The sequence below is a fragment of the Cuculus canorus genome, chromosome 4 (genome assembly GCF_017976375.1).
Source record: "Cuculus canorus isolate bCucCan1 chromosome 4, bCucCan1.pri, whole genome shotgun sequence".
Lineage (NCBI taxonomy): Eukaryota > Metazoa > Chordata > Aves > Cuculiformes > Cuculidae > Cuculus > Cuculus canorus.
The window spans coordinates 23,916,233-23,988,321 of NC_071404.1; the positions used below are offsets into that span (position 1 = coordinate 23,916,233).

General features: G+C 36.5%; 1 long non-coding RNA gene across 2 annotated transcripts; it reads right to left on the bottom strand.

Moving 5' to 3' along the window:
• Positions 1 to 617: 617 nt before the first annotated feature.
• On the bottom strand, positions 618 to 57,941 carry LOC128852061 (uncharacterized). Of its 2 annotated transcripts, XR_008449671.1 has the most exons (7): positions 57,842 to 57,918; positions 42,177 to 42,278; positions 32,795 to 32,901; positions 13,249 to 13,312; positions 7,248 to 7,298; positions 4,077 to 6,715; positions 618 to 1,177 (listed from the first exon to the last, which is right to left on the bottom strand). It is a non-coding gene; the product is annotated as an uncharacterized LOC128852061 (long non-coding RNA). The 2 variants fall into 2 exon arrangements; XR_008449672.1 differs by lacking the exon at positions 42,177 to 42,278 and having other exon boundaries at positions 57,842 to 57,941.
• Positions 57,942 to 72,089: the final 14,148 nt, after the last annotated feature.

The window sequence follows — 72,089 nt, forward strand, 5'->3', positions numbered from 1 at the left end:
AGTGTCTACAGTAATTATAAATTACTAAACTCCACACCAGAAAGTAAAGAGTATGATATAATAAAAGATTTAGATGACCATTAAGAGCTAAATGCAAACATTTGGCTGAATTCACATACACTTTACTGAGGTGAATATTGTACCTCTTTTCATGAAAAATGCACTCCTGAATATTCTAATATAGGAAAGGCTACAGAAAATAAATAATGGGCTCGAGACGAGTGAAGACAGAAAACATTCAGTAACACAGCCCTTTGCCTTAGGAAAAATGTATATGGCACAGAGTCCTTTGGACTAGTTCTCCCACTGAGTTTGTCACCAGCTGAAGAAGAGATTGAAACAATTTCTGTTAAAATGAGCTTCTTTCTGTAAGAGAGAAAAAATTTATCAGCTGTTGTGAACGTATGCTAACCTGAGGTATACAGACAAGTAAGATAAACAAAATTAAACTAGAATAATGTTACTGTGATATTCACCAAGTTCAATTCAATCATTGAAATAAATCTTTTGAGTAATTGGTTAAAAACTAAATAATGATTTGGATTCTTGAAGTACAACGCATGCAGATGATAGCGTATTTTTCCTGTGCAGCATGGGCAACAAACAGGAGGGCTGGAAAGCACTGGGCTGCTAGAAAGCAATGACCTAGTTGCTATGACTGAAACTTGGTGGGACAAATCCCATGACGGCAGTGCAGCTATCAATGGCTACAGACTGCTCAGAAGGGGTAGGTGAGGAAGGAGGGGCAGAGGTGTTGCCCACTACATCAAGAAATGGATAGGGTATGAAGAGCTGTCTCTGAAGAATAGCCATGAGCATGTTGAAAGCCTATGGGTAAGAATCAGAGACCAAGGCACCAAAGGGAACCTTGTGGTTCTCAGTGTACTGGTAGATGAAAACATGGACAAGAGCTGACAACGTGCACTCACAGCTCTGGAACCCAATCATATCCTTGCCTTCATCAAAAGGAGTGTTGCCAGTAGATCAAAGGAGGTGATTCTGCTCCTCTACTCCACGTAGGTGAGACTTCACCTGGATTACTGTGTCCAGCTCTGGAGCCCTCAGCACAGGAAGGAAAGGGACCTGTTGGAGCGGGTCCAGAGAAGGGCCACAGACATGATCAGAAGGCTGGAGCACCTCTTCTGTGAAGAAAGGCTGAGAGTTGGGGTTGTTCAGCCTGAAGAGGAGAAGGTTGAAGGCAGACTTTATTGTGGCCATTTGGTACTTAAAGGCGGCCTACAGCAATTATGGGGACAAACATTTTAGTAGGGCCTGTTGTGATAGGACACAGGATAATTTATTTTAATTAAAAGAAAGTGAATTTAGAGTAGATATAAAGAAGATGTTTTTTCACAATGAGGGTGGTGAAACACTGGAACAGGGTGCTCAAAAGGTGGTAGATAAGCCATCCCTAGAAATATTCAAGGTCAGGTTGGATGGGCCTCTGAGCAACCTGGTCTAATTGGAGATATCCCTGCTCATTGCAGGGAGAGTTGAACTAGATGACTACTAAAGGTCAATCCAAACTTGATAATTTCCAAATTTGATAATTTCTATTGAACATTATTACATAAATTCCCCAATATATGTCATATGAGAAATGTGTTATCCAATTAAAAAAAAAAATGTGCATGTGCTTACAAAGAAAAGAACAAAATTAAAATAGACTATTGGAAAATAATAATAATTCAGACCAAATTTGCTCTAAATTTGCAGTAATACCATTAGTCAAAACTATTTTTCTTACTATTATATTTTTGCGTAACCTGTATATATCAGGATTATATAAGAAAATGCATGCAGTACCCTTGTTGCTTGAAAGAAGCCCACTTCCAAGTTCACGATAGTGTTTAGGCTACAGAAATGTAGAGAGCTATATCACTTTGAAGACTATAAATTTATTTTAAATTATTTAATACACTTCAATAATGACCATCATAAATTCAGTTAAGGAGAGAGAAAAAAAATCTCAGCAAGAGACAGAGCCCAGAACTGCCTTAAAATGGTGGAAAAAATGGGACCTGTTTTGCTTAGACAGAGGTAATCTGTGGTTCAACAGAACATTTGTAAAGGTTGTCCTACCCAGCACAAGCAGTTACAAGAAAAATTTGAAAAGATCAGTAAACCAACCTGACCTTGGATACCTCCAAGGATGGGGTATCCACAACTTCTCTCTTCTGTTCCAATACCTCACCATTCTCACAGTAAAAAATTTCTTCCTAATATCTTCTTAATGTCTAACCTAAAACTATTCTCTTTCAGCTTAAAACCATTCTCCCTCATCCTATCACTGCAATCCTTGATAAACAGTCCCTGTCTATCTTTCCTGTAGGTCCCCTTTAAGTACTGGAAGGCATCCTTGTGTTATCAACACTGCTTTGGTTAAAAATCTGAAACACAGCACTACATGGACTGCTATGGAGAAAAATAACATCCCGGCCACACCTAGTACACCAGGATATGTTCTGTTATATGAGTGGAGTAGAATCTGCTGTTGGTTTTGTGTGCTACGATAATCAGTGGTAAGATGAAAAAAAAGATTAATGTTCCATTACAGACTGTTTACCTCAGTAACTGCAGTAAGCAAAATAATGACAATGTTTCAGAAAGAAGGAAAAAAAACACCTAAATCATGGTGCATTGCAGGTGCACTGTTTTATGCCGCTGTTCTTCTATGTTGAAAGCTAACATTTTTTTTCTTTTGACATATTGCATGAAAATTACGTGTTTCTGAAGAGCAGCAATTTTATATAGAAACTATGGAGCCTGGTGTATCTTTACATAATAAAAAAATTACAGTAAGATTTGAGTTTCTTTTAAAAATAAAAAATGCATTTTCAATATTCTAATGAGTTAGAGCTTGTATTTCAGATGTTCAAAACTACAGTACTTTTTATCTGCTCTGCTTTCCTTGTGAAGCCAATGTACTTCTGATGTACTTGCTCTGTGTTTTGGATGCCTGTTAAGCGTCACCTTTTCTTGGTTGAGTTAAAAGCAGATCTAAGTCTCTGTGACAAAAATAGAAGATTCATCAGAGACATATATAAACAATGCTGGCCTGTTTGTTATATTTCATTTTTAAGCACAAAAAAATAAATTCATTCATGTCCCATATTATATCCAAAGGGTTCAGTTTGAACATTTATTTGCCTCATAAAAATCAGACAGTGCCTCTTTAAAGGATAATGAAAATCAGACTGTTTGACTTTCCAAGATACATAATGATGAAAACACATATTCATGTGCAGAAAGAGATAAAATACAGTTGATATCTGTCTGTCTTATCTGTTCAGTATAGTTTAACTCCTGACTAACCTGTCAGGAGAAAAACCTTCTCAATACAAGTAGAGATGAAAAGACATGATTTATCTTTCTAATGATATTTATATAGTGAAGATATTTTATTACTGAAGGTTATATGAAAAAGATGACACTTCCAGAAAATCAATTACTTACATTACATACGATTCTCTAATACTTGCAATAAAACCTCATTGGAGACATTTCTTTCATGTCACAAACTTTCAATTCTCGGTAGTGATTGATACAAAAGTAATTAATTACAGTTGAGAAGACAACATTTTGTGTTATAGATTGAACTCAGAAACAGTGAAATGAATTCACTATTATGTGTGCTAATTTGTAAAAAATATAAATTAAATGCATTCCCCTGTAATACCCGAAATTATATTATAATAATAATAATAATTCTGATTAGAAGTATTGTCGTTCCTGAAAATGTGCATGTTGTTTAAATATACATGTGTGCGTGCAACAAAGCACACACAGAGTTCAGCTAATAGAGAACACAGGATTGAAATACAGCTGGATTTGAATGTCATTCCTAAGAAGAGAGAGAGACTTTCTGAAAATCTGCGTAACATTGTCTCTATTTTTGTCTCTTGATCTTGCTGAGGTTCATAAGAGACACTGTTTCCTTTCTCTGTAAATTCTCATCGAAGTTAGGAAAGTCAAGACAAAAAACCCAAAATTCAGAAAGAAAACAGTAACAAGAGATGATGTACATTGAAGTACAAGACAGATTCATAACTCTGCACAAGACTAGTTGTCGTTACCTTAGTGCCAAACAGTGATGTTTCCAGTGTTTAGTTGTAATCAGTATCTTCATTAATGTCCTGGGTGATAAAATAGACTAATTTGATTTGTGCATAATGAAAAGATAAGCTGACATGCTAGAACATTAAAGGAAAAGAATTCAAATTATTCTTTTCTGTCAGCTTTAAGAAATGTTCTGAAAAAATAATGGAGATAATTTTCAAAACAGTATACAACTATGCATAAGTGGAAATAATCAATTTTGTCATCAGAAGACAAAAAAGCTGAATTTGTCACAGTTTTTGGAAAAGAAAGTGGAGGTAAGTGTGTTCCTATGTTTGTCAATTCACATAGTAAGTAAGTTTTTCTTATGTTCAGGCAGAATTTCCTTTATTTCAACTTGACTGGGCAGAAAATCTGGGTAGACACCTCCACCCCTGCTCAGGCAGAGTCACAGCAGGTTGCCTATGGCCATGCTTAATTCCCAATTGGGTTTTGAGTATCTCCAAGGATGAAGATAATGCAGCCTTTCTGGGCAACCTCTGCCAGTTATCAACCACTGTTGTAATGAAGAAGTTTTTGTTATGCTCAGATGGAATTTCCTGTGTTTCAACTTGTACGTAATCTCTCTTATGCCATTGAGCACCACTGAGAAGAACCTAGCTCCTTGTTCTTTGCAGCCTCCCAGCAGGCATTTGTGTACATTAATAAGATCCTTCCTGAGCATTCTTTTCTCCACTGTGAACAATCTCACCTCTCTCAGCCTCTCCTCTTATGAAAGATCCTCCAGTCCCTTGGTCATCTTTGTAGCATTTCACCGGACTTGCTGTATTACATACATGTCTCTCATACTGGGAAGCCCAGCACCGGACACAGGACTCCAGGTGTGTCCCACCAGAAGGAGGGATGGCTTCCCTAACCTGCTGGCAATGTTTTGCTTAGTGCAGCACAGGAGTCTGTTCTCCTTCTTTGCGGCAAGGGCACATTGCTGACCCATATTCAACTTGCTGTCTGCCAAAACCTCAATTCCTTTTCTTCTGAGCTGCTTTCCAGCCACCAGCGTGTACTGGTGCAAGGGTTTATTCCTGTGCAAGTGTAGAATTTAACACTTACCTTTCTTCAGTTTCATGAGGTACCTGTCAATTCATTTATCCAGCCTGTTGAGGTTCTTCCGAATAGCAGCACAGACACCTGTTGCATCAAACGCTGCTCCTCATTTTGTATCCTCAGCAAACTTACTGAAGGTATACTTTACACTAATATCCAGGTCACTAATGAAGAAGTTAAAATGTACTGGACCAAATGTCGACCCTTGGGGTATACTGCCAGTGACTGGCCTTCAGGTACACTTTGTCCTGTTGATTGCAACCCTCTAAGCCTGGAAGTTTATCCGATTTTTGACCCACCTAACTGTTCACTTATTTATCCCATTTTTAATCAGCTTGTCTATGAGGATGTTTTGGAAGGCAGTATCTAAAACTACAGTCAGAATAAGCAACATATACTGCTCTCCCCTCAATCACTAAGTTGGTCATCTCATCAGGAAAGGGTGTATCCTTGCATTCCAATAATTTTTATTCATTTTATGATGACAATTTGGGGATAAAAACAGTAATAAATCTGACAAATGGTAGCAGACTTAGCTTGAAAATATGGCTACAAATTCATGTATCATCTAGTGTCCATTTCATGTTATCCCTGAATCTCGTATTCTGTGTCATCAGGTTTCAGAGGCAAATCATAACATCCTGAGTTAAAACAAATCAAATAAACCAGAGCTATTTTTGTGTTGTGCTATCTTGGGTAGGAGTATATGGCAAAGAGATGAGCTCACCACTTAAACAGGTGACTTCCTGTGTAATTCTAAGTGCTTAACAGACCCTCAAGCCAACAGCAAGCAGTTGTGGAAGTTATTGCTCTGTCCCATGCTTACATTGCCAAGTTTTCTAATAAGAGATAATACTCTGCTATGCAGAAATCTAGACTGTTAATTATTTTCGAGTCTGTAGTATGAAGATGCTGAGTTTAACATATACTTTGATAATTCCTTCCTTCCTGACACATTTTGAAATAGATACACAAATAATAAATTTAGGTGGGTGGAGTCAAATTGAAAAGTTACCTCATTCGGGTTTTTTTCTTTAAAATATTTCTCTTTTTTTCTTAAAAAAAGATATACATTTTTAAAATTACCAAACTCAGAATAGGACTTCACTGCCATTGATAAAACAGAGATTTCTCTGTGTACCATAGAATTTAATGGTTAGGCACTTGCCGGGCTGCAGGAGCCTCAGATTCAAATTTTAATGTTACCTTGTTCAGAAAGGTGACTGAACTGGAGACTCAGCTTCATAAAGAGTAGTGTAATCAGTAGCTGTTACAGCAATCCTAAGCTAGGATTTTGCGTTTCTCGAATAAAAGCCATACTACCAACCTGCATAAGATTATTCTTACATACTATCTAAGCCAATGAGTACTTATTTGTAAAAATAATGGAACAACTACATCAGGAGATGAGATGTACAACTACATCAGGAGATCTCAGAGACAGAGAGATGTTTCCCTTAAATTTAGAAGCCACAGCAGGACTGCAGAGCTGAATTCAGGCAGATGATGGGAGATATTTCCGTGGAGGCTGAAGGAATGGGGTTGAGAATACCTTAAGGAGAGAAAGCAGACACTTTTTAAGATAAACATCTTTTCTCCTGTTATCTCTTGCATTCGGTTACAGGATGCTAATCTGTTTTATTTTATGCCAGTACTTAGCTGCTACTTAGCTGAAAGTGGCTCGTGTGATTTGAAGCTTCTTCTAAGATAAACTGTTAAGTAGCAAAAAACAGAGGCCTGTGACACCGGTGTAGTTAATAATGGCTTGCCTTGAACCGCAATATAAGCATAACAAAAGAGTGTAAGTAGCTAGAAGGCTGGAAGCACCCTGGAACACTGTGGTGCCAGAGGCGGGCATACTTTTGTCTAAGGATGGGGCAATGGGATCGCCAAAGGGCAGGGAGAGATCCAGGTAAGCAGCATCGGGAAAGAGGGGCTTTGACAGTTCGAAAGTTGTCAGTCTCCTAAACACCCAATTACATCCATCCCCAGTTACCCCATGACCATATATGCGCCTATATATGTATATTTATGTACATACACATTCACATCCAGCAATTTTAAAAAGCTTCAGATTAACTTACCCTGCTGCATTTATTTTTCCTTACTTCTTAAAAGCAGTTTTTGATCCTTTCCTGTGTAGTGAAACAGATGATGATCTAAGTATACACTTTATATTTTGTATGAGATTATATCTTAGACGAGAAAGATCATTTTCTACTAAAAATATTCGCATTTTGGAGTTACACTCTGCAAATATCCACAATAAGTATGAACTTTAATATTGTTTAACACTACCTTTTATTATATTTGATCTCCTTTGAAGAGTGACCTTAAAATCAATACAAATGAGGAATGTGAATTGAGTACCTTGCACACTATTATGAAACTGTTCATGTTGATCTATCTGTTAAAAATAAAATGAGGGCCACCATCAAAAGAGCAAACTTTAATATCTCAAAATATAATTGTCAGCTTGGAGTAACTGCAGTTTTATACTGTGCTGCTATATAATGAATTTGTTCCCTTCAGGCACAGTACACCCAAGAGCATTTTCCAGTGCAATAACTGAAGAACTTCCCTTCTATTTTGGTGTAAAGAAAATTGGGACTATTGAATCACTAGCTAATGAAAAATTACAGATCCATGCCAGCAACATAATGTATCAGTAGTTAGAAAGCTATGTGGCAAATAGTGCCAACAGAAGCTTTATAGAAGAAAATTAAGTTCACAAAATCCATTTGAAGACTTTTAAAGTTGCAAATATTGATTGATATGCTTTAGATTGTCTCCAAGGTCCTGATTTTTCCTCCAGTATACTCCAGGAGAACACAAATTCAGTTACAGTGAATTAAATCTGAGTGCTAGGATGTGATGTTCAAGTGCAGAATATCTGAAGAATTACTGTCAGAATATTCTTTTTTTCCACTATATTTTTTACTTTAATTTCATTTTTTTCCCCTTACCATCTGTATAGGCTTAATTTCAAGTGCAAAATCAGACAAACAAAAAAGTGTTCATGGTTCTATCAGGAAAAAAGCGAATAAAAAATAATTGAATGGTTGTGACACAAAGAATATATGCCATGTAGCATGCACTCTTTGACTGCAATTCTGTGAAGAAGGTATTCAAAGCTCAAATTACATGGTTACAGGGATGTCAGTAAGTGTGGGTGTTAGCTTATGCCACTCTCTATGTAGGCTGCACAAGGACATGTCAGTATGAGGAAAAGTAGTCTATAAAAAAAGATGGTGTTATCCACACAGTGCCTTTTTGCCAGGGATGAACTCAACCGCTAACACCAGACGCTGTGGTGCAATCCATCTTCTTCAGCCTTCTGTGTTTAGTTTATAGAGTTCATCTGGTAATTCAAAGGATAAGTCTGGAATCTTATCTGCTATTCCTCAGATTTCATAGCTTTTCTGAGCTATTTTGAGTTTTAAATATGCAGATAGTAAGTGCTTAGTTTCCAAGTGTATATTTCTCAATAGTAATTGTTGCAATGCGAGTAAACAGCAGTTAGGATGTGGATGTGAAAATTCCACTATTTATATAGGCATACATGCTTGGATGTATATGTTCTGTATGTTTTTTCTATATATTTGGATGCAAATATCAAGAAATATAGCATCACAAGAAATCAGTAAGTTAATGAAAGAATACGGCAAGGATTTTGATGATACTGAATACTTACATACACTATTATGTAAAAGAACTGTTAAAAAAATCATATTCTCTCACTCCACCTGTTCTTGGAGAGATCAATTATTCCAAATAGGTAATAAAGGGCCTGCACTGAATTTGTTCGGTGTTCCATATAAGATTGCTTTGTTGGACCCTCTGATATCTGTTTTTTTTATGGCAACTGAGCGTAGTTTAGGGGTTTATCTTCTTGCTCTGGAATCCAATGTATTGGGTTTTTCTCCACCTCTAAAGAGCACTCTTGCCCCAATATTTTGCTACTCTGAAAGTTGATATTGTCTGTTGGCTTGACCCACACTCCTCTGTGAACTACAAATCATTTGTTGCCTGCAATGGACAAAGCTCACAACTGCGATATTTAGGAAAAGCCTAAATTGTTGAAAAATTATTCAGTATTGTCTTTCTAAAGACTTATGCGTGTCCTAAAAGAGATCTTTCAGAATTGTCTTTCTCTAGAAGTTAACTTGTTGCATAACAAGTGTTAAAATATATGAGCCTAGGTGTTCTATTCATGCTTATGAAATTGCTGTATATTTAAATTTTATGACGTATTCTTTTTCCACCTACTAGTCTGAGTTATTTTTCAGATGAAGGAATACTAGATTACTTGTTTTTTCTCTGTCTGGTCTCATGGCTCATAGAAACTCATTCTGCCATTCAAGCTAACCAGGAAATGGGACGGTCAGGCATTGGACTGAATCACAGAGTAGAAAATAATTCAATATGTTAGCCTTTCTATATTTCTTCCTTCATGCCTTTAGTTAGGTAACTGGCTAGAGGCTTTCTAAATACAGTATACAGGTTCATTGAACCGGTTGATCCCATTAAAATGTGCTAAGCACAGATGGCTCAGTGATCTTTGGTTACCCACAACCCTGTAAAATATTGGTAAACCCCAACTGGCTACATGAGTCATAAAAACGTCTGTTGTTCAAATAGGTAGACCCAGCTGGAAGTCTGTGCTTTTAAAAAGGCAACTCATTTTCTACAAAGCAGCACAATCAAAACACCTCTCTTACCTGATATGAGAGTCAAACTCCCCTGCGTTCATTTAGCTGCACAGACCTCTCTGGATGCACTGACACTCTGGGCAGCTTCACTGTCATACTTTTATGACTTACCAAGCCAGGCATAGCTTTCTAGCAGCCCACACAGTTATAGGTAACTCATGCTCACTGAACCAGTTCATTCCATCTGTGTTTAAAAGAGTTCAAACCATGAAGAACAATCCATGTCACATTCATTTAAACATCTGAGAATCATGATGCCATTTGCAGCAGTACCAGGGGTGACCTCCTGAGCTTTGAAGGGACAGTGAAATTCTATGGCAGTGCAGCATCCAAAAGCTATTTATTGCTAGTATGTCTGATGGAAACATTAATCTTCTGTTATAGAAGAGTCAGCTTGTGATGGCAAGCCAAACAGTATTACAATGCTGTACCTGGAAAATGTAAAGTGGGGTGTAGGGTATAAAAATTAATATCTAAAGAATTTATCAACCACATAGTAAAAGATGAGAAAAGTTATATTTACATTGGAACATTAATTATTTTCTCTGGGAATTTATATGAAAAGAATCTCTCACAAGGACTATGTGATGTCGGAGTTGGATCATGATATATTCTCAGCTACATCCCTTCAGTTGTAATCCATAGTACATGATAGGTGTGTACAGGAGGAAATAATAAGCCTGTCCCTTCAGGGTCTGCAAATCAGTGTCTGTATTCAGAGAGGCAAGGAATAATAAGAATTTGCAAGGGGAAAGAGTTTTTTCTGGTATCTACATTTTACCTCGAGCTAGGCCCAATCTGACCTTCAGCAGAAATATTAACCCAAAACATATAGAAAAACAAAGAAATCTTACAAACGTATACATATATATGCTGACTTTTTTTTTAATCATCTCTAATTGAACTTTAAATATTTTAATCGTAATTTTATATTATTTATTTTAAACACTTCTGTTTGTTTAAAAAAACACATTGTTTGTTATTGGTCTATCGATCTTTATAATGAGTTGGAAAGTCTCTGAATTTCCCCCTACTGCAAATGTCCATTCCTGTAGCTTGCTGTTGCATAGTATACTACCATCTATTTCACATAAATGAAGTGACAGAATGATGTACTGAATCATCATGCAAGTGTGTTATGAAGCAATTATAGTTGATGGTGCAGATGTGTTCAAATTAACTTTCTTCCCTGACTTCAGAAAATCTGCATCAGAGACTTAAGGGAGCATTTCTTGTATTATTAAAAATAAAGTACTAGCAGAACCGGGCAGAGATCGATCCCACTTTAACAGTTTAGAGCAGTGAAAGGGAAAACAAGCCTACTTTGCACAGTTAACAATTTATTACACCCTAAGTTTGGCCCTGGATTACATTTCATAAGCCGAAATCTTTTAAAGTAATATGTGTCATTTCCTTAAAGGCTTACTTATTTTGAGAATTAATTAATACGATTTTTTTTTTCCTCCCAAATGTCTGTAATGATTAGTTGGAAAAGCTTGTGCCAGGTGCAAGAAGGCATCATGTGTTCTTAAAACAGAATGCTGCCTCTCAAGTGCTGGCAAACAATTGTGTTATGACTGTGTTTTTGTCTGAAAAAGACTTGTATTAAAACCTACGCTAAAGAAGAGATGAAATGCTGAAGATAGCTGTCCTCTTAGAAGGTGTTCATATACTCTTTGAAAATCCTTTAATGGGACCGTTAGTCTTAGACTTGCAATTATTTATTTTTCTGTGACATGAATCAGAGTAAATTTAGCTCTTCTGTATGTTTTTATTCAGAGAATATGTGGCATAAAGATCTTTTGCATAGTTTGTTCAAGCAGACTCAAACCAATCGTAGAATCACAGAATCATAGAATCATAGAATGGTTTGAGTTGGAAGGCACTTTAAAGATCATCTAATTCCAACCCCCTGCCATGGGCAGGGATTCCACCCACTAGATCGTGCTGCTCAAGTCCCTATCCAACCTGGCCATGAATGCTTCCAGGGAGGTGGCATCCACATCTCCAATTTATAGCCATTCCCACTTGTCCTATCACTACAAGCCTTTGTAAAAAGTCCCTCCCCAGCTTTCTTGTAGGCCCCCTTCACGTACTGGAAGGTCATTATAAGGCCCTCTCGGAGTCTTCTCTTCTCCAAGCTGAACAAGCCCAATTCTCTCAGCCTAATCTTATAGCAGTGGTGTTCCAGCCCTCTGATCATCTTTGTAGACCTCCTCTGGACTCATTCCAACAGTTCCATATCCTTCTTATGCTGTGGATTCCAGAAATGGACACAATACTCCAGGTGGGGTCTCACAAGAGGGGAATAGAGCAGAATAGAGGGGCAGAATCACTTCCCGCGATCTGCTGGCCATGTTTCTTTTGATGCAGCCCAGGATACGGTTGGCCTTCTGGGCTGCAAGCGCACATTGCCAGCTCATGTCGAGCTTCTCATCAACACCTTCAAGTCCTTCTCTGCAGGGTTGTTCTCAATCACATCATCCCCCATCCTGTATTGAAATTGCGGATTTCTGCAATTTCCAAGGTGTAGGACCTTACACTTGGCCTTGTTGAACCTCATGAGATTCACAGAAGCCCTCTTCTCCAGCCTGTCTGGGTCCCACTGGATGACATCCCATTCTTCCAATGTGGCAGCTGCTGGAAGTAATAAGCTTGGAGTAATCTGCAAGCTTGCTGAGGGTGCACTCAATCTTGCTGTCTATATCATCAATGAAAATATTAAACAGCACTCTGTGCGGACCTCTGAGGGACACCACTTGTCATAGATAGCTATCTGTACATCAAGCCATTGACCATTACTGTCTGAATACGACCATCCAACCAATTCCTTATCCGCTGAACAGTCCACCCATCAAATCCATGTCTTTCCAATACAGAGAAAGGGATGCTGTTGGGGACTGTGCCAAAGGCTTTATAGAAGTCCAGATAGACTACATCCATTGGTTTTCCCAGCGTGTGTAAGGTCATAAGCAGAACCACCTGAATAGGTTTATAGGAATGGTTGGACTCGATGATCCTGGAGGTCTTTCACAACCTAGTGATTCTGTGAATCCAAACGGCATAGTCTTCGAACATATGTAGAAATAATAACTCCCAGACTGAGTTTGGAATATGTTCCCTTGAAGATGTACTGATCACAAAGCACCTAAGCTTACCTGTAATGAATTCAATGAGAAATCTTCTGCACTCACTGCAATCAGAAGTGCCACATTTTCTTTGGGTAATTATTTTTTTTAAATTTGAGTTGGCTGTTAGGTCACTTGATTTTAGTGCCTCAAGCAAAAGCTTTTATAAGTGACTGGAGATTAATTTTGCAAGCAAGATCTTTAGGTAAGTTAGGTAATTCCAATATATTAAATTCACTGCTTACCTGAAAGTAAGTACCCTGCATTAACTTCCTTCAGAATGTATACGTGCATGCCATCAAAGATAAGCTGTCAAAACAAGATCAAGTGCTGTTTAAGTTCACTTAAAAGTCAACTTTCATTCCAAGGTGATGTGTTTCTTCAAGGTGAAGTGTGTGGAATCACATACATCCCTGTTGCAGTTCTGATTTTTGCTTGTTAGTAAATGTCATGAATGTTCCTATCATTTGCTAAGGCTAGTTAGACTTCAGAGGCTGAAAATACATTTTAAAGGAAGACTTTGGGTTTGTATGTTCTTCAAGTGTAAACTAGATATGGTCAAATACAAAGCAGACAAACAAATAAGTGTGTACAGCAACTCATTAAATCTTGTGTGAGAATAATATCATCCCTCTAAGTGAAAATACATCATTATCCCCATAGTAGTCTCATCTTTTACATGATTATAACAAATGTATTTTCTATATTCAAAGAAAATCTTGAATGTCTAGACAATTAAAATGTTACTAGGAAAAAATACAAGGAAAGAATCAGATACATAATTAAACATATATAAAAGACAGATTTTCTTTGTCAATCTCACTTTTATTTAAGCAGCTACTGCCAGTAAAATTAGTGGAACATTTGCATTCAGTGAATGTAAATTCTTGTTTTCCAGAATCTGTTTCATAGATTTGAAGTAAAAAATAGTTCTTAACAAGAAGTTTACTTTTATGTTTAAATTTCAGAACTGAGAAATGAGAAATTTTTTTTTGTATTCCTTCATGTGCTGGCAGACCCTGGTCCTGAGAGCATTTATTATGAATATAGGTTGTCGGCTTGGTAATGAATAATTTTTATTCCCTTGCTCTTCCTTTTCTTATAGATATTTGTTACCTGTGATTAGCCAGTGATTACCTGTAGCTAGTTTTGTCATTAAATTGTCTATCTGCTTCAATGTAGAGATGTTGCTTGCTTTGCAAAGTGTGGTTTTCATATAATCACTGGGAAATATTGGTTCCAAAATAGTCAAGATGAGTTTTGCTCCTGCTTTCAAAGGAGCTGGAATTTACCTTTTCTGCTCTTTTTTTCCTGTGTCAGTTCAGTAATACTGTATTGCATCTATTTCTTATGGGATGCATGAGTCTTTTTTTAAAAAAGAATAAAAAATCTCAGATATTTATTCTCAAACTTCTGCAATTAATTTTCTAGTATTCAGTTCAGATTTTTGTGGACTTACGCAAGTTTTCACAGATATCTGTCACCTGCAAGAACATTTATGAAGAATGAGCTATTCAATTCTTTATCAACAGAAGCAAATGGAGTCATGCATTTGTCAGAGTTTCGGACAGTGGCTGATTTTCAAACTATATCAACTGGACTTATGCCTTCCTCCAGGTGTTTAAGCATGACATCCACTTTGCCAACACAAATTTAAACAAATTCTTAATCCTTGATTGAATAGGAATTAGTTTTCCTATGCTTTCTTTTCTTCCCTCCCCGTACAGATTTCATCATAGTACAGTATTACTACATTCTACAGTTTTTTCTTGTTGAGGACATTTCAAGGATTTTCTAAGCTCTGTGGCCAAGGTGTTGATTTATAGATTTTTTTCTCCCTTTTTGAGATATTGAAACCTATCTCTGTTTACCAGTGCTGCTAGAATTGTATTCCTAATTCTTCTAAAAACCATGAAACAACAATAAAAGTATCAACTTACTGGAGCTTTACTTTGTCTCTAAATAGGCATAGATCAGGCATGTGCTCAATGTCTGCCTTGAAACCCAGTTCTATCCATATTAGACAAAAAACAATTAGGCAATGGTATGATTATCTTCCCTCTTCAGCACCTCATGTATAATCATGCTACTAAGTCTGACACCAGCTAGTACACTCTCTAAGTGATAATTGGGTAATTAGCCATGCAGTTTCAATGACATTTCTGGAAGCAGCGTAGCCAAATTCTAGCCCTTTGTTTTGAAAACCCTTACCCTGCAGTGGGTTTAATGAATTTCATTTGGTTAGTTACCTAGTTCATAACTAGGGAAGAGAAAGACGGAGTTCATTTTTAGAAAACAGCAGTGTAAAAATAGTGTCATCTGTGAAAACAGTAATTTATACCTAATGCAATTTACGCTAGTCAGGCACTTTTACTAAAATAGCATCTCAGTATCATTAACAGCTGCAGCATGATTTAAACTCTAAATAAAAAGGGTACCTGTGCTCAATCCATATGGTCCTGAAAATAATACCTGTTGTTTATTCTGTAGCCTTCCTTTAACTTGCAGCTAAGACTATGAAAAATTGCTCTGCAGTTCTTTTTTTACCACTGCAGGGGACAAAGTATACCAGAAAACCACATTATAGATTATTTTGTTTTGTTTTACTTTTCACTATTGTTTCTCCTGCTGGACTGTATGGTCGACACTAAACTGTGACTTGCCCCTTCTCCACTATTGAAAATGTTTTCTCTGAAGAAGCATCAAACTAATTCACCAAAAGAACCACATTTCACAGCAAAGAAAATCGCCTTGAGGGAGAAGAAACGAATACATATTAATAGAAGAAAGAAAATACAGTTTGGAAGTGCTGTGTGAAAGGGAAGAAGAAAAAGACATAAAAGGAAGTGAGTCTAATGTAAAAAAATGATAGAGGTGATAGAGAGCCAGTCAGAACATTTCAGTTCTCAGATTACTGAGGCAAAGGCAGAGCAATGTAAATCCTGCAGTTAAAGTCAAAGGCAGTCAAGAACAGAGTGTAATGTAGTCACCTCCCATTGCATCTCTCACCATCTGCTGTATCTTGACAAATAATGTATCACAGAATTAAGTGCAAAGTGCAAGGTCAAGAGCCAAGGTATTTCTCTCATCAGGGAACCCAAGATAGAAAGTATTGATCAATCACATCTACGTAACAGCAGCTTTTTGGCTCCGTAATTAGTGCTGAATAATTTTATGTTTTGATATCATTAAGATTGAGTTGCTATCCGGCATATGGCAAAGAAATGCAAATACTATAGTTGTTTAGCATCAGAAGGCAAAGTATAGACAAAGAAAAGGAGTTAGGCGACAGCTCAGCATGATTTAATCTTGAACCTGAGTGATGAGATGGCTAAGCAGGTAAAAAGTAGTATCGGTTATGAGACATAATGAGGAAATGAATGTGTTAAAAAATATTTTTCTTCATAAAAATGGCTTTTAAAATCATGGAGTTATACCAAACACAAATTTCTTCCTTGGGTGTCATAGCTTCAGACAGAATTAATGAGTGACTCAATAACTCCTGTATTAACATAATAGAATAGTTAGACTCATTCAATGGAAAAGTAGAAGTATCATTGTATGTTTTAACATAGCATTGTTATTGGTGAGAGTATTTTATTAAGTGAAATGGAAATGAGTTAAATCACAGGTAAAAAGGATTAATCATGTAATCCACCTCTAAAGAACCAGTATCAATCCAAAGGGATATGAATGAATATTAACTAAATATGGATTTGCCATCACAAATTCATGCAATTTGGCAAATACAAGGACATATTTTGCCCTCAGTGTACATAGCAAAAAGCAAAGAAGCATAGTTTCATAACAGCAGCAGCATTTACTCCACCATCATTAAGCTTCTCTCATAATTTTTGTTAAAGAGTTACTTGGCCATTACACCTTAAAGTATGATTTACCACGCATTTTCTTAGGGACTAATCCAAATTGGGGCTGAGCACCTGCAACTTCTATTGACTTCTTCAGTGAAAGTTGCAGATGCTGTCACCAGCCCAAAAGATAATTTGATTGTCTCTTACTGAGTCTTTAAAATAATTTCCGTTGTGTTTTTTCGGAAAATAATAGATCAAAACTAGGCAAACAAATAAACACAGAAGTAAAATGCTCCCTAAGCTCCAAGTACATTAATATTCATTTACTCATTTCCATTCTTTCAGTTCACTGAAAATAAGGTCTATTTGAAAAGAAATACAGATTTTTCCAAAATGTACATAGTAGTACACACATTAGATATACAATATGTCAGAGAAGATTTCCATGTCAATACCTTGCTCTAGTCATTGGTTCTGAATAGAGCATGCTATTTATTGTTTTTATCACAGATGGTACATTTAGGTCCAGGTGAGGCTAAAATCCTACTGTCACAGATAGTTCTTGCTTCCAAAAATTTACAGTCGAACTAAGATCACTACAAACATTGCAAAGTTGAGTCAAGATTGTTATTTTTGAGCAAATTACATCCCATTTGGGCATGGGATGCAAAAAAGCTTGTTTTCTGGTGTAGGGATTTTGCATTGAAGTTTGTCTATTCATACCTACAATGGAAGCACAGAGAAGATGTGTACCAGAGTCTACCATAAGCTCCTGCTCTTTTCAAATATATCCAAACCTTAATAGCTTGAGGATGATATTGTATTTATATCCAATGTCAGATGGAACGAGGCATTTTTCCTTGTATTTCAATCTCTTCTTCTTTAACTTCAGAATAATAATACAAGTTATTCTTAGCATCATAACGCTAATGTTTTAGGCACAAGTCATTGGATTGCTTCAGTTATACTGGACTTACTGAAATCTAGATTTACTTCAGGGAGTGCAAAAAGAATATTTCCCCTTATTGTGGCAATATGAAAGAGAAAAGAGATATAACCTGATCCATAACAGAGGTCTAAAATCGTAATGGATCTGGTTTAATCTTGAGCTGTACCTCAGGGAATAAAGCTATGACCTATGCAAGGTCCATTTACGGGCTAAGCTGGAGCATATGCCGTAGGACAGCACATGAAATGTGTTAGAAAATTCTTCCCCAAACACAGAAACAAATTCAAAGTTGTGTGTGGTTATGATAACTGGAAGATTCACTTATGATCCTACCATTTTATAGTGAATGAGAATCATAGAATCATAGAATGACTAGGTTGGAAGGGACCCACTGGGTCATTGAGTCCAGCCATTCCTAACACTCTCTAAACCATGCCCCTCAGCACCTCATCCACCCGTCCCTTAAACACCTCCAGGAAGGTGACTCAACCACCTCCCTGGGCAGCCTCTGCCAGTGCCCAATGACCCTTTCCGTGAAATTTTCTTTCCTGATGTCCAGCCTGAACCTCCCCTGGTGGAGCTTGAGGCCATTCCCCCCTTGTCCTGTACTCTGTCACTTGGGAGAAGAGGCCAGATCCCTCCTCTCCACAACCTCCTTTCAAGTAGTTGTAGAGAGTAATAAGGTCTCTCCTCAGCCTCCTCTTCTCCAGGCTAAACAACCCCAGCTCTCTCAGCCGCCCCTCATAAGACTTGTTCTCCAGCCCCCTCACCAGCCTCGTTGCTCTTCTCTGGACACGCTCCAGAGCCTCAACATCCTTCTTGTGGTGAGGGGCCCAGAACTGAACACAGTACTCAAGGTGCGGTCTCACCAATGCCAAGTACAGAGGGAGAAACCTCCCTGGACCTGCTGGTCATGCCGTTTCTGATACAAGCCAAGATGCCATGGCTCATGTTCAGTCGGCTGTCAACCAACACCCCCAGGTCCTTCTCCTCTGTGCAACTTTCTAGCCAGACTTCTCCTAGTCTGTAGCACTGCATAGGGTTGTTATGCTCCAAGTGCAGGACCCGGCATCTGGCCTTGTTAAAGCTCATGCCATTGGTCTCAGCCCAGCAGTCCAGCCTGTTCAGATCCATTTGCAGAGCCTTTCTACCCTCCAGCTTCCACCCAGCTTAGTGTCATCTGCAGACTTGCTAAGAGTGCACTCAATGCCTTCATCCAGGTCATTGATAGAGACATTGAACAGGGCTGGACCCAGTACCGAGCCCTGAGGAACCCCACTTGTAACTGGCCTCCAGCTGGAGTTAACTTCGTTTTCCACCACTCTCTGGGCCCGGCCATCCAACCAGTTTTCAACCCAGGAGAGTGTGCGCCTGTCCAGGCCAGAGGCTGACAGTTTCTGCAGCAGAATGCTGTGAAAAACTGTGTCAAAGGCTTTACTGAAGTCCAAGAAGACTACATCCACAGCCTTTCCCCCATCCAGTAGTGGAGTCACTTTGTCATAGAAGGTGATCAGGTTAGTTGGGCAAGATCTGCCTGTTGTGAGCCTGTGTTGACTGGGCCTGATCACCCGGTTCTCTTGCATGTGCTTCATGACAGCACTCAAGATCACCTGTTCCATGACTTTCGCCAGCACTGAGGTCAGACTGACAGGCCTGTAGTTCCTCGGATCCTCCCTGCAACCCTTCTTGTAGATGGGCACAACATCAGCCAGCCTCCAGTCTAGTGGAACTTCCCCAGTCAGCCAGGACTGCTAGAAGATGACAGCAAGGGGTTTGGAAAGGACATCCGCCAGCTCCTTTAATACTCTTGGGTGGATCCCATCCAGCCCCATAGACTTGTGTGTGTCTAGCTGGGCAAGCAAGTCTCTAACTGCCTCCTCTTGGATCATGGGAGCCTCATTCTGCTCCTCTCAGGTTTGTACGCAGGGGGAACAACTTCCCTTACTATTAAAGACTGAGGCAAAGAAGGCATTAAGTACCTCAGCCTTGCCTTCATTCCTTGTCACTGTTGTTCCTTCTATAAATATGGAATAGCCTCAAAAATCACCTAGCTACAGAAGCTTGGAAACAGGACAGTTGTAATATGCTACTATTTGCTCTTGATTCAGTCTTTCTGTTTATCTGAGGCAGCTGCTGACCCATATTACTTTTTATACTTTTCAAAATGGCTTTTTCATAGGTTCAAGCTGCCTAGAGAATAAAAATAAGTAGCATCAAGCATTATGCTATTCTGTGTCCTTATCACCAGAAAAGACATGAACCAATGGTCAGTGATATTTTCTTCAAGTATAGGTACCGGCTGAAATGACAAGTCCAGTATGGAATGTTCAGTCACACCACCTAGGAAACAGTAACTGTATAGTCAGAGAATATAGAGACAAAGAAACCGTCTGGGCAACAACATACACACAAAAATCAGAAATAAGTAGAATTAATTTTAGTGTGAAACTACAATCACAAGTATGAAAGGTAACATGATTTTTTCTAATGAATTCCTGGTCCTTACTGCATGGTCGTTACTTCCTGATAAGTAGCAGATATCCGCATTGCCTATGTTGCTTTACCTACTAATCCTGTCTTGTAAGCTCTCGATTGAGTCATCACTCACTCATAGGCAAAACTGCAGGAATCCCTGTTGCTCTCTCACATAAAGGGCGGATCCACTTCCTCGCCATCCTGCCTAGTCCTTTTTAAAGAGCTTGTATCCATCCACCACAGCACTCCAGACTTTTGAGTTATTCCACCTCAGGGATATGTTTTAGTAATAGACAGGTATTGATTGGACTCGATGATCTCCAAGGTCTTTTCCAACCAAGCAATTCCAGGATCTCCATGACCCCAATGAGATCATAGTTCTATTTGTTGCCCATACTGCATGCATTTATGTACAGGAACTCTGTATCATATCTGAGGAAATGCCTGGCTGGCTTTAATATCAAGAAAAGAACTGTCTCTGCCTTGACTCCTTCAGGATGCCACTGGGAGGAACATTGCTCAAGTTTTCACAGAAATACACATATTTTGGAGGGAAGATATAGCCAGACATAGTGGCACATTTTGTTCTGTTTAATAAACATTATTAATAATTACATTAAAATGAAAATTTCATTTCCAGGAAAACTATCTTCTTTTACATCTTCTGAACAACAGTTAGTGTTGGTTTAGGTAGTGAGTAGAACACATTGCACTTCATGGGATATGTTATTGAACTCCATTTCTAATCAAATTAATTAAAAATGGAATATACCTTAACAGAAAAATTGAAAGTCTCCTGACTTCATTTTGCATGCAGATGCTGAGCTGCATCAAGATTAGATTAATTTACAATTCTATTTTCTACTTACAACTATGGTCAAGATACATTCCCTCCCACCCCCAAATGGCCACTTTTCATTTAAATTACAGCCAGCGAGGACAGTGTGTTTTGTGTTATCTTTGAGCATGATTTCTCAGAAACTAGTCCAATTAATTTTACTGCAGCTAATATAACCAACTATATGGATAATTCCAGTCTCCTAATTTGCACCCAAACCAAGACTTTAACTAACACAGATAGGTTGCAAATGTAGCTATATAATTTACTTCAGAATCATAACACATGTTTCAAGTTAATAGAATTTCATTGCCAATATTTTTCTTGGCCAGCCTTCTCAGCATCCCATAGTAAGATATCCATTCACAATCAGAATTTCTATAAAAGAAAATGGTTCAGATTAATTTCCCACAGAACATTAATAAAGCTAATGGAAATACACAGGGGGCAACTTGGCCCAACAGCACAAATGTAACTGCATTTCAAATATTACTCCAACTTCTGCTCCAATATGAGCTAATTTGCAAAGACTTCTTTTTCTTTGTAACTCTTATTAAAATCAACAATAGAACTATAAGCACAGCAATTTTTTTCAGTGCAGAATCAGAGATGTTTAAGAACACTTATGTTGCTAGCAGTCTAAATAGAGCTGAAGAGCTTTAAAAGCTGTAATGTGATTCCTTAAAAAAGAAAAAAATGAGATTTATTCATAACAGAGATTCATTTACCGTTTCTATAGCAATGTAACCTATTCTTTGTCTCTTTAGAGGCTCCTACACTAGAAGACTATTATAACACACATTGGTTGTGTGTTTCAAACCATGTGTGTAACATAAAAACAATAGTCCTTATACAGAATCATAGACTGGTTTTGGTTGGAAGGGATCTTTAAAGATCATCTAGTCCAACCACCCTGCCAAGGGCAGGGGCATATTTCAGCAGATCAGGTTGGTCCAAGTCCCATCCAGCCTGACCTTGAGCATAGTTCATGACTTACCTACATGAACAATTTATAACATACCAGTTTACGAATGGCAAATTTTAATATATGTGGTATGAGTCCATCATGAAAAAACAAAGTAATTTGAGTTACCTCAATCTACAGTGAAATTTTAAAAGAAATTTGAATAGTTTGCACTTACCATTGCACACTAGCAAACTGGTGTTATTGTGGCCCAGCTACTGTATAACAACCTTTAATCCATAGTAAATCAGTTGTTTTTCTAATGTTTCAAAAACTTAAAAGCATTGGAAAATGTGTATGTTTATTCAGCTGATGAACTACAAAAAACTCTTTTTCATACTTTTAGACATTTTGTATTATGTATTATGTATTGAGAGAGGTCTCTTCTAGAACTTTACAGTGTTTCAGAAACAACAAAACAATGACTTTATCCTATGGTCAGCAAGAAAGAAGGAGTTAGATTGGCATATTATAAAGATTTTATTGAAAATATGCTAGTAATATTGTATTTTAGTGAGGTAATATTGCATTTTAGTGAGTCAGTGATTCCTTTTAAAATATGAATATAGACTGTTCACAGTAGTGGTATAAGTAATTTTACTGCTTTAAAAAGATTGTCATTAATAGCAAGATGAAATTAAGCTGTAGAGTGAAGTACTCATAACCTGGGCGGGTTTAATTGGAGTTTCTAGTTGCCAATACATAGACTCTCAATTCATCATGAGATCCAAGTCTAAAGTTTTAAATATTTCTCAAACCTAGAGACACAATTCCTCTTCGACTCTAATTTTTTCTTCTATTAAGTTGTGTTATGACCACACATTCTCTATATTACAAATTTATACTACTGTATGAAGGTGCCCTTAGACATCCTGATACACTCATACCTAAGACAGACCAGCTGCAGAGGAACTCTGGAGGAATTTATTAGAAGACAATAAACAAATGAAAAAGCCAGCGTTGGTCGGGGGTCAATATTAATATTTATCTGGTGATTTTTAAGCCACTTAAACAAGGAAGAATGTATTTTAAAGAGGGTTTTTTTTCCAGAATCTCTTGTGTGAGCATGATTATTATAAATTTAGATCCATTTCAGCTAGATAAAAAGAGCTAAAACCATTGTTTTGCTCATTTAGAAATAAATAGCACGAGGCCTATTAGTAGGATAGGGCTCTAAGCTGGAAAACAAAACATGACCCAATCCTTTCCTCCAATTGCAAAATACTTTACATGTAGATAACAAAGGTATATGTAACGTTCAGATAACTGCACTGCAAATTCAGAAACACCATAACACCATAGTCAATGACTAAACTTTTGTTCTTTGCTTTTAATTCCATATTGTCCTTCAACATATGGAACATCTCTCTTTCTTCCTTCATTCCTTCCCCTCCTTAAAGTATATATTCAGTAAAAATAAAATATATAGATATAATAGTACAATTGAAGTATTGCATAAATATAGTAAAATAATAAGTCTCAGTGAAGTCAAATAACAAAATTATTAAACTTACTTACAAGCGTTTGGAGAAAGCTGTTACTTAAAAAGTCCCCAATCAACACAGTGATAATATTTTTATGTCCCTCCCATTAATAATATATCACGGATCAGTTAGTACCAATGGATAAAAATTTTGTATAAAATAGATTACATCTTCCATTTCTTACTCCTTAAGTCACACTGTTTCCTCAGGGAGAAATGCCTTTCATCACATGCACAATGGATTTTGTATATAACATGGGTTAATATCCTTAGTGATTTATTCCATCTTGTGGGGATAATTAAATGCTGAATCAAATGACTCTGGGGTATGGTGATTGCCCTTAAACCTCTCAATATAAAATTGTTGTCTTTTTAAAGGATATGGCTTAACACAATGTGTCAAGTAATGAATCTTGGTGAAATATCATAGTCTGGGATACACAGAAAGGAATTAAGCTAGGTCAGCAAAATTTTCCGAAATGGTGACAGCCATCAATTACAGCTTTAAAATTTCTTGAAGACTAACATGCACAGAATAAATACACACCATTTATTATGGCCTCACAGACTACTCACCAGCACACGGATTGCATTTTCAGAATTGCCAATAAGGTTAACTTTAGCCCTCAGCATCACAAAACCTGTTTATGCCAATGGCAACAGACAGATCAAGGCAAGCACCCTGCCTATTTGCCAAATTAAATTGTATACATCTGTGCAAATAATTTTTAGCTATATTTGCAGTATAAATCAGCATAGCTCATTTAGAATTAGCTACTTAATAGTCAATACTTGGTCTTTGTCATTAATTAATATTACTTAAGTTTTTCCCCTGAATTTGCATAAAACCATAAAGATTAAAGTATATAAAATTATTGAATTTTTCCTCTGAGTATACATTTTTTCTTAAAAAAAATACGTATTTGATTGTCTTTTTATCTTTCCTCATATTTAAATCTCCTGATTGTTCTGTTTATTATTAAGATAGCTTTTCTGATATTAATGAAGATATAATTAGCTTTGGATCCTCTACAGTGATTTTGCTTCACACATAAAAATGAAACTAAACAGGAAAGGAAGTAAGATATGCTATGAAAGGAAAGAAAAGAAAAAGAAAGGTAGTCTGCAATAAAGGTGAAACAATTGCTCCCCTCAAGCTGATATGTGACAATGAGAGAACGAGTCACCATTATTTAAATTATGTTAGTAATTAATAGGCTTATGTGCTACAGGAAACTCTCCCACCATTTTTTCCCCAGCATCACTCTTTGTTTTCTGAAGAAATAATCATAGAAATAGGAGATAATTGTCAAATTGATTTTTAAAGCAGTTTTGTGGTTACAAGAGAAGAAAGCCAAATAGCATTTTCCTCCTTTTTTTTGCTATAGAGAAGGCTGAATTTAAAAACTTATTTTTTATTAAAATCATAATGGAAGTGTTCCCATCTGCCACTTACATGTGTGCAGAATACTAGCTTCACATATTCTCAGTATTCGCCACTGTCATATGAAGATCGACACTTTCTATCGGAATTGCTGGCAGAGGCCTACCATTTACATAAATAAAAGTCACCTAATCTTGCAGTAGTATCAAGGAAATCCCCTGCATATCCCATTACAAAGTATTGTCAGTTCTAAGTTGTTAATGGTGCAAGACAGATTAAGCTGAAGGATCTTGATCCACAGCCAGCATCTAGTTAATGTCAGGAATTATCCCTGCAGTGTAGTTTTCATTTATCCACAAACTGCAACAGTGACACCTCTCCTGAGATGTGAAGTTGGCTAGTTCACCTTTGTCTGGCAGAAACGTACTGAAACCATCATCTGCTGTAATCGATATAAAGATGAAGTTTAACTGAGTAATTTTACTGTTTTTGACTAGAGTACTCGGTCAAAGCTCAGGACACTGTGTATTGATTCAGCTAGGAGGAAGGTGGTGATGGAACCAGATGCCTTCGACGTAATCTATTTACTTACAAAGAATGATCAAGCTTCTGAACTGCTGCAGAAAGCAAACAACAGTTTCCCAGATCATTTCTCCATAAATCTTTCAAGCTGGCACCAAGAACAAATTTTCTTTCTTATATTTTAGACAAACACTTATCGGTTGGAAAAGGATAAACAACTCAAGATCCCTTCTGGCTCTGATTTCTATGATTTTTACAACTCTCAGAGTCATTCTATGTTCCAATACCTCACTGTGTGTCGTGTTTCCTGTCTTAGGTACTTGTTTTTCCCAGGCATACATTTCTACATTCAAAGCTTCATATGAATGAATGAATATGAATTCACTAAACCATTTGAACACATAAGATGAAAGCTGGTATTGTTTCATCTAAATAGTCTGACAAAGAAGCTTGAATAATTTCTCATGACCTCTGTAAATGAACGGTGGTGCTTATACCTCCCAGTTTCTGAAAGACTACATTGAACTCCTAACATCTGTTACTAGTGCTAGCACACAGCACATAATTGTGTTTAAATGCTAAGGAAATACATGCATAAATCAATATCAGATTTCAGTTTTGATGTTGAATCAAAACGTAAAAGCATTGTAATTAGTTTGGGATCAGAGTCGGCACTCATCTCCACTTGTTATTATCTAGCACCCAGTAAGCACACATGCTCTGCTGTAAGTATCGGTGAATGCCAGCAGATGCTCAAAGATTGACCTCTGATTTGTGCATGGCGAGATGGTAGTACTATGGAACCGAGGTCATGTATCTCTGTATTCTTGGCACTGCCTCAACGGGAAGCAGAGTTTCATATGGAATATTAGCCTTCACTAGGCAGTCAAGCTGCAAAATTAAATCAGACAATCCAAGAGCTGACATACTGGCAGTGCATTTGAGTAGCAAAAGAGAAGTAAAAGGAAGGCATGTTGGACAAAAGGCAGATTTTGATTTTAATCTGTATTGTTACGTATCATTAGTCATATATTTTAAGCCCATTTCACTTTACTGATCCAAATAAAGAAGTTTCTACAGAGGCACTCGAGAAGCATGGGTATTCAATAAACATTCCTTGCAGCACAGTGTGTTTGAACAAATCATGAAAATACCTGAATCAGATCAAATCCAGAACAGAATATAGAGTGTTGTAAGTCTACCTCATATGTTGAATCCTACAGCTGTGGGACAAACATAGTAGAAAATGAAAACAGTGGTTATTAAGGAAAAATGGGAAAAACCCAGCATTTCCAGAGTTCTGTATCCTTTTAATCTCCTACTTTTATGGTCAAAAGGAAATATGCAGCATTATTTGTCAAATGTATAAACACACCATGTTATATGGAAGGAAGGAATATCTGGAACATCTATTTTCAGGGGTGTGATCACAAGTGCTTTGCAAGTGCACGATTTATTCATGAGGCATAAATTCAACAAAAGTTGGGGTTTTTTTTCAAAAAGGATTATACTATAGAAGCTTCTTTGTCAATCACATGAATTCAGCTGCTCACAGTATTTTCTTTTTACATTAACAATGTCTTACCGTAAAAAGAAACATAAATGATAGAATCAGTCAAATGGCTTTATACAAAAAGATATTACTTTGTGTTCTCGTCAGAAAAGAATGCAGTCCACGCCACAATGAAATACTAAAAATATTTTTTTTAAAAGTCAAGACATAAATCAACCAAGAGTCAAAGCCAATTTTCGTCTTTGCCCTATGACTGCAGAAAAGTTTGGACCATTTAATGCAAGCCATGGCAGTACCTACAGCAAAAGTCTTGAATTTAATTCTGCTTCTTGAATGAGAGCGAGCATCAGCGGTGTGAGAACAAGAAAGCCACAATAAGCTAGAAAGCTGATTCTTGAAAAAATAAGGATTTTAAGAGGGCATTTTTTCAGCCTCCTGGCATTACGGTGTAGGAAATCAAATGGGTTGGGGGCCTGTATATTCTAACAAACAGCCAGCCAGTACCGGCTGACAGATACACTGTGTTACGCGTAGCGGAGCAGTTAATCCCGCGGCCGCCGCAGGGCCGCCGGGGGGGTCGCGCTCCCATCCGCGGTGCGGCAGCGCCTCCTGCAGCCCCCGCGGCGGCACACGGCCCTTCTGCTCCCGTTTTCTGCGGGGGAAAGGATGGATGGAGCTTGACTTATTTTTTTTTTCCCAATTTTTTTCAGCCTCAAGCAGACTCTAAAGCCTTTTGAAAAGGATAAAGTTAAACTGCTCAGATAATTTTAATTGCTGTTTCTATTATTTTAAAAAAGGGAGCTGGATTTCTTAAATGTGTGCTTCTGAGCTGTGAACTTGTCTCCCTGATCTTCATCTGCATGGATTTTCGTGATAGCTGATTAGCTCCTGTGGATCGTTCAATTAGAAGCTTGAGAAAGTCATCCAAAGCAGCAAATTAATGCTTTAGAGGGCACTGAGGAAAAGAAAAACTTTTAATCTTTATAAGTTGCGAATGAAGAAAATGCTGCCAATTTTGCAAGTCACCAAAAATATTTTTAAAATTTTAAAAAAATTTTGGCCCTTTTTAGAGGCCACCAAATCTGTAAATGCATTAAATGTATATCAGACACTTAGAGGGAGAGTAAAACTCTTTGATTGCTTTCCCTATCATAAGTCTCAGGAAAAAAAAATCTTAGAAATTTCAAATACTATCAAAACCATTGCACATTGTTTATTCAATTTGTGTAAGCCATCCTGTTTTTGCAACAAAATTATTTGCTCTAATTCTTATTTTAAATCTAAAATTATACCTGAGCCACTTTACTTTAAATCTATGATACCAATTTTGAAAATTCAAAGGAATATTTTATCTGTCTTGGAAAATACTGTTCTGAGACTTAAAAATCTTTTTTTTTCTTAAACATAAAATAAAAGATAAAATGTGGAGTTTGCCTCCACCTGGAACTTTGGATGTATACTTCCTTGTTTTTCTATTTGATCTCTATCCTGCCCTATGTTAGGCTAATTAGCTCAAACCAGCCTTGGTGGGTTCTATCTAAAATGAAATGTTTTGCTGATGTTTACATCACTTTCATTTATTTGTATGAGCCGTATTTTCATCAGCAATATATTGTGAACCATATTATTGCCAGCTATATATTATTACTGCATTAAAGAAGTGAAGTGTGACCAAAGCAGCATCCAAGCTGGATGAGACCCTTGGAGGTCTGTAGTCCAATCTCCTGCTCACAGCATGATCAGCTCTGAGGTCAGATTGGATTGCTCAGGGCAATCTCAAAAAATGCCAAGGATGGAAAGCGTGCAGCCTCTCTGGGCAGCCTGTTCCACAGTTTGGCTGTCCTTACAGAGGACAAAGTTTTTCTTGAATTTGACCTCAATATCTCTCATTTCAGTTTGTGCCTACTGTCTTTCAGCCTTCCACTCTGCACTGCTGTAAAGAACCTCCTTCTGACTGCTTTATGATCCCCTACAGCTGCAGAAAGGCTGCTGTTAGGTCCCTCCAAAACTCTTTTCCAGGCTGAACAAGCCCAGCTCCCTCAAAAACTGTTTGTAGGGCAACTGGTCTACGCCCCGGCCAACTTGTAGTCCTGTTGAACTCACTTCAGTGAACTTTAACGCTGTATTGGAGGCACCAAGTCAGGATGCAGTATTTTCAGAATCCCTAACAGTTCAAGTACATGTGGCCATGGCCTCTCAACTGACATCTCCGCTCCAATATTCTTTTGTATTTGTTATTTTCTTAGAGAAGAAGCCTCTCATATGTTATGAAATCAGAATGTTATAACATTCACACAACAACTTTCCTACACTGGAGTTTTGCATCAAGAACTCATTGTCATATAATGATGTACCACAACATAAACACAGACTATAGAGAGGATTTTGCTTGTCTTGCTAAAAATAATTATAGTTCTACTGCAAAAATTAGCATCTTTTCTTTAAATTTCACTGTTTGGAAACTTCCTGGACTTCTGCAATTCAAAACTAACTAAATTTCTTTAAGAATGCTATCCCTCAAAATCCGGGGAAATCCAGAATATACTACTGTATTTAATTCCAAATAGCGTCAAAAGGCACTGAAAGATGGGAATACAGCAGATATTTTATCTAGTCTTCTCTGATATTGAAAGCAACCTCAGCTTACACTGAAATGAGGTAAGCTCAATAACACAGTGCAACAAAACATCAGACTATTGCTTTCCAAACAGCTCTCTATTACACCTAAGATTTTGCCAGGGAGCTGTAGGAGTGGATCTGCTCTACAGAGGACGAGCCAGCAGGCTGTTCAGGCAGGGATGGTGTTTATCCTGACAAGGACACAGCACCATGGTGTGGTGTGTGAGCAGAATGGGTAGAACAGGCTGCTGACAGCAAGATCCACTGACAGTCCCAGACTGTCTCAGGCAGAATAGAGTCAGATCCATGGTCCTTCCAGGGAGTCCAGTCAAGAACCACCTGGAAATAGGACTACGACAGAGGTCTGAGGACAGGACAGGGGCAGAGGCAGGGCTGGAGACTGAGCAAAGTACAGAGCTCAGGCAGGGACTGGGTACCTGGAGGTGCGGGTGGGGATCCCAGGTGGGTTTATTCTGGTTAAAATCTCTCAGTGGACTCATGGCCTCAACAGTGTTTTTCATAACTATACAAGTTAACTGCTGAGGGTTTTTTTTTCAGTTGAGGAAAATTAGATATAAAAGATGTTCAAGGAGAATATGATGCAATCGAAGGAAAAAGATATAGTATGTGCTGACTTGCATCTTTTTCCTCAAGTAGGATAATTCAAAGATTTCTAATTTTTTTTTTTATATATAGGAATAAAAGTGAATTAAAACATTTAAAAGTATATTTAAAAGGTACAAATGCTTTTATTAGGGCAGCTTTGATGCGTTATGTCAGAAACCTGGAAAACTTAAAAAAAACCCTCTTCCTCTAGGCTGCTGGAAAAATTCCCAGTGTTCATTAAAGATTGATGTTTCAAATAAGATCTTCAACTACCTCCAGAGTCTTACTCAGGGATGTATCAAAAACCACATACCTGTCAAGTCACTGAGATACTGAGAGTGATGCAAGCTTTGAGACTCCTTTGCATAGACCTGTGGCCATTGTCACCATCACTGATCAACCTGACAGCTATCAGTTTCAGCCACAAATAACTAGGATTCACCAGTATAATTTCTTCTTTACTGTCCATTTGTCATTGCTGCATCTTTCTGTTCAGTTAACCATTTTCATATAGAGCCCTCTACCCTCCCAAAGGATATATACTTCTTCCTAATAGTACAAAAGAAAGTTGGGGTTTTGACAGGACTGTAAATATCTTAGTCATAAAGTCAAATCCTATACTTCCAGCTAATGCATTCAGAAGTACAGGGATGTCTGCAGTGTGTGTACTGAATCAGAGAGCAGTGGCTGGGGACACGTGCATTCTTACTACCAGGCCCAGCTTTGTGCATTCAGCTGAAAAGGGTCGCCGATAAAGCCAGTTCATACAGTGTTGGTGACTTCCCTTTGTTTAGCTGCTCGCTACAGCCAAAATATAGTTTTCTTCCCTCGGTGCTCAGCCATCCTCTGAACTAACTCACCTCACTGTATTTTAGTGAATTCATATCCTTGTAAATAGTATTATGGTTGAAACCACTCCATAAAATTGGCACTTTTTTTTTCTACGCTTCACCTTTCATTCCTTACTTAGGTATTTGATTATTTTTCGTTATTTACCTGGTTACCAGTTATTTGTACATATGTTTGAAAATGTGGAAATATATTTGCCTTGTTGCAGTGAAGTATCCACCCTTTGTTTAAGTCTAAGTCTTCATTCTGGAATAGACAGATTCCTAACAATATCTTTCTTGCTGCTGTGTCCTGAGGTATTTTTCCTGTGCTATCTACTGTCTTTTTATCTCATGCTATGCTGTTTTGCACAGATTTCCTGTCAAGAAAGAAGGAAAAGGTAGGTATTTTATCCAGCTCTGCTCTTTATCTTCATTTGCAAATCTTCTTTTCCAGCAAGTCCCTCATTCAAAATCCACGTGCTGTCAAGCAGGGGACTGAAAGCTACCAGTACAGAACTGGGAGGCAAGCAGTTCTGCCTATGAGCTCTTCAGGGTCAGAGTGTTCTAGTAACCAATATAGCAGGTGTGTTATCATCATGTCTAGACATAAATATTTAAAAACCCTGACTTCAGATGCCATGGTGGCAGAAAAGAGAAGCTGGTCAAATTGCTCTATCAACTTGTAGCCTTCTACAACTGTGTCTGTCTAAGGTAAAGTAAGTACTCCTGAGAGAACAACTTAGCAATTAAACTGTGCCTTTTTGAGAATATTTCCAGCGAATTTATGATGATGTCTCTTTTCCTCACCTGTTCCACCTGCTGATCTGCTGCTATTGCATTAATCCATTCACAAGGCTGTAACCAAACTTGGAAGAGCCTACTACCAAACATAAAAATGCCTTAATGTTTCATGCTTTTTTTCCATAGCTATTGTCCCTAAATTTTTAGAACTTATGCACAGTTAAATCATGCTAATTTGACACACCATCCATGCAGAATAAACAATAAATGAAACATTTCAGATTCAATTACGTGTTGACTATCAAAATGTACTGAATTTTAAGAGTTGACCAGTGTGCCTAGTTACTCAGCTTTCCAAAACTGAGTTAATGTTAGTGTTACCAGAATAATGATTGCATTTGTTGAATTTTATGGCCTAAGGCTCAAAATCTCTACCAGCTCCTATTATAGTTTATTTTAAATGCAGCCAACACATAATATATTTTTGTACAGTTTTCTACAGAATGAATTATCCTGCATGTAGAAATAGACCTTCAATGAGATGCAGCATCATAGTTATATATTTTCTGGGTAACATATATTTAATGAATATGCAAATAGTTCTGTATTCTCCAGTGGAAAATTATATTTAAAAATATCAAAGATTGGCTTTAAGATTATTTTTTTCTACAAAAAAAGAGTGCTTGTATTACGCATATATGCATATACACAAAATAAAGTTGAGTGATACAGTTTTTGTATTAATTAAGTAGATTTCTGTATCACTAGCATGATATATTTTCTTTCAGAAATTCACAAATGCAGATCATCATACAGATGTATATACTCATCAGGAAAGACATATGTTTATATATATAGATATAAAAATACGTGTACATATATACACAATTTGCAGTGTAGCCTAATTAACCTTTTAAGGAAAAAGACATTAAAATTTTGCCCGTCATATTATCCTTTAAGACACCCAATGTACCTCAGTACATTTATTTACAGTTCAGACCTTAGTTAAGAATCTAAAGGAGGACAGGAGGTTCAAGCAAAGGACAAGTAATTACCCCTGTCGTTGCACTTAATGTTTCAAATCCAGAGGCTTGAATCTCCATTCTTTAGTGACAGTCTGCCGCAAGTCCTCCCCATATTGTTACATTTCTGATTATGTCATCTGTATAATATGAAGCAGAAAGAAATGTCCATGTTTAGACACTCAGCTGAGATTAGGGGATCTGGAGTCAGTCCTTGCTTTGCGAAGTAACCTTAGTTGAGTCATTTTTTGTCTTCTAGGAAATGGAATGAATAGTATTCTTCTCACAAGAAGTATATTTTCAGATGATTTAAAATAAACATTCATAGGTATTCACTTATAAGAGTAATTTAGGTGACTTAAGAAAAAATGTTTGCTTATAACTCTCTACTTAGTTGTAGTTAAAGCCACGGCTCAGTAGGCATGCAGAGAAACACTTTCAGCAGAAAAGAGGGTTGCATCTTTCATATAATGGAAAATTCAAAACATGCTTATTAGAAAATAAGTTGATCAATGTAAATGAAAAATGAGAAGAAGACATCTAACTGTATCGCAAAGTAAAGTCATCAGTCTGTTGATGATTGTACAATGTACACCAAAAATTCACATTTCAGGAGAAAATATATTGTTATGTTGTTCAATTGATGATATAATTATGTTCTGGCTAATGACTCATTTTTCTTAAACGATTACTAACTAACATCAAACTATAACTTGAAAGTTTTTATCTTTTAGATTCTTGGAGAACTACTTTCCAGGTGAATATACAAAGCTGAAACTTAGCTCCTCAAAAAAAAAATCTTATCTTCTGAACTTGAGTGTGCATGAGAATGTTAGCTGTGAAAGAGACATACGCAAGAGCAAGATGCTTACAGAATTCTGGAGAAACATGAGGAAGAGATATTATAGCCTAGTATCCTTCTTGTACATCTAAAGCATACTAAACATGCTGGAGGATGTGCTGCTTTTCTTAGTGGACAGCTCTCATTCTCGACGATCCGGTGGGTCCTTTCCAGCCTGGTGATTCTGTGATTCTGTGATTCTCTTGCGTAACTACTCTGTCTTATTAAATACTTCAAAATATCTCGTTATTTTATTCCAAATGATACATTTGTACATTATGCCAAAGCTTATGTGAGAAAAAATCCCTTTGAAATCAAGATTTTTTTTGTTGGAATTCTGCAAAGTATGTTAGAAAAATAGAGTAAAAACTAAAAAGTAGGCACCAGTATTTTTTATTTGCACTGAGTGTTCTTTATACAATAATCAGTTCAAAAGAGTGAATAGCTACCTGAACATTATCACAAAAAGTTTCTATTTCTTATTTTCTCTGATGAAATAAGTCCAAAGATATTAATATTAAATATTTAGGAGCAACACCAACACACGCAGAAGCAAAGTGAAAGCTTGGGTATGTGATGCATGGTGGAGGAGGCGAAGTGTCTCTTACCATGAAGAACAGAAAGAGACTTATCTAAATATCAAATCCTCTAGGTACTGACAGTCCTAAGAAGCCCTATGGTTTTTTTTATTTCTGAAGGTTTTTTCAGGAAAAAAAATTAGTTTGTTGGTTAGTAGCTTCTTACTGGTTTATGTTGTCCAAAATCCCTATGTTATGTTCTTAACTTTTTTTTTTTTTCAACTTATATGCAAATTAATGTAAATACCTTCCAAGACAGAATATCAGTAAATATTTTGCTATTTATTTTACCTATCAGGTTGGTGTTACAATATTAAGGTCATTTGCTGTAATCATTTAAGCAAAATACCTTTGGTAACTTTGTGTCACTCAAAGACTCTAATGTTAAGATTTTGCACAACAGAAGAGAGACGATCCATTTCATTAGCTTCCATTTGACAGGAGTTGTTCTATTGCATTCAGTTGGACCAAATAACCAAAGGATGGTTCTTAGCTGTTATACAGCTTTTGTCCCTTTGGTTGTCTACCACTGGGGAACAGCTAAATCCCTCACCTTTCATTGTAGAAAAACTACCATCTTACTAAATTTATCAAACAGTTTTTAGGATTATTGATCTATATACTGCATTCCTACTAACACCTTTACAATTTTTCTGTATCCGAAAGGTAGAAGCCAGCATTTCAGATCACCATGAGTTGCTGTTAACTAATGAACAGTTGTGTAACATGTAGTGGTTATGCATTTCAAGACCACCATCAAGTAATTGCACTTGCCTTTCCTGCCATGAGAATTCAAAAAACTTTCAGTGACATATCATTGTGCATTATGGAAAGACTATATGGCTATACGCAATTCAGATAGTGAAAAGATAGATTTAAATAGATATTCTGTTAAAATTACAATCCTCTTTAAACTTCAAGAAGTAAAATACCCATAATTTTGCAACATTGTGCTAATATAACTCACTAACTAACTGTGAATGTGTGTGTGTGTGTGTGCGAGAGAGAGAGAGAGAGAGAGAGAGAGAGAGAGAGAGAGAGAAATGTCCTATTGCCCCTTCAACCTGCGGAGAACTGATTCAGTTGCAAGACATTCTCTCTGATTTTGTCAGTTTTAGGCAGAAATGGTTTTCCAAATATATGGAATGGTGACAAATATTCTCATGTAATAACATAACTGATAACAAAGCACAAAGTGAGTGTGAGGTTAATAAAGAATTAAATGCTTTTTATTATCTGCTTCTGATATTCTCCTGTAGTCTGAGTTTAAAGCTGATGGTGTAAGGGAATATAAACAGTAAGCAACACAGTGGCTGAAAGGAATATGTAAATACTGTTCTTTAAGACCTTATTCCATGCTCCATAGCTTTTGTGTGCTCTATGTCTTTAGCTGCTGTTACCAAGAGTTTCTGTTCCACCTCATACCTTACTTGCTGCATCTCATCTTCAGAGATCCTTTCTCCTATTCTGTGACCGCACATATCTGACAAATGGTTACCCATGATAAAAGTTCTACTAAATAGCATCTCAATTCAAAGAGTTGCCCTTGTCATATGCCTTGATCTGGGATGTCACCAGCCAGCCCATCTCATACACTTCCCTCTGTTCTCTCTAACTGAATATAAGCACTGCACGCTAGGACGCAAGGAAGTCTGTAACATCAGTGCAACAAGCTGTGCTTTAGGAGGTAAATTAGGCACATAAGGAATGGAGGGTTCTTTTATTTTTATAATCTGGCACTAACAAATTAAAGTTCTTTGTACAGAGGCAGAATCTTTCCCAGTGTGTCTGTGTGATGTGCCATTGTTATGGCAATGTTTAAAGAGAGCTCTTCTAGCAGCTTTTCATGATTTAAAAAGTTTGTGTAGGCAGATTTCCTATTGAAACAACTATATTGTCTAATGAAGTTCATCATGTTATAAACCGTACCTATGAAATCACTGTGCTGCCTGTCATAACCCAAGAAGGATGTAGAATTTGTTGGTTAAATTCCTATGAATTTGAAATTCAAGAGGATGATTTAAAGTTTTTATTTCTTTCTTGATCTGTTTTGGGTTTTTTTTTTATTTTTTTTTAACTGATGAATTGTGTTGCCCTGAGCATGAATATGAGCTAGAAAAAATGCTTTCAAAGCAAAAGTAGTAAAGATAATCAATTTACCTTTTATTTTATTTTTTAAAATCACTTATGACCTTTTCCACAAGTTAAAATTTTCACAAAAATATCATTACATCTGCTTTTTATTCTGTAATTGGTACCATATTTTTGGCAAAATAACCCACAAACAAAGAAAACCAAACCTCACTAAAAATAAAAATGGCAAATCAAATTAAAAAAGTAATACTATTTTAAATAAAAAGATCATAGAAAATGTTGTGAAAAGTGCATAGTTCAGAATCTCGTGCCTAACTATACAATATAAGTGGCAAAGGCAGGCTCAGGGAAAGTCTGTAATTGGAGAAATATTATAATTGCACTCTGGTGACCCTGATGGCTGACATGAGCCACACCAGTTTGTGCTGGGTAAAGGCAGGGTTAAGCATGCCTAACCTCTTCCAACACTGCCAGACCTCCTCTCTTGCACAAAACTTTTTTCCCCACTGATATAACATGAAGATAAGTTCTCCAGTAGTAAAAAGAATTTTATTCCAAAGTAAGAGTAAGGAACTGATCTTGACTGTAACCCTATTCCAGTCTGTCAGACTAAGTATCTAAAGTTTTTTTCACATTTCAGTAGCATGTCATTAGACTAAAATAACAGCATGAAGTGGAGACATTTTCAGCAGCCTGTCAGAATTTGTGTGTAGATATTATATAGGATTCCCTGGTTTGGGCCTCAGAGGAAACATTGGTTTCAAAAACTGCAAGACACAAGATAATGACAAAATGCAAAATGAAGCAAAGCAGCAAGATGAAGCCAAGAATAGAAACAAACATTATTTTGTTAATTTGGCTTTGGAGGATTTTTGCTTTCAATTTATCCAGTTAATACTTGAGTTGGAGCATAAAAACTTTTATTGCATTGAAAATATTTGTTTTGGTAAAAAAAAATAAATAAAGATTGCATGTGCTAGCAAAGAATCCTAAACCTAGGGGAAATAGATAACAAATTGGTGACAGCAGGTTACAAATTGGTGACAGCAGGTATTCTATCCTAGCAGTGTAGATTTAACAAATCACATTTTATGTTCACTTTTCTGAAGTAAGTGCTACCACCTTAAAAGAAATAAGTGAAACTTGTTCTTGTCTCCTAGATTTCAAATTGTGTTGTGTAACTTGAAAATGATCCCAGAGTGTATTTTTTTCTGGTCAGCAGCACTCGGATCGTGTTTCATCTTGTCTCTCACAATTCTATCATGAATGCTTAAGTGTAAGTCTACAAGCTATTTGCCTTACAAAAGTTATTAATATGAAAACATGATTACATCATTTACTAGGAAGCATGCTTTATATCAGGTTGAATTTGAAAAGTAATTTAAATTAAAAACACAAGCACTGCTTGATGGATATCTTAATTCATAATTATTATAAGGGTTGGTTTAATGCTTGTGAAGATAAATAGGCTAGAAACAATTTAAAATTAAATCTTCTTTACATACTATATATAGCTGGAGTTGTTGTAGAATTATTCTTCAGACTATAGACCTAGAAACAAAAAAATCTACTAAGGTGATATGCAATTTTGTCTTGTTTAAGTAGAAAGATTTTTTGTTTCAATATGCATTGTCATCTGCAAAAATTAAGGAATGGTGTTACACCATATACTAATCTTTACACACTTAATGAGTTATACTTGTGATTGCATAATGACTAGTATAAGCTTAGTAAGGAACCCTTCCCTGTTTTTTACCCTTTATATGTATATTACTTGATTAAAATTTCAATAAGGTATTTTTTTTAGCAGGTGGTATTGTAAATACTAGATGCTAGATCATCTCTTTTCTCTGGAAATAAAACAATGCATTCAAAACTAATAAAACAACCAAGCTAATGCAGGATTCATCTCTGAATTAAGAAAACCAACCTGATGAGTCACTTACAAACTTACGAAAGGCTGCTTCTAACATGGATCATTGGGTTGGCCTAACGTGGGTTATTACTGCTGTTACAGATTACAGGACAGCTCTTTGTGAGGAATGTTTTCTCTCATCTTTTTCTTTGGGTAAAAGGCAGAGCACTCCTCACATGGGAACTCAGTGTTATTCTCCCAGATACAACACGACACAGTCGTGCTGATGGAGCCTCTGATTCAGTGGAATGTCCTGCTGTTAGCACAGTGCTCCAAACGGTATTTGTAAACAGCCATGAAGGGCTTCCTGTAAAATGCCAGTTACCTGGAAGCAGGGCCATTTCTTTCCCCCCTCCTTGCACATTTGCACTGAGCACAGCAAGCTCTTGATATAATTTGGGACCAGAGTGAAATAGGACTGACAAATATTTGCAGTTGAGCTGATGCATTTACCTAAGTATTTCTGTTTCAGATTTGTCTTTGCCCTGGTCTCAAAGAAGACAAAAAAAGGGGAAATTACGTATAACTTTCTTCCCCATTTCATCACCACTGCCAGACCCATCAAACTTTCTGATATTTCAGGACTTACAAAAGGATCTTCTAATGCAGGAAGCAGTTATAAAATCAAAATTCCTTTGTAGTTGTTGCTGAGATTTTTTATTCCTTATGTACTTCTAAAAGTATTACAAGTTGACTTAATTGTAGCTGTCTGTTGCATTGCATTTATTCGGTTAACCACCACTAGCCACGGAAACATACGACAGCTTAAATCTAATGGTCTTAGTAGCAAGTACAATGGACAATTGCATTGTTAGTCTATGACCAGTCTGATCTCAGTTCCCATATTTAAAACTTTCAGTTCTTAAATGATGGTCTAGGATTTTGGTTTTTTTTTTGTTTGTTTGTTTTCTTTTTGTTTACCAGTTTTCAAGGTATTTGGAAAAATGGACTTCAAAGGGAAAAGTACTCATTTTTGTACATATTATACACCTACGATACACTATATTTGGCACCTATCTACTTGACAGGCCAAACAAATCTTATTTCATAATGTACATGTGAAAAGCTATGTAAGTGCTTTGTAATATTTTTAAAAGCATCATTAAAGTTAATCTGTCTGTACTTTTTCCTACTGTCACGAATCATGCTAAAAATGGACTTCTTATTCTGCAATTTCATGCTAACGTATGCTAATGTCTATGTAAAACTAGCTGTAAGAGATGTCAAAACTTCTAGTAAAAACACTTCCATGTAGCATTGAATTTAGCCTCCCCTTTGACATTTCCAAGAGCTGTGCTCAGGGGCACGCTATATATTCTTACTGTGTATTAACATCTTGGATATTAATGTTAAAAAATACACCTTCAAACAATTTCTAAGAATTTGTGGTGAAAGAAAACTGTCATTGTGTAGTCAGTTCTTCTCTAACTACTGAATCAATCACCTGGAAACAGAACCATTTGAATCCTCAGCTGCATGATCACATAGAGAACAATCATTTCTTGAAGTGCCATAGCTGTATTTGTAAAACCAAATCTGACTTTGTTCTGATGCTTGAAATTAGCAGGAAAACAGAAAGAGATAGAAATTGTCAATATGTGAGATTTCTGAATTAATGAATTCAATAACCGCATTTCTGGATGGTTCCTACACATAAAATTATAAAAAGATAGAGGTAAATTCTGACGTTCCTTTTTTTTTTTTTTAATCTAAAAAAACCTCTCAAACAATTCCACAATCTGTTGTAACTCTTGTCAAAGAAACAAGAGGGACTAGAAAAATGCAACAAGTCTTAAATTCAAAACAGAACTGCTTACTCTTATTTGCAGATTTGGTTAGCAGTGCCAGTCACATAGATGGAAGAGGAAGAGAAGAGTTAGTTTTTAATCTTCAAAAAGGTCCAAATCTAAGGAAACACTAAAGATAGTGAAATATGACATGGCAAAATTGTAAAGTAATGCATAACAATTTTCAGACTTGACAGTGAGAAATCCCAACCCGTGATTATAAAAATAGGTAACTGAAGAGCAAGATGACAGATTTAAGTTGATGTAGACAACTACAGTGCAAAACACATTTGAAAGGTTTTGCCTTTCAAAACATGTCTTTCTGAAGTCATTCCATTCAGGAGGAAAATTTCATATTGAGATTGTTGACAACACCTTGAAAAAATATCCTGAAAATATATTAGCTGTTCAAATAAAGAGAAATTATCAAAAGTTAAATACTGACAATATTAAACTGAATATGAAAAATATTATATTCTAAAGTTCTTTTGTTTGTCTTTGTTAAATCCACACACACCTGCCTATTGATGGTCACCATCTGAAGTGACAAGGCCTGATCAACACTTCTAAAGCAAAATAGGTGACCCGTGGATGATTCATATTGCATTGCTGTGTACTGTTTAATCTGTAACTTTTCACATTGCTATTACCAGTAGAATTGTTCTGTGCTATTTTTTTAGTCCATAGAGCATGATAAAATGCACTATATAGTCGCATTATGAGTAGAATTGGGCTGTGCCACCTTAATTGTAGCTTTTTCAGCATACACAGAATGGGAGAAGCAAAAAGCAACAGCCAAACTCATGGACAGCCAAGATCACCATTCTGATTGGCCACCAACACTTTGGTTTACCAATCAGCACAAGCATGAACACTGTGTGAAAAGAGAAGAATTATGCAGGAATGCTGTTCCTCAACAGCCCCCTCAGTCCGAAGATAAGGGATATCCAGCAGTTCCCTTTATCTCCCTTCCTGAGGCCTGGCCTGACTCCAGGATGGGGGCCAACAGGGCAACTGAGACCAGAAATTCCATGTTTTTAGAATTATGTAAGTTGTTTATTTAACAATATAAAAGCTGGACCCTCTTGCAGTGACTTTGGAGTCTTCACCTACAAGTGGACACACTATGTAGCACTTCACAGTTGTCAAGAGAATGCTCTCCAGAAATCTTTGCTGCAACCAGGGGCTTTCCAGTGACTGCAGATTTGGATGGTGATGATAGGGCAATAGGTGATGTATCTTTCTTAATGGTTATACTTATTCTCTTGTAGTAATGATTAGATACATTGCCTTTAAAGCTATTAACATGTTGTTGAACACTACTAATCATTTGTTACTTTTCTTGGTTTAATAAGCTTGTTAAAATTTGATTTCACAGAGTATTCAAGGGTTTGGGTCTTTTATGCTGATTGCACTCTAGTTTTTACTCTGTGGTAATACACCACCTAAAAAAACCCATAACAATAAACCAAAGAAACATATATTTTTCGGAGACAAATAAGAAAATTGTTACCAGCATGAAGTATTAGAATCTGTAGGAGACATAACAGAAATAAAACTCACATTTATTTGGTTTGATTTATCCTTATATGTTCCTAAACTAATGAATATTTTGAAGAATATCAACAGATAATCTTGTTTACATTTTTCTGTAATTAATATAATTAGCAAAATTGGCAAGTTACATGTTAAAACTGGTGAAAATAAGTAATCTTTTATACATAAACCCACATTGTGGACATGTTGCTACAAGGGATCAGAGAGATGAGATGCTCAGTATGAGTCTCAAAAAGAGAGCTCTTCTGTATGAGTAATGGAGAGGACTGTGGAAAGGCCCCAGGAGTTCAGAGTAAAAGTTGGGACTCTGAAGGCATTAGGACACAATTATAATACAGTGAATCAATGTCCCTACTTATCTTCTTAAACTGAAGGTAGGGCACGCAAGCAAAATTGATGATGCTTTTACCACTCTTGGCCTTGGTAATAACAGCACATTCACACATTAATAGACCGATATTAAACTAATGACTTTCTTCTTTGAGCCAGAAGCTATTTTAGACCTCTGACTCAGGAGTTCAAATAGCAGAAGTGATGAAGTAATACGATACCTAGTACAAATTCTGGCTGAAGTTGCCAGGCGCTTACTCGTGCTTCTTGGCTGAATGGGAAAAACAAACAAACAAACAAAACCACCACATACCTCCAGTGGCTTATGAAGTCTTATGATCATCAGGTAATCTTTCATTTCTCTCTCGCTGCTTCAGCCTCTTTCCTCATCACTCCTCTCAGTCACCTGTTTTCTCTACAGAAAGATTTGGAACTCCTCACTATGCAGTAAAGGAACACAATACATAGATCAGAGGTACCTACCAAGATGCACTCAGAGCCATAACCTAGAGCTATTTCACCCCTACTAGTATCCCTCTGACCTTGATATAATGGTTTGCTGGAAAAAATGAATTTTGCAGAACACTCTTGAGCGCAAACAAAATTCTGAGGAGCAATTAATTAATTTTGAATAACCACAGTACAAAGCTTTTTTTAACACTGCATGAAATATAAACCCAGACATGTTTAACCAAAACCAGGATTTCCGGTAGATCCTTACTGAATTCTGCAGGATATATTGCAATATTCTGCCTATACAGAGGTTATCTGTACTTTATTCAATAATGTTCCGTCAAACAAGAGGTGACTTCAGTTGGTTATTTTTTGCGTATCTCTAACTGTTCTGAGATATTGTCTTAAGTCTTATCAACTGAGTCTGAGATAGTAAGGTACCCTTAAGCCTTCTGTGATTACACACTTATTTTCCACCAGCCTCTGTCTAAACAGTAGAAAAAGGAATGGATTTTGGTGACATTAAAGAGTATGTATTCAAAAATGTATCAGACAAAAATGCTTAAGTGTTTTAGGACTATTCTACTTTACAAAATTCAGCCTTTTTCTATCACAGTCGAGGTAAAACTTTGTTCCCATCCTCCTATTCCAGTAATAACATTGTGATATCTCATCATCCCTTTGTCATGCTTGCCAAATTAAAAAAGCTTTTTAAAATCTGTTCTAATGGATTATTTTGCTATTCCAATTAGACAATTAATTTCTCCTTGCTTAAACACCATCTCTATATGGATCTAGTTTTAGTCAAGCCTTTTCCTTCCTCATTCATCAAGATCTGCTTTCATTTAAATCATTATTTGCATATCCAGCAGTCAAAACTACTTCCATAATGGATTTGCATGATGAAAACTGGAATTCTTTTCATGTCATACCTCTTCTTGCCTCCCTAATGACTAGGAACTGCAGTGCCATCATAACATTTACACACTGTAGACACTTAAAAAAAATTCATACATCTTACAAAATAAATTAAACTCTGGAAACTGACTCTAACTGCATTTTAAAGACCATCATAGAAAGTCTATTAAATTATGGGAAATACAAGACCCACAGCAGAATATCGTCATGTTTTGGACATATGTTGCTTGTGAATTTAAAGCCATATTTAGCTTACTGCTGCATCTACCACTAGATTTTAGAACAACTAACTGGGAAAGCCACAATTATTTTTTATGAGATTGCAAAAGTGAGAAAAAAACCCCACCAATTCTGCAGAGATACAAACTTGTTCATTATTTACATTGGGGGAAATTATAACTTTTGGTTTCGTTTTTAAGTTCCATAGTTAATTATTAACTTCCATATTAATTAATGCTCTACAAAACAAGGAATTAATATGCTTTGCTACTTTATTTTATGTCATTTAATATCTGTTTATTGATGCTCTCATTCATTCTATGTCAACTCTGATTTTGCAATGAAGAAACGTCATCTAGTTAAAAGAACATCAAAATATATAATGAACTAATGGTACACTAAAGAGGTACTGCACATGGACTCATCTGAGTGTGTCTTTAGTTTTCACCTTCAGCTGGTGAATTAATAACCAAACGTCTCTGACAGCTTTTGTTGTGAGAAATAACAAAACATATAGTAAATCTGCAGAGGTAATGTTATGATAGCTACCTTATACTATTTTGCCCATGCTGCTTTGATAGTGATATAGTACTAACTGCACTGTTCGTTGTCATAACAGCTGCATCGAGGTGTCTAAGCACTCTGCATGCTTTCTGCATCACATTTTGTGAAGGGCAATGATCAGTGTTATTCAATACATTTTTCCGTTTTGACAGTGACTCCCCGATCGCTAACCAATGACTCTCGGTATCCAGTTTTACATTCTCTTGACATCTGCCATGTTGCCCAAGATTGCTAATGAGGATAGCTCTGTGATTGTGATAAAGCCTTAGTTATATCGTGATATATGCTGTCTCATTCTTCTCTGTCATAAAGGACTTTATTTGCCTTTATGCACATACAAAGTCAATGCGTTACCTATGCTTTGCACAGTTTTGCTGACATACAGGTAGGATCTAATGAAGGTTTAGACATGTTAAAATTAATTCTGTGGAAAGATACATGTACTTGCATAGCAGCTATGACACTCCTGCAAACAGCAGTATTATACATATCTGCATCCCGCTGCCATCTTTACCGGAATACTTCATGTTTGCCTGATGTGTACTATTATACTGCTCTTTCAGTCTTTCAAGAGAACCTTTCTCTGATTCATGCTACTGAGAAAATCCCTTTTCCTACACTGCCCATATATGCTGTACGCTGTGTATCAGTATTGTGCCCTGCACACCAGCATATTGGTTAGTATCCCCAGAAGTTCTGCTGTTACCAGCAGATATAAAGAGGTTACCATACTTTCCTGGTACATCATCTTTCTGGAGTGTGTCTCCTAAAGGGAATGTTATATGTTCTGCAACTCTTACCAATCTGGTCATCTATTCTGGCCAACAAACAGCAGGTGAAGGCCACCAAATGTTGGATCCATTCAAGTAACACCAGATATGGTCATTGTTCTCAACTAAGTTAAAGAGCAAGCACAGGCAAGATACAGGGCAAATGGCTCAGAAAGAACAGCTGTAGGTATTATTAACTGTGAGCAGGAGAGGCTGCTTTGGGAGGAGGGATTCTAACAAGAGGGTGTTTTGTTGTTGACTACAAAGAACTCATGAGCCAAGAAAAAAAAAAAAAAGATATACATGTAAAAAAGAGGTAGAGGGAAATAAAAGAATAGGAAAGTATAAGAGAAGGAACATAAAGACAGGGAATTGAAGAAGTAGGATTTAACACAGAACTAACATGGAATAATCTCAGTGGTAGAAGTTTTTACAGTGTTTTTGTCCACTTGTGATTACAGTCACAGAAATTAACTCCATTGTATACTAATTTCCTTAGTTTGCAGATTGTGTTTTACACTGTCTGCAATTTACCAGTTCACAGACATATTAAGCAATTGTTTGCAACACGCCTCTTCAATAAGCCCATCAAATAAAAAACTTCACTCTTGTATTTGAATATCTATACATTTAACACCTGTAGAGTACATTGATCTCTTTGCTGTGCAGGATTTCCCTTGTTATTAATATTTTTTCCAAACTATATTGTTTCTTCAGTTTTATAAAATGAATTATGTCTCCTAGCCTTTTGTTTTAAGCTTAGATCCCAATTGCTGCTACCCCTTTCTCTACATAACGCAGAGCAGTAGTAGATTTGTCAGAGTGAGTAACATATGTGGTAAAAGACTTGTTGTACAGCACTAAACTATGTGGGATTCTCAACAGGAACAAAGAAAAGCAAGGAGGCAGCAGATGGTACTAGAAAAGGGAAAAAAATGTTATATTGAAGCACGAACACCATATTCTAAGACTGTGTTGAAGCGGGAAGAAATTAATATCGTGATTGAAGAAGTAAAGAAGTAAAAAGGGAGTCCACAAGAAAGCTGAGATAAGCTGGAAACAAGTAACGTAAAATAGGTGACTGGTTATTATAAAAAAGAAGAAATTAATTTCCACCTTCCTAACAAGCCATCACTGATATCTCTAGCAAAATCTCCTGTGATGTGTTAACCACACGTAAATAGCTTGATTTATCAATTATTATGTTTTGCTTGGAATGTAAGTCAAATGATACAATTCATAAAACCTTGAGCTCTGTAGTAATTGATGAATCATTGATCATTCCAATGTTTTAACTTTATATTCTCCTCTGCTTCTTTGATAATAAAAGAGGTAAGAAAGTTGCCTCAGTATAAAATCTGGAGGTTACCCTTTTGTGGAGCTACAGTATGGAACTTTGTACTATGTTTTAAAGGAAAAATTATTGTGTCTGCCTTGTCAGTGTAGCACAACAATATCATTTTTTGCATATTATTGGTATTTTCAATTTATATACACATTACACTGAAAAATAAATACACATTTACTATATATATATATGCATTTGTAAATGCAAAATCTATTTAATTTAATCTTGATTAATCAGCAAATTCAAGAAAATCATGCAAGTGGAAATATAATTCAGACATTTCATATGTAATTCAGTTGAAGGAAACTCGACAGCATGTCTAGATCCCTCCAGTTTGCTGAGATAATTACTATAATCTTTGCTAATTAGAAATATTTATTCTTATTGCTACTATTTCTGCCTTGAGACACCTCGTTATGTATAAGATACAATCTTAATAAAGAAAATGGTGCAGAAATGCTTCTTTACTTTCACTCACTTTCATTATTTCTTGATTTGAGTAGAAGTTGAGACTTCCTCTAGATACCACTTTTTCCACTCCTGTAAGGTAATTTTGTAATCACACTGAAAAGCAGAAATAAAAGTATCTTTTTCATTAATAATAGACTATGTTTCCCAGACATCTGAATCATTCTTGTTTCTGCCCCTTTTCTCTCTCCATGCAATGACAGCCACCTGTGATGAAGTAGATTGTGAAAAGCTTATGAATAGTTTCTCCCTATTCTCCCAGAGAACAATAAAGGAGAAGAAGAAAAATAGGCTCTGTTTAGATCCTGAGGTCTTATTATGTACTTATCTGAGAAAAAGTCAGCATCTTAAACTGTTATGCACTGAACTTTCACTTCTATTTTTATTTAGAAGTCAGCAATTTTAGTAAGAAATTTATGGTACATGTAACTTCCAAGAGTTAAATAGGAAACGAGCGATGCATAGGCTTTGTGTTGTATTGTGCACTTGAATGAGTGAACTGGAAGGGCACAGGATGGACCCTGAAAAATCCTGCATTACTAAGTCTAATTGATCTGAGGTACTTCCCAACATTACCCCAGATCTCTATAGAAATATGAGAAAAAAAACTTTTCCCCTGCTTTGATTTCTTTGAAAGACAGATAAATATATGTAGATACATGCACGGATACACTACTCTTTAAATCTAGATGTGAATCACTTAATGAGTAATTTTTCCTATAATAATGGTGACTGCAAAAATGTTTTGTTCTGGGTTTTCCTTTCTGTTTATTTCTGTGTTGGCCGTAAGCATCTATCAGGACACCAAGTTACTCCACCATTCCTAAGGGGAAAACAATTCAGGAGCTGATTGATGGAGTTAATGGAATCTCACTTCTCCTCAGATGCCTGAAAACAAGTTATCCACAAAATTGATTTGCTGCTTCTTGTAGCCATAGATCATACACTGAAAGCAACACTGAAGCAGATTATTACACAAATTCTTAAACTAGTCAAAATCTGAAATAGTAAATCCACTCAGATGCATGCAGATGTTGCCATCAGAGTTTGAATTCAATGTAATGATGTTAGTGAAAAGAAACTTACTTAAGTTTGTCTAAAGTCAGTATAGAAAAGCGAAGTGTGTCTGGAGTGAGCTAAAAATTGCTGCATAGTATTTGCTAGGGTCTTGGCTAGCTCAGTTATCTCTGTATCATACGGTATTCCACATTGGAGGTAGATCCAGTGTGAGCAGTATCTGCAGGGTAAATCAAATGATGCTTGTTAGGGACAAAATTCTCTGAATATTTGTAGTGTGAGGAAGGAAGAAGGAGAGTCTGCAGTGGGAAACCTCTTGCACAAGAAGAGCTATTACCTTGCTCTATCTGACAATAATATCTTGTAATTAAACATCATACTTAGAAAATTTTCAGAAACAATATTGTAAGTTTACATCATGCCTTTTTTTCCCTTAATTTCTATCCTTTCTGTGTTCCATTTTTTTCGTGAAGATGTAAGACATTTACGAAGAATTTTGGCTGGGGTTTAGTCCTTCAAATTAATAAACAAGGGACAGAAATTTCAACAATCTCCAAATTCTAATAAATACATAATTGGAGACTGATGCAGAAACATTCAGTTCCTGTTACATGCAGAGAGTTAGAGCATACCCTGTTGACTAGACAGTGAGCTATCACACACAACAATGACTTATTACGCACTCCTATTTTAGGTTCATGGAATTATTAGAATGAATCAGAGTCTTTCTGACGTATAAGCAGGAAAAAAAAATGGCTTTACATAAACAGAATAAACTGTCTTATTAACTAGCTAATGAGGAATGAATTCTACATATACCATGACAACTGTTCTTTTCTCCTTTCCATCTTCTGCACTCTTTATACCAGCCATATTCCTGAATACCTTTTCCTGACTCTGCGTCCGTTAGTAAGTCTGCTCCCCAAGACTTATGCCTCTAAGACCCAGCTAAGCATATTCTATGGTGGTGTGCATGCTTTGCTTAGCAACTTTTTTAGCCACACCCTATACTTTCAATAATAAATGTAAAGTCATTCTGCTTTACACCAGTATCCAAGTTTTGCCTAGTAGCAATACAGTTCTGCATCAAATTGTTTGTCAGAAAGAGTTTTATAAGAAAAGACATTATGAATGGAAATTCAACCAAATGGAAGATCTGAAACTAAACTGTGTAGGAAAAAGTGCTAAACAAAACAAGAGGAGCTTGAAACTCAGGTTTATTGCTGGAGGAATACAAGGGGGAAAAAAAGCAAAAAGTTTGAACATGTTCAATTCTCTTCATAATATTTCTGTCTGTGAAAGAGATGGGGAAAATGGGTCAGCAATCTGGAGATATTTTTGTAAGAATGTGACATGTATCTGCATATATGTAGCAATTCACCACGTGTCACAGTACTAAGCAAGAATATTGTTCAGAACTTAATACCTTGACTAACTTCAATAAAGATGTGAATTCTAAGGGACTGACTTCTTCAAAGCATTAATGAAACAGACGTGAAGAGTTCCCAAATCAAAAAGAATAGTTAGTCACTTGGTGAGGACAAAAGTTCTTGAATAAGACCAAATTGGGACATAAATATCTGAGCCACTAAAATGTCGGTGGAAACCTATGTATTTGAAGTAATTCTGAATGCTATATCATAGCAGCAGGCATTTATCAATGATACTGCTTTTCATTTGGGTGTATGAGACTAAATGCTGGTCTTAACTCTGTGATACAGCTATGGGAAATTCATTCTTAGAACAACCCACTAACTGAAAGGAATTCTGGAGCAGGTTGCCCAGGGAAGCTGTGGATGGCCCATCCCTGGGACTGTTCAAGCCTAGGCTGGATGGGGCCTTGGGCAGCCTGATCTACTGGGAGGTGTTCCTGCCCATGGCAGGGAGGTTGGAATTAGATGATCTTTTAGGTCTCTTCCTTTTCCAGGAGGCCCTCTTTAAACTACCAGCAGCCACTACAGTAGCATGAAAATGAAATCAACCATCAGAGGACCTCAGCATCACAGCAACAGATATTACTGAAGTGTCAATGTTTCCAGATAAAGAATAAAACTGACCACACCTCCCTTTACATTTACAGGTGGAAGTGTTTGTATTTTATTTCATTTTCAAGGAGGGAGTTACTCAGGCATATAGAGAAACACGGGACCAGACCCATTCCTCAGCTTTGTTATTCTTCACAATTTTTAGTAAAATGGTAGTATTATTCTTAGTAAAAACGCATTTGAAGTTTAATGCTTTCCATTCGTTAGACTGAAGTAGTGTCCTGTACCCTACAGGGAAAACAATTCATTAGTGGAGTGTTAAGAAACATGCATTCATAACACAAGTTTGCCCTCTTTAACCGCACCTCCAGGCACCTTGCTAATAATTTATGAGGTTGTGAGATGTTCGACAATCAAAAAGAATGAACATTCACTAGGCAGACTCCTAGAAAATCTTAGTCAATGTATTTTAAATTCTATTAAGCTTGAAAAGCAATGTCCATATTCTTCAGTCAGAAGTGAAGCGGTGTGTTTCTCAATGATTTTCAGTTTTTTTAGTAGTATGAACATTATTGTCTCATAGGCTAAATTAATCTCACTCTTACCATAAAAAAGCACAGTTCGACAAGTATGATGTTCCTTAGATAATTTGCAAGTATTAATTTTAATTTTTTACTATTTAGTATTAGAAATCTATAAGCATTTCTTCATGCTTTGATAAACAAAAAATTTAAAACCTTTCTTGAGAGAACCACAATGCTCAGTTTCCAAAATTGTGAAATACCAATAAAGTCTGAGTGAAATATCTGAAAATCCTAAAAATTTAAAATGGAATGCAACAAGCATTTGTAGTTTTCTGCAAGACCTGTGGCATATTTACACCTCTCATAGTCACTCAAGTCAGTTTTGATAAACAAATTAAAGAACAGAAAATATTGTCATTGTGCAGCTGAAGCTGAACAAATTAACAGATTATTATTACCATTCTGCAGTGCAGAATATTTAGTACTCTATGGAGGAAGCTCTGTTCAGTGAATGGACTGGCAAGGTAAGCAAGAGCACAAAGTTATTTGGACTAATTTTGAACAGAAGCAACTCTGAATCCAATTTGGAATTGGATTATTAATCATATTCTAATGCACTGCACAGTGCACACAAAAGATGAAGGAGATGCAAGAGATGAAGCAGAAGCCTTTCTCGTTATGGTCTAACCTTTTGGGAAATCACTTTCTGTGATGTCTGGGGAAAAGGATTTCATAGAGATGGGTGAGACAGGTCTTCAGTGAATCTCCTCCCACCCAGTCCAGGTAGAAGAGCTATATCTTCAGAAAGAGCACTACATTCCAGCTCAATAGCTGGAGATTTTTTGCTTTAGTGGATCTTTCTCTACATAATACCTCCAGAAAGACTATCTCTTTTTTAAAGTAGGATTTTAATAACCTTACAGTATGGGAAAAGACACCTGCATGCAGCAGCAAAATTGTCAAAGTGTAGCTCCAAGCAAGATAAAACTATAGGTGACAAACAATCAAAGGAAAGAAAACAATTCTTGTTGTTCAGACTTTTCTTCAAGTTCTCAAAAATTATTAGGAAATTAAACTTTGGAACAAATATGAACACAGGTTATCAAGGAAACAATAATATCTCTCATGAATTTAATAAAGTATCAAAAGGAGATAGGAGAACTGTCACCTTCCAATAATTCTTATCAAATCTTGAAAGAATATTAAATCTTTTTATGAGGTCCTGTATATGTGTCATTGCACAAGAAAACATATTGTTTACAGTCATGAAGCTTTTCTGAAATGGCAACAGCCACTTCACATTCCCAGCTAAAGAAGCTGTCCTTAGCGTTTAATAAGTATAGCTACATGTATCAATCAAATCAAGGAAAATGCAGATTTTATACATGGATATGAGAATGACAGACTTTTCATTCTGGAGAGAGTTATGCTGCGAGAGAAAAATCTCACAAAAATTTCTTCAGAGAGCAAGAAGTATAATCTGCTACTTCTCAGTATTCTACTATTCAAGCCTAAACAAGAAACCCAAAGGAGGTTCTGGCACAGCTACATAGTAGTTCTATGAGTCTAGCTGACCAAGATGTGTAGAAATGACTGCTACTTGCAGCAAAAGTTTATTGAAGTCAACTTATTGACTTTCATTATTCCTTCGTTCCAGTGTCTCCGTTTCCAATGTTTCCTGAGTTGATCAAATAAAAAAAAATTAAATCAAAAGATCAAATATACTAATTTTCCTATTTCAAGTGACCAGGACAGGAATGTATTTTCATTTCCCTAAAGTACACCCATAAGGAAAATAGATTGTTGTAGTAATGACTGTAGGTTTGCTTGCCAGATTGAATTGATCGATACATTTCTTTCCATACTTAATTTGGACATTTCCGATTAGGAACAGGAACACTTACATTCTAACATTCAATGAGACAAAGTATCTTTATCTATTTATTTAGTAATTACTCCTAAACATAAGTAAGCTTTAATTAATGGTAAAACATTTGTGTATGTGGTTAAAGAAAGAGAAGGTTCCTGTTATATCTGTCTGGTTTATTCCCTCTTTTTTTTTTCTCTGATTACTTTTTCATATTCTTTTACACTAAATACTCATTACCTTTTCAAAATCATTTGATATTTAGAAGCCGTGAGCCTTAGATCAGCCCAGGGGTTCCTGCAGATATCAGGAGATGGAAAGCAGTGCTTATTTTTTTTTTACTTTATATTACCCATTTAAGAAAAATCATATTTCTTGAGCATAATTGATAGACTGCAATGATTTACAAGAAAATAATTTCACTGGGGGACTTTGGGTTGGTGGTATCATATAACACAAGGAAAAAAGTCTGATTGGTTTATGACTGCAGTGGGAAGATGAGAGGAAATTACTATTTAACTCATTACTTGTCAGCTTCTTTGTTGTTGTTGTTTGTAATATATGGATCTAGCATTGGATTTTATGTCTGGAGATATTTCAAGCTACTAAAACATTTATTAGTTTAATAATGTTAGAAATTATTGAAATGCTATAAATGTTTAAACTGGAATATAGAGTCTCCTGGATTTGGTGTTCAAACGAAAGTGATTTTGACTACAATTCTTTGAACAGGGAGGTAACCTCAGTGCTTGAGCATGTCACTCTGTTAACCAAGAAAACCTGCCATATTAATGTTTTGTTGATAGGTTTGGACTTTCTGAAATCAGAAAGACGGGCTAAAATACAACATTAAGCAAAAGTTTTCACAAAATTGGTGTGCTATCCCTCTCCAGTTACTACAATTCTGCACATTGGTACAAAGCAGAAACCTGGTAACCAGAGGAAAATGGCATCATGGAGTTTAGGATGAGAAAACGCTGAAAGCTCTGTGGCTACACCAAGTAATTTTCTACTGTATCTATACATCACATAACCATGGTGGGTCAAGTATTTCTGATTACTTTCTTAACCTAATGCCCTCAAAATCTGAGAGGGAATAAGATTCAGTGACCTGTGCAAGCATTCTTTGTTCCCTAAGTAACATCTCTGTTCCCAGTTGAGTATCTACTGTTTCTCTTTGCCTGCCCTTATGCTGGAAGCTGAACTCTCCAGGTAGGTCATCTTAGCTAGGGCTTGTGCTCATAAAGGCACTTACAGTTTGCTTAGATCAAAGCATTAGTTGATAACCAGATTTTAGGGCCCTTTCTGTCACAAACAGGAAAGGAGAGTAGACTGTTGTGGCCACAGATGAAATCTTTCAGTTGAGTAAGGATGTGAATCCCGACAGCTTAACTGGAGCTTTTCAGAACCAAGATATGTGCAAATATCTAGTGGCTGATAGGCCTCCAGGTTGCAGCAAATTTATGAATGACCACAACATTTGTGTCATAATATCACCTTTTATTTTCTCAGAAACCTGCCTTCTGACCAAACGCCACCTCTGTCTTCCATGATTTTCAGCTTTTTCACAGGCTTTTTTGGGTTGGTGGTCTTGTATTTCTGACTTATCTCTGTCATGCCAGCTAACTATTCACCTCCTGATAGAAAGGATATTAATGTACTAGACACTGAGACAGCAACTATTTTAACCTTTGTGCATGTGAGAATACCTCACTATTTTTTGTTAAATATAAGTGGTAACTCAATGCTGTCACTGGTTAAAAATAATAGCAATATTCTGGTATTTCCTTTTGGCTCCCAAACAGATCTGCTTAACCACTTACAATTCTTGACTAAATCTGGAACAATTCACTTCTCTATAGTGCATGCAGAAGGAGAGGATTTTGGCTGCTGGAAAGGCAGGCAGGCTGACGATTGCCGTGTCCAGCCAGATACTTTCCTAATTGCAATGTCTCCTCCTCCAGCTGAGACATTCAACAGAGTTATAGAAATAAACACAAGGGAGGAAACAGATGAGGGAAGGGAGAGAACTTCCCACTGATTGGATTATTAATTGCATTTTCAATCTCATTGTCCCATTCTGCTGTAGAAGAGAAGGGGAGAGGGATTCACATATAGGCTGAAGTACAATGAAAGAGATATCCCTTCTTAGTATTCAAACTGGGAAAAGAGAAAAGGAAATCCAAGGTAAAGCTAATTTTCATTTCAAAGCAAAACTGAAAAATAATCTGAAAGATTTTTAATTTAATCCGCTCCAGGTCCACGCTTCTCACTTCTCTTATTAATTAATTATTTCTTTACACTAAAAGAAAGATTACAAGAAACAATAGAAAAAGGTAAATAAGAGATAATTTTGTGTCCATCAGACAGAAATAGTTTCAAAATTCTAAAGATTTTTAAAATGTTATTTCACTCAATGTTTGTTACCAAATGATGCATCTTTTTAACTTCTTCAGAGCTGAGAGTAAATTAACTTATGGTGATATTTCAATAACACTTTGTGGCAAAGAGGCAAACACATACAATTAACTTCACATCCAGTAAATTTACACAAATATTTTATGGCTCACTGCACCTCCAGTCACTGCAGAAATTACCATCCATCATTCTGAAACTTTTTTTTAAATGTTTTACATGAAAAAAACTCCTGCTTTTTTTTTTTTTATTTCTGCTTCGTGAGAATGATCACATTTTCACACCAATAAAATTCTGTTCTATCCAACACTTATTTAAGTCCTGTCATTCTAAATATTTAAAATACCATTACTGCAAAACCATCTTGTGGGAAATCTGCAAGCTTTATCTTCTTAATTTTTTTTTCTCCAAAGTAGAAGTAAAATCGAATGATATTACATGTGTGTTCTTTCAAATTTCTAAGTATTTCTTCAGTTATTTATCAGAAAATGAGATTAAAAAAACATATTTTCAGTCATGAGTTTACATTTTGAACTATTCATTTGTACTATTTCAGTTTCAGCCAGACTGAGATTCTGCCAGCTCTCCATATCCAGTTATCAATAAACTAGGCAGAGACGGAAGAGAGCAGTGCTCTGAACTGGGAAAAAGTGCTATCCAGAGTGTTTTATCTTATGCATAAAAGTCATAAAAAAACTGAATGATCTTTCTGAATGGCACAATACATTATATAAGTATTAAATAACAGAGAAGCTGAGACAAGAACCTTGTGATACAGCAAAAAGTACTGGGAGAGTCTTAGACAAAAAATATGCACACAAAGAAACCCAGAAATTCACATAACAATGTAAAAAAAGGAAAAAGATAAATTCATTTAAAAGACAGAAGGAATAGCCTCTAATGGCTTAGATATCTTTGTTTTTCAGTTCTGCATGATGTGGTTATGCCTGAATATTTCTGTGGTGAGAATGGTGGATGGTAAAAATTTTCCATATTCACTAACTTCTGGCACTGTTTTACCATGGCTTTTGTATCCGAGTTCTTCTTCTCAGAAACATATCTATCTTTATTTTTAACTTCTTTTTTTTTTTACTATTGATAATATGTTAATAAAAATACTACTAAGGTAGTATCTTTTTGTCTGAAAACACAACACAGAGAGAAACAGTGATAAATATTCTAAATGTTTTTATCATGCATATGATGTATGTTAAATCTATACAGTTCAAAGGTTTCAGTCACTAGAAGAGGAAGTCTTAGAAGGAAGATTTCTTTCTATATTGACTATATCTTGTACCCTCTTCTAGATTTCCGAGCATTTTTCTGAATATTCCTAACTCTTTTCTAAACTATTCTTTCTATTTTTTCTAAACTATTCCTAAGAAAATCACCATGGAATGAACTGTAGACCAGGTTAGCCGTGACTTTGAACTGAGGGACATTCATCAAGGTCAATAGGTCCAACATTTCCAAACCTTCAAAGTTTCTAGGTAAAGGTGGATAGAAGGAGAAGAATGTTGTGAAAGTGGTATGATGATGGTCAACAATTAGCTGATTAATTAAACTTTCACTGTGTAGTCCAGTCTACAGAAGACAAATGCATGATGTATATCTACATTTAACAACTTCAATTAAACTGCCTTAGAAATGACAATAATTCAATACAATTAAAAAAAAAAAGTCATTCTGGAATTCTGGTTTTCAGCTGAAATAATTCCTCAAAACATTGTTTGAAAGACATAGAAAAGCACAGTTTCAAATAAATTCTGACCAGGATCTTTTTCTGCTTCAGATCTTGGGGCGTACCTTCCCAGGGACTCTGCTAATCACTCCATTTTTATCCTCCATCAATAATCAGATTCTGTCAGTCCATTGTCTTATCTAGGAAAGCTAATTTCAGTAGCAGCATCATACTAAAATGGTCCTGCCACTCAAAGGTAATTGAATTCTTTTGAGACGTTTCAAAAAATTATAATTGGTCCTTTTGAAATGGCAGCAACAGATTTAGTCTGGGCTAAAATATGCAGATACAGTATGTCTGGGACATTTTATACTTTTCTGTCTCTCTGGTGTCCCCTCTCTGAGGATTCCTATTTTGTAAGTGAATCATGTTCCACAGTATTGGAAAATTTTTCTTTAGTATCTACACTATGTAGAACTAAAGCTTTTTGAAATAAAACATAGACGCTGTTCGTAAATCTTTGCAGTTTGAATCCAAGTTTAGGCAAGAAAATCTAGATAGGCTTAGGCCAACTGATATTTTTATTGATCAGCATTTTTTGTCAATGATTTTTTGTGAAATAATAATGTTAAGGCATAGTTTCAGGTTTGTTTCTACAGTGTAAGTTTGTTTAATCGAAATGTAACTGAGCGGGGCTGAAGGACAGCCACTTTGATGAAAGCCATATAGAACTGCTCTCACAAACTCTTCCAGAATGAACTTTTAAGATTTTTCAGTGTTGTCTGCTGTAACAGCAAAATAAAATTACCAGAAATGAACAATGCAGGATAAGAACAGCATAAAGTTGATATGCAAAAATGCTTACTTAAAGATAAAATTCTATGAAATAGCAGAACAAAAGTTATTTTTTTCACTAGCTGGCCAAATACCTTAGGGAAGTTGACTTGTTGCATAGAATAAAAAAAAAAAAAAAAAAAAAAAAGCAGAGAGCAAAGCAGAGCTGATAAACTGCTGCTTTCAAGAAAAGATAAATGGCCACAAGGATGTGGCTTCCACATTTATGAGTGGAGAGGGTTTTTTTAATCTTAATGAGGAATGCAGCTTTTTGCATTTCTGTTTTCAGCTTTATTTTTACAGAATCTGATTTTCACTTTTAATAACTAAGACTTAGACAAAACTAAACACACAAATTTTTTTCATTTCCAGAAGTTTCTATTTGTTTCTATATTGCATAATATTTAATTTCAACAGTCACATTCTTGTAATATTATAAAGTTCATGAGGTAAAAGATTTTAACTTATTTTTCACTTGTAGACTCCTGTAATACATCTTCAATTGCAGGACCACTTTCAGAAAAGATGATCCAAAAAATGAATCCAAAGTATTTTATATTTCCCAGCAAGGTATCATAACATATGAAGTTTAGAGTGAATGAGAAGAGTTAAACGCTAGTTCAGTTGTGAAAGCTGGCATTGTGTAATTAACAGCCACTTCCATTCCTGTAGTATTTTCCACTTTCGCACATTAACAAGGGAGTCTGGGAAACCTGGGATCCATTTCACAGTCATTAACAGCTCCCTCCAGTCATCATTAGGATTAATTACAGAAGACTTTAAACCTATTCAGAAATTTTGTACGTTACAATGATCTATTTTGGCTTTGAGGCTTCATTCTAGAACTGACTCCAGATTGTCGGGATAGCCCCAAGATAGATCCAAAACAAGCTATAAGAAAGTGAACGGAAATACCTGAATTTGCTCTTCATGATCTTATCTGAACACTGGTAGACTCCCTTCCCTTTTTCAAAGCAGACCTCCTTTACTATATGCCTGGAAACCTCTCTCAGCCGCTGCCAAATATGCAATGTACTTTGATTCTGGTGTGTCCTTGGATTTTGCTCAGGTGAATCCTGCTCCTGAGTCTGGTAAGCACTGCGTGATATGGGCTTGAGTTCTGTCTTCCTACTTTGCTTGATAGTTTTATGGCCACAACTCCAGTCTCACAGACATTCTGTGTCTGAATTACAAGCTTTTCCCACTGTTTCTCCTTGCCCTTCCCCTTCTCTCTCCTTCATCTTGCCTCCCCTCCTCTCCCTTCCCCTTCCCTTCCCTCCTCTCCCCTCCTCTCCTTTCTCCTTCCCCTTCCCCTTCCCCTTCCCCTTCTCCTTCCCCTTCCCCTTCCCCTCCCCCTTCCCCTTCCCCTTCCCCTTCCCCTTCCCCTTCCCCTTCCCCTTCCCCTTCCCCGTCTTCCCCCTCAGCCTGAACTCGCACATTGCAGTTCTCTAAACTGATTGACCAAAAGGTCTGAGTCTGAAACAGATTAGGCTGAAATGCAAGTCTATCTCGATAAAGCAAGACCAAGTCAATGGATGGTTGGTTTCCTAGCTCAAAAAAAAAATAAAATAAAAATATAGAAGATGATTGCTCTTGTTCAGTTTCAGAAAGAAGTCTAGTCTCCTGGATTTCCTTTACATACTGGCCACTTCTGCAATTCTTAAACATATGTTCCAAGAAAAACAGTTAAGTATACAAGGTGAAATATTTACTAATTTAGGAAAAGTGTAAAACTGAATTTACAATTTTTTCAATTAGGAAAACTTTTTTTATTGTTATTACTACTGGGTAACTGAACATATTGGGTTTTAGAGAAACAACAGTTCATATTTAGTGCCTATCTTGATGCTAACAAGATTATAGTTAGAACCACTTTATTGTAGCAATGTCAACAAGGTCTCCTCAGGGCAGAACAATCCTTTCAGTTTAAAATTCTGTTGTCAAAATACTAGAATAGTGCGACTTCCAAAATAATAGGAGTATCATAGATGTGAATTGCAATTCTTTTTGCCACATTCCCCCACCTTCTTGTCTTTCCAAGAAAAGCGTTTGGATATCTGCAGCCATCAAAAGGCAGTAAGCAGTGGGGAAAGCAAGTTGGGAAATTAAGTCAGTAAGGGTTGAATTGTTGTCAATTGCCATTTTATTATAACAGCGGTTCAAGAAATTATTATATTGCAGTGAGAATTTCAGTGGATTATAATAGATAATCATAATGTTTGTAAGCATCGTTGTTACAGAATGTTATAATAATTTCTACCCATCATACTCTGCACACGCATTGCTGCAGGTAATAGATATCAACAGAACAAACAATGAAGAGAAACATGTTATGCATGAAAAATACACACATCTGAGTAAGGAATTTTTGCTAAGGTGGAAGTAGGAGGGAGGATATTTTTCAGCTTAGAATCCTCTCCCACTAGTGTTCCTTCCTCCTTAAATAGAACAAAAAAGAATAGATAACAAAAGTTAATTTACTTCTCCTAGAGAGAAAAATAAACTTTGACTTACAAAGATTATGCTTGTGTGTGTAAGCAAGGCTGTTTGCAAATTAAACTTTGTTCTTCAGGCTGGATCCAGGAATATCATGTTTCTCTTTCTGGCTTGTTTGGAATAAGAATACATCCATTACTCTTTGTAGCATGTCTAGGCGCAAAAGTCTTCATGTACTTCTCCAAGATAGAAAAGTTGCTCTTTGTTTCTCACTTTTAGGTCTTCTGTAATTGAATGCAGATCTCACCAAAACCACCTCTTATCTAGTTGGACACTGCAGCAAATTGTTCTCTAGTCTTGTTGTTCTTCAATAAAAATGGCTTGAAGTAAGGATGTGATTTATCTGCAGTACATTCCTATAGGCGTCTTCTAAGTACTTGCCTTCACATAGAAGATACCTTTATATCAATCATGGTGACACTACCATTATGAAGTAACTCTCTTCAGTTAGCATATCAAAGGAGCTGCCCACATGACCTGATATTTGCTGATGTACTGTCTTCAGGGTACTTTTAGACAAGATGCCTGTCAAGGCAATAAGCAATACATATAATGTCTCAGAAGCAGAATGAATAGGGGAGAAGTATTTGACTTACCCACAGGCTTCTGTACATTACCTTGTTTGGGAAATCTTTCTTTGTCACTAGTATGGTGTCCCTAAGGAGCTTGCCACAAAAAAAACCAAAACCCAAAAACCTCCCCCCCCTAAAAGAACCCAGAAAAAATGAAGGAAAACAGAGGCATGATCCTTCTAGCAGAGAATGCTTTTAATGAAAGGATTGTGCCTCTAAACAAGTGCTATCAATTACCTACTTTTTAAAACAGATGAAAAATCATGTTGCTCTCGTGGAATATGTGCCAAACAGAAGGCACAATAAAAATGGCATTGAAATATATGAGGTTTTTGACAGTAGTGTTAGTCACATCTTATAACCTGACCTTTCTGCTGTCAGGGACATTCAGTAAGGTGCTATTAGAGGGCAAGCATTTTCAGTAATAAGAAAATTCATTTTATCAGTCCTGGACTAAATAAACATCATTCTCTCCTGAATGACAATTTTTCTTCTCCCCACATCATCTTCAGTGTTCGTGTTTACTCCCAACTGTTAAAGAATATTCAAAAAATTTTCTGCAGTGTTCAAAGAATCCTGAGATGAATACATACTGGTACTCCTACCACCATGGCCACTGCATGGGTCTGTACTTACAGACAGCGCTTGTAACTACAGCCCTAAACAAGATGCAATTTAAAAGCTCCATAACTTAGGTCATAGCTTTAGGAGGAATTGGATTTAAGAAACATACTTCAGGAACAGAGGCTTCTTTCTCTTACTGAGACGACTGCAGCAGCTGCAGTTTGTTATTGACCCATGTCACCTCTAGATAAGATTTCCTAAATTAACTTAATATGTTTGTGACTGCAAACAATCCAGCCAATCTGTCTGAACCAAGGTGACCCACAAAGGGGGAAAAAATATAGTATGGCAGTGTCCTCTTCTCCGTGCGTCTTTAACAGGGAGCTAATATGGCTTCTGCAAACTCTCATACCAGTTGCTGGAGGTTCACACTGTGTTTGCATGTGTGCATTTGAATGGATAAAATGGAAGAGAAAACTGAAGCACACTGTTATATAAAATATAGAAGTTATCGTTAGCAATCAGAGGTAGAGATTGAAAGGAATGTTCCAGATTGTGTTTTCTGTTGTCAGAGTCACTATTTTTTTTTTTCCAACACACAAAAAAATTAATTGCACAGGGGTTAGATTCTTTCTACCTGGTTTTCAAAATGTATCTCGAAATGTCCTTGGTTTTATAACTCTAGGTTATTTGAGTTAGGACTCTAGTCAAATCACATTTCATTATTTAACTTTGGTTTGGTCTACTAACCATGTACTGTCATGCTCACTCTTTAAGGAATAAAGTAAAAGAGATATTAGATTAGTTCTTGCCCAAGGACGAAAAAACAGCGAAAAGAGAGGCCTGCACAGTGCTAGTATTTCAAAGAGCTGATTTTTAAAAGTAAAGAAAATCACTAGTTAAATTCGTTGGAAAGTAAACATAAATGTGAATAGAAGTAGGACCCTTAACATTTTTATTACAAAGAAAGATGATAACTGTGAGCAAAATCCCAGTCTGGGGAAGAAATTAAATAAAAGCGACAATATATATTTAGATATAAAAAAGGAAGTAGGTAGCACCAAAAAGAAAATAGAAGTTGTTATGTGTAGGAAATTTGTGTTGATGGAAAAGATAGTCATGAAGAAAAGAAAATCAATGACTGGCAGCACTTTACAAAGGAGCAAAGGAACAAAAATTTCTTACACTTATTCTGGAGAAACAGGAATTAAAATTGTTCATAATGATAGAGAAAAAGAGTTTTCAGTGAATATTCTTTGTTTGTGTGACATGACTTCTACCTTTCCTAAGCCATGCTTAGTTAAGACATGATGCACTGTAAAGGGCATCTTGTTTCATATATCACCCGTTTACAACTTAAACCTCAGAGTGCTGGTACACTAATTCATTTGAATAATAAACTCTTTGGAATCAGTTTTTAGTATGTTAAAGATGGCAATTAAACTCTGAAATAATTGAGTGAAGAATATGAGAGACATAGATAATAATTGAGACATAGAATATGATAAGTGTGTAGAGAGAATACATTTTCAACTCTGTTTGCAACCGTAGCAGCAGCTATGACAGCTCATGCCTTGTTGATCCATCTACATCATAGCAATATCAAGGATTGAGTTGCTTCTCTTGAATATTGTACCAGTATTCCTATGGAATATAAATAAAGGGAAAACTAAATTATCCTGGAATTAATTCTGAATAACACATAGACACCAGTAACTATACTGTTTCTCTCTCAGCTGACAATCAGCTACTACACAGAAAATAAGTCTTTTCAGAAAAAGCCCAATATTCTACTTAAAGGATATTAAGAAGGCTTTAGCTGTGCAGTGGGTAATTTCGACATCAGTCATGGCATTGCACGATGGTATATTTTCTAGGTAGAAAATCTCTGCATAAACTTGAATACTATTGCTTGTAATTAGCAACCGGATGTACAGGTGGGTAGAATACTTCATATGTAGACTACTACATAAAACTTAAAATAATTGCTACATGAACAACTCAATGAAAATCATAATGTCAGAGAACTATGAGGACACAAATGTCACCAGTCAGCAAATTTTCAGATTGCTCAATTCAGGCGATGTTCTTCAGTTCATCCAGAGATTCAGTTTTAATGCTGCTTGCGTAAGCAGATAACAAATTCATTTAAACACATTTAAAACAACACAGTTAAAGTAAACCTCCATTAAGCTACAAAGGAAGTAGATGTAAGTGCAGGGCATAAGATTCAAAGAATTGTAGCATTTCTATAGAACAGGAGATGACATATTAAGGTAGGTAGGCATGAAAGAATGGTGGTCAGTAGGCAGATATGTCACCCGTGTACTCAAAAACTGGGGTCTTTCTTTCCAACCATAAAGCATAGTTCTTTGGCTCATAGCTGTAGTTCAGCCTCCCATATAAGACATAGGGATGGTCATAATGTTTAGCTGCAAAATCAGGAGAGAAATGCACTTAATATTTTCTTCTTCAATGCAAGATCCAAGTGAACCAGTTAAGCTTGAGTGTGTCTCTAGTGTACTGCAGATATCTTTGCTTTGAAGAAGTTTATCAGTGTTCCTAGTAGTTGGTTATATCTATTGCGTGAGAGATGCCACTATATGCTATTACAAATCATAACACGATTGTGGTTGCTTATTACTCTTCACTATGATTTTTAAAAAAAATCTTTGTTCTCTCCATTTGTCTTATTATCTAATTCAGATTTGACTGGCCTCGATGTACCTGTACACATCATGCATACTGCTAGATATGCATGTTAAAGTTTTCTCTCACACTGATCACAGATGTGGGATTAGATTGAAATGTTGAGTTTTTGAAAAAGACTGAAAAATCACCTAAAATAGTAACTTGGATGCAAGCATTGTATGCCTTCCTAAAAGGTGAGTTAAAAAGATCATCGAGCATTATTTTATGCTATTTATTTTAAATCCTTTAGTTTTGTCTTTTACCTATCTAACTACCCAATGACAGAATATACTGACATATTATGTGCCATTTTAAAACTCACAGCTATCATAAAATATGAGTTTAAAAATCCCCCTACCTATGGCCTAAAGTCTCAGCAATTGATCTCAAAACTATTATCTTCCAGCAGCAGTAGAATTACAGCTGCTCTGAGGTAAGGATAGCATCTAATTTTCCAGCATTAATCCACACATTCTTTATACTACATAGATTACGCAGGGCTGTCAGGACTGCAATGAAAGTACAGCAGGTCAGATTTATGCCATACTAAGTTGTAAACAGAGTGTATGAACTTTCATATATCTCTTTGAATGCCCACCTGTGCACTGGTTTGGGCTGAAAATAAGTCCCTTTATAAAGGAAATAAATGTTCCAGGTGGTATTTCCATCACTTAAGACAACAGTCATACAATGTAAATCGGAAAAGTTGCATTAACTTTTGTCAGGTTGTTCAGAAATTTATCATCCTAAGCTGAGAAGACTTTAACTGCTGAACATATCATGCTTTACACCTCAAAGGCCAGCAAAGGATCAGAAATTCCAGACAGACAGCTGTGAGTTCCCCAAAGGGTGATTTTGCTTTCACATTACATTCTCCCATCCTGTCTGGATTTCAAGCTCTGATCGATGTCTTTGTGAGTTTTGGACTAGGTGGAGCATTAGCTGATATAAATGGATTTATGTGTTTATAATACTGCTTACAGGTATATGCATATATACACACATATGAAAATGAACTACTTACAAATTTGTCATCAAAATAAAAGAGACATCCCCCCAAATTTTTCCTCAAAATGTGCAGTGAAATGTGGTCTTTATGATGAGAAATAATTAATAACATCTCTAATCTACCTTGAAATGTTTTGTTAACATGAAAGGACTTAGCACAGAAGACTGTAACCCCCAAAATATGCATGCTCCTAACACTATTACTATTTACCAATCAGCTTCCAGATTCCTTTTGGAAAATAACTGTGCACAGTACTCTTTAGCTGCCTTGAGATCAAAAGAAATATTAATCTAGGAATGTTCTTTTCCTCTCACACAGCATATTCTTCCCATACTTATTAATAATTAAAGCAACTTGGGACCGTGATGCTTTATCAAATAGAATCTGTAGAACACACTTTTTAGAACACTTCTGGGAATGGGAATAAATTCCTTAAGTATCTTAAATATTTACTAGTACTTAAAGACAGATAGAATTCAAGAATTTACTTCAGTGAGCAATCACCTGCGTGCAAATATGGCATATGTGCACCATTTTCAGAAACCATAAGAGAGTATGCAAAAAAAAAAAAAAAAATCTTACAAAAGGGATGTAATCAAGTTATTTCAATGAACATTAGAATAATGCATCACAGAATGTGTTTTTCAGTGGTGTTTTTGTTTTCACTCCTTTATACATGTAGCAATAGAGATGTGTTCAAGAGATATCATAAATGTACTGGAAACTGCAATAGCCTAAAGTAAAACAAAAAAAAGGTTCTTGGTATATGATTTGTTGGGAAAGGTGATGAGCCCCACAGTTTTGCAGAATAGGATTTCCGTAAGTTCAGCAGCCATACTGACTTGCATTATCTTAATGAGCATCTGCAGTTCTTAAATTCCTGTCTTCTTGCATCAAGTGCCTCTACAGAAACCTAAGAGAAAAAAAAAAAAGAAAAATTTTGAGCCTTACAGAATGCCATTACATTTAAACCAAGGTCTCCCCGAGATGACTGCAGAGCTGTTGGTTTAATTTTTTTATGATTTTAAAGTAATATAATGGACATACATTATATTACTACATATCAGGGAGTATAGTGATAGGATGAGGGGTAGCAGTTTTAAGATGAAAGAGAGTACATTTAGATTGGATATTAGGAAGAAATTTTTTATAGTGAGGGTGGTGAAACACTGGAGAAAGTTGCCCAGAAAACTAGTGGATATCCCATCCCTGGAGGTGTTCAAGACCAGGCTGGATGAGGCTATGAGGACCATGAGCTAGTAGAAGATGTCCGTGTCCATGACAGGGGGCTGATGATGACTAGATGATCTTTAATGTCCCTTCCAACCCAAACCATGCTATGATTCTATGATTCCATGATCCAAGCTCCACCATCTTTGAATGCTTATGCCATGGTACCATCTCTGGGATCCTGTTGTCAGCATCAAGGTTCACATATAAGCATAATCTTAAGGCTATAGTAAATAGAAATGAAGATAAGTTTATTGGTAAAGAACGTATCAAGAAAGTGCTCAATATAGCCAAATATCAACTCTTTTAAAATCTGGGTGGAAAAAAGTCATGTTTTTAAAGAGTGAAAATTGAATTTCCCTTTAAGGGAACAATATTTAGGGAAAAAGAATATGTGATCACCTGAATGTTGCATGTGAAAAAAAAAAAAAAAAAAGAAGGTGTAAACCCAATAGAAATATGAATGAGAAATTTAAAAGATTGCTACCGGTGTCAGTTGACATGAATTATGTTTAAGATGCTTACTAACATTCAGTGCAAATAATCAGATAAATAACAGTCCAATTGCAGGAAAGTTCTCCAAAAGCATTCCTGTTTGAAGACACTGATTCCCATAATTCATCATCATACAAGATTGCTCATTTATAACTCAATATTTAACCAGACTGGCTTTTTTCTGTTTCAGTAACTTGACTGAAAAATCTCTCTCAGAAGAGAAATCCATCTCTGTTCTCAAATATTTCAAGGGAACTGAGAATTCACTAGCTCAGATTATTCCACTGATTAATCATTATCACATTTTTCACTTCTCAGCTAAAGCAATTACTAGCTACCTGTTGGGTACAGTACCACACAGACTAATAGCAGAATTATGGAGTAAGAATATATGTCTGCTGCTATCTACTAAGGACATCTATGGAATGAAACAAAGCTGTTGGAGTCCAACTCAAAAGAAGAAAGTTAAACCTATGTGAAAAGAACAAATATTTGAAGTGCAATTTAGGAAAAAAGCTCTTTTCTATCCAAATCTTTAACGAATTCATTTCTGCACAAAGCCCTATTCCCCCCAAAAACAAAAGACCACTATTTTACCCAGTCATCCACATATTAACAAATTCCGTGTCGGAAACTGGTAAGACAGGTGGATCACTTTGTTACTGATACCAGAGGAAAAGCATTATTTTGTTTTGATACTCATAGCTGCTTGATGTCCAAGGGACAAGTACTGTTAGCAAGCTGCCCTTAGTAGTCCCTCTGTTAACTCTAAACCACAAGCATTACCCCAAGAATATAACAAAGTGCACTACTTATGATGAGTTGTCACAAAAATTTCTCTCAGAGACTTCTGAACCAAGATTTGTGCTATTCAGATTCTATTTTTCTTAGAGAACACTTGTCTTCCCTCTTCTGCCTGAAGAAAGTAACAGCATCTCCAGACATAAATTAACTCGAGGGCCCTGTGACTTACAGAAAACAAAGTAACTGTGCAAAAGAAGAGTAGTATTCCTTAAAAAGTTGTTTAAGCCTAATTTATTGCAAATAACCAGATAAACATTCTTGGAGTTCAAAGCCCTGAGAAACTAATATATTCAATCAATATCTGGAGGTAATTAAGACTTTGAGAAGAAAAATCTGATTGGTTAACAAAAATGAATTTAATTAGAATAATGGCTTTTAATAAAACCAACTCAAATGCAGTTCAAAACAGAAATTTAAATAATTGCAGAAAATTAATTTAGAGAGAAAGATGTTGTGGGGGACCATGTCAAAGGCTTTACAGAAGTCCAGATAGATCACATCCATTGGTTTACCTGTGTCCACTGCTGCGGTTACTTCATCATAGGAAGCCACTAAGTTGGTCAGACAGGACTTGTCCCTGGTGAAGCCATGCTGACTGCCATTAATCACCGCCCTGTCCTCCGTGTTTTAGCACAGCTTCTAGAAGGATCTGTTCCATGATCTTCCCAGGCACAGAGGTGAAGCTGACAGGTCGGTATTTCTCAGGGTCATCTTTTCTGCCCTTTTTAAAAATGGGTACAACGTTATACTTCTTCCAGTCACCAGAGACTTCTCCTGACTGCCATGACTTTTCAAATATTATGGAGAGTGGCTTGGCAACCACATCTGCCAATTCCATCAGGACTCTGGGATGCATCTCATCAGGTCCCATAGACTTATATATGTTCAGGTTCCCCAGGTGTTTGCGAACATGATCCTCCTCTACAGTGGGAGGGGGTTTACCCCCCTGGTCACCATCTTTCTGTCCCATGACTCAGGAGGGGTGAGGAGAGCAGTCATTGGTGAAGACTGAGGCAAAAAAAGTTGTTAAGTACCTCAGCCTTCTCATCTGTTGATATGTGATCCCCATTTCCAACCATCGGTTGGGGTACGTTCTATTTGACCTTCCTCTTTTGATTAACATACCTGTAAAAGCCCTTCTTATTGGTCTTCACTTCCCTTGCCAAGTTCAGCTCCAGCTGCACCTTGGCCTTGCTGACCTCATCCCTACACAACTGGGCAGCGTCTCCATACACGTCGCAGGTTCCCTCTCCCTGCTTGCACTGCCTGTGCAGTTCCCTCTTCTTTTTTAGTTTAACCAGCAGTTCTCGACTCAGCCATGCCAGTCTCTTCCCTTTCCTGCCTGATTTTCTACATACGGGGACTGAGCACTCTTGCATTTTATGGAAAGCTTCCTTAAATATTTTCCAGCTCTGTTCTGCTCCCTAGTCTCGGAGGACAACGTCTCAGGGCGTCCTACTGGGTAATTACTTGAAGAGCCTGGTTTCCTGAAATTTAGTGTCCTGACTGTACTCCTCACCTGTCCCATATTCCTCAGGACCTTGAACTCCACCAGTGCATGATCACTGCATCCCAGGCTGCCTCCGATCCTAACGTCACTGATGAGTTCACTTGTATTGGTAACCATAAGGTCCAGTATTGCATTTCCTTGGGTGGGGGTCTCTATCAGCTGGACTAAGAAATTATCTTCAATGCACTCCAGGAGTCTCCTGGATTGCCTACAGCTTGCCGTGTTACTTTTCCAGCATATGTCTCAGTTGAAGTCCCCGAGTAGGATGAGAGCTTGCGAGGTCAAAGCGTCCTGTAGCTGGAGGAAGAAGACTTCGTCAATTGTCTCTCCTTGATCAGGTGGCCTGTAGTATACACCAATCACAAGGTTCCTGTTGGTTCTTCCATCTTTAATTTTTACCCACAAGCTTTCACAAGTTGGACTAGGCAAGACTCGGCTAACTCGTTTTGTGTTGCTTTGTGCTAATTGAAGCATGATTGCAACACAAAAAAGGAAGCCACAAAAGCCAGCTGATGTTTAAAAAGGACAATGATAAACATCAGGCACATCCACTCATATTCATTATGGACAGCTGAAAGTGCATGACTTTAAAACCCTTTGAAAGCAAAAGTGAAAAAGAAGACGATAATTTGTGCTTTAATGCTTATACAACTTGCTTTTACAAATCCATCTGAAAGTGAATAAAATGAAACTTGAGAGTGATATTTTAACAATATTTTGCCATTGAAGAAAACACTCTGGGCTTCTTTTGTTATCAAATATTTTGCCAAGACCAGGATTGTAACAGTAAAGCAATTAGTGCTTGAGACTGATCTCAGTGAATCAGAGGTTTAACAAAGACAGAGTAGAAAAACACAGCTTCCTCAAATATTTCATCTATGTTTCATCTTCACGCTCTGTGGGGAAAACGTTTTTACCTTTCCTTTCCACACTTCATGCTAGGGTTTATACCAGCTATGGTCTGTACTTCTGCAGAATTGCTGATAGCTTCATTCTACCATCACATACACAGTGTCTGCTCCACATTTTCTCAAATAAGAAACTTTTGCAGAATCTCTCTGCTGCATTTAAACAACTCTGTGACTGCTTTTTTTAACAATGGCTGAAGGATAACAGCCATAACATCAGACACACCGGAGGTCAGATCCAGATAGCCAGAAGGGCAGTCTGAATTTACATCAGTGACTTTATTCTCCCAGTCAGAATTTTAGGATCACCAAAGGCCATGTCCAAACAATTTCACTGTCCAAGACTGGCGCTGCATAACTAAATTTGGACCCAATTCAGCAGATAAGCTGAAGGGTCCCTTATCAGCGTCTACTAATACTCAAGGCTGAACTCCATACTAATAGCCTGTTTTGAACATCCTTAGGGCTGGGGTCGGGGGAGAGCAGGAAAGTTTCTGTCCCCTTTTTCAGGACAGGCCACTGTATTAAGTGGTAGCACTCCACCAGCTCCACCTACGTCACACAAATGATTAAATGTAGCACATATTTTCAGGGCTCACCTAACAAAATAAATTCTTTATAAAATATAGTGATAACCATTATTTTCAGTTCAATCCAGCAAGAAGTGGATAGTGACAAGATGGTGATGTCAGTCATGCTTCAGACTACCTAATTACAATTTAGTGGTGTTGGCATGAGTTAAATATAATGAGTCTAGTACAAAAATCTAATATGTGGATTTGCAGGTTTCAGTATCAATGATGGTAATGATGGAGCTTTTCCCAGAATTATGTGTTTTTTTCTTCACAATTTTAATAAAGGGTGAAACTGTGAAAACAGAAAACCCCCACAAAAACAGAACTCGGCGTGCTAGACCTTTTGCGTAGTATTTATTTTTGTAATAGTTTATGTATATACTACTATTCATAAATGAGTGCTCACACTTTGACTCAAAAGCGATCAGCATATTTGCAGAACTTGCAACACCTGATCTGTCATAACTGGCTTTTGCCGGTAAGATCCTTGCACTACATCCAAGCAAAGTTATGTACAGCCAGTGACACAGTGCAGCTTCAGGGATACAAGGCAGCGTATGTGTATTAAAGCAATGCTACATCCAGTCTGATGAATAGTCCTCCCAGCAGCTATTTTGCACAGTAATATCATCACAATACACTTTACAAAAGAGAACGTTGCCATCCTATGCTCTGTTACATAGTAAAGAAAAACTCAAAAAATCTCTTACCCCTATAATAACGAACATATTTTTGTAGCAAATTTACATATACTCAAAACATTTACAGGAAACATGAGTGGAATAGAACACTTAATAGATTTTCCCTAATGCTGAAAAGTATATACAGGGCAAAGCAGAGTAAGTAATTACAAGCCATAACTTTGGCAGATCTCCACACACTCAGACCTTCCTGTCACACAAGGAAAGAGTGTGCATTTCAAAATGCTCACTAATTTTAAAGCAGAAGTCATGGCCACATGTAGTTGACAGTGACCCTTCCTAAAAGATGAGTAGGATACTGGAAAGATTTCTTCACGTATTTAAGACCTGCAGGAAGAAATGAAATGTCTGAAAGTTTTTTCTTTTCCATTCACATACCTACAAGAAAGAAAAGGCATTACAGTTACAGAAATGTAGTGTCACATTTTGATTGACAGATCCTTAGATTTAAAATTTATTTAATCCCATCTAATATATAAACTTTATACTTACAGTCTAGAGACTTCTCAGAAACCCTCTGAATTCTGTTGTAATAAACTGAGTGTAAGTTACCACATTATACACTAAACTTTATTTGTAACCCCTGCAAAAAAAATAGCAGCCTTTGAAATAAATGTAATGGCATAGCTTCAATGCTAAGACAAAATTAAAGTACAAAAATAGAGTATACTAGTTTAATTGCCTTATCTGGATGTATTTTAAGCAATAAAATCTGACCAAGTTAAGTAATGACAGTTACTTATGCTAAACTAGAGACCTATACTGTCATAGTCATCAATATGACTGTTCGCATTTCTCTGGCTCACATATGCCTACAATAGAAAACCTGTCTGAATTGAAAGAAATCCTGAAGTCTAAACATCTTCCAAGTTTTGTATAGGTATATATCAGTCTTCAAAACTATTTTGAAGAAATAATGTAGTTGACCAGAGCATTAATTTTTATAAACAGGGTGTTTGCAACAATGAGGTTTTTGTCAGACTAATTCAGTGTAGGAACCTTGAAAAAAACATATGAAAGCATTTTTTCAGCTTGACAATACAATTTCTGTCAGTCTAGACAATGACAATAGGATGCCTTGTCAACAATAGAAAATAGCTCTAGGATCAGAACATTCAAAAGTCATGGAGAAGATACTTGTTTGAGACCTGTTCAGATTCTGGCCTTGATAACACAGTTCTCACCATCTGGATGCCTTGGTTTAACAATTGGCTACTGCAGGTCAGAATTCTGCCAAACATTTCACAATCTAGGTAGCAACTGTGTATTGGATAATGGAGTTTAACTTAGATTTTATTAGCTCAGTTGTGTGCCATTACCAAACTATGCAGAGTATTCACTGGGTCAAAAAGCCTATCTAGAGAAAAACTCTCAACACTACATTCATGCATAGCAAAATACTCACCAGCCTGTCTGTCTGTTCTCTCAAATTCAAGTTTATATCAAACAAAATAGGAATAAGAAATTTAAACTTGTAAGACACCCTCTACATGCCAGAGGAATACCCGAGATCAGAATATTTGCTCTTATAATATCTCTCACATTTTCTTGAAAAATGCCTTCAATCTACCTTCATTCAGAAGAAGTTTGTAGTGTCTGAATGTTTCC